We start from the raw sequence: 72,089 nt of genomic DNA on the forward strand, positions 1-72,089 counted from the left end.
CGGGCTGAGCTGATCTCAGTGTAGGAGTAAGTCTCGAGCTACTCAGAAACTGCTAATAATTATTTAATCGCAATTCTGCTACTCTTTTGTTCGCTATTCTGCTATGCTAAGATACACTCCCAGAGGGCGGCGGCCTAGCGTGTGCAATGCTGCTAAAATCTGCTGGCGAGCGAACAACTCGGAATGACCCCCACTGTGGATATATGCAGGGCTATTGTTTTTAATGTATGAAACGTTTAATGAATATTAAGATTGTAATCTACCACTGTGCTCTCAGTTATATATTAATCTTTTATTGTGTGTTTAGTATAATTGTCCAGGTTACCTTTTGGGAACAGCAGATCTAATTTACTGATCAGCATATATTGTTTTTCATTTTTAGTTTGTGCCTGACCTAAAATATATAGATTTTCCCTTTATATATACTGTAATTTCAGTTGTGATAAAAACACATTTTTGAGTATTTAATATTTATGTAATTAAAAGCTAAAATGAATTTGTTCCATATGCTGTAATATTTTTTGGCATACCTCCTTTATGTATAGTTATGTTTAGGCGCGGCACGCCATTGTCAGGTTGGTGATGGCTGTGTGTCCCTACTCTGAATATTTTCATGCTTTAGGCAGGATTCCATTTAATTCAATAAGTACGTCCTGCTCATTGGCCTTGTCCTTCTATTGGCCTTGAAACCAATGGAAACGGAAAGCACATAAAAAGTGCCCATGAGCATGTAATGTACTTTTCATGCTTTCAGTAAAACTCCATTTATTAAAAATAAATGGGATCCTGCTGTCTGCCTCAACCTCTCTTCAATTGGCGTACAAACTCTTTTGCATATAGAGGCACAAGTCTGTATTATGTCTCGATATGAAACATTGGGGGTCATTCCGAGTTGTTCACTCGCTAGCAGATTTTAGCAGCATTGCACATGCAAGGCCGCCGCCCTCTGGGAGTGTATCTTAGCTTAGCAGAATAACGAATGAAAGATTAGCAGAATTGCGAATAGAAAATTCTTAGCAGTTTCTGAGTAGCTCCAGACCTACTCACAGATTGCGATCAGCTCAGGCCGTTTCGTTCCTGGTTTGACGTCACAAACATGCCCTGCGTTCGGCCAGCCACTCCCCCGTGTCTTCAGACACTCCCACGTTTTTCCCTGACACGCCTGCGTTTTTCCGCACACTCCCAGAAAACGGCCAGTTTCCGCCCAGAAACACCAACTTCCTGTCAATCACACTACGATCACTTCAACGAGGAAAAATCTTCGTTCGGACGTGAGTAAATCTACTAAGTTTTGTGCTAAAATACTTACCGCATGCGCACTGCGTACCATGCGCATGCGCATTTTTGCCTTAATCGCTCCATTGCGAAAATCTTCAAAGAGCGTTCAACTCGGAATGACCCCCATTGTACATGCATCTCACTGGCTTCTTTGCTATTGCTGTAATAGAGCAATTCCTTGTTTGTTACATTCAGAATTCTTCACTGTAGAGATAATCGGTACACGGTACACTATTGGGGCATGAAGGGCCCACTTGGGGAATGCAGTGGTAGGGGCTTAGGCTTAAGTGGTGTTGTCTGCCATTGGAGGGGGTGTGGCCAGCAACCACAGAGGCTTGGCTAACCATTAGAGAGAACATGTTTCTGGGCTATATATATATATATATATATGCAAAAGCCCTCACTCACTAACTCATCATCACTAATTATCTTACTTCCCAATATGTTAGGCAGCTGAAATATAACAGGTATTCTTCATGTGGGAAATAGGAAAACTAGATAATTAGAATTTTAATAAACCTCCCCTAAGGGAATGAAAAGGACGTTGACATAATGACGTCATTACCGATGTGTGGCTTGGTGGCTTGAGTTGCGTGAAAGATAACGCCCAAATGGACGATCGGATCAAAATTTGGATTTCCCCTTCAGTGTGTAGAATTTAATGAAGTTCAAAAATGCAAAATCCCTCACTCACTGACAGACTGACTCATCACTAATTCTCTTACTTACCCCAATATGTTAGAAAGCTGAAATATAACATAGGTATTCTTCAGGTGGAAAATAGGAAAACTATGTAATTACAATTTTACTAATCCTCCCCTAAGGGGATGAAAAGGGGGTTGACATAATGAGTCATTACCGATGTGTAACTTGCGTTGCATGAATGATAATGCCCAAACGGACGATAGGATCACAATTTGTATTTTACCTCCAGTGTGTAAACTTTAATAAACAACAAAAATGGTTCTGTCACTTTTTACTTTTTACTGTTTATCTGTAATGGTTGCTCCTAATGTAACACCAAGAACTCTGCAATAATATTTATTTACGTTAAGATGTCTCAAATTTACATCTCCATAGATTTACCCAATTTTTAACACTCATTTATATTAACAACCGTGAAAATCAGAAATTCCTATGCGAAGAACAGGTAGAACAGCTAGTATATATATACAGTTGTTACTTTCCATTTACTGTAGATTGGAAAGAGGAAAAATGTTGGTGTAATTTCTGTAGAAGTGAAACAAGCACCCAGTATGGTTCTACTTTATCAGGTAACTGGACCTATACTAGAGTAACCATATTTCTAATAGTCTGAAACCTGATCCCCAGAGGAGGAGGCTGACCTTTAGGGAGTGGGGCTCAACGGGGATTTTTTCACCGGTACCCCTGTGGGCCAGTCTTTCTCTGGTGATAAAAGTTAATAGCTCTGTAGCAAATAAAAAAATCTAATTTCAAATGAGTAAGGTCCTAAAATCCTATCTAAACTCACTTTATTACCATCTTAACAAATGTCAGAAATAAAAGTCATATTTACCTAATCCTAACATCGATTGAATGTTTGAGTTAAATATCCTAAATAAAAAAACAATATTTGAGAGAAACGCGTCAGGATGTCATAGACATTAACATCTATATCAAGCATTTAAGAACAGTGAGATTTACGGTAGCCTGACTGAAAATAAAAGGTCTATAGATCATTATATAACTGGACGGCATTTTCATCATGTCCCAGGATGCAAACCAGCTGGCAGAAGATGTAACACGTAACAAATGTTCCTGCTAGATCACTTATGCTGCGGTGAACGTCTCAGATAAAGACACATCGCTCATTTAACTATAAAAAAGCAGATTGTATTCATCATAACAGAGTGAATCATGAGAAATAGGTGTTTCTTATTATGTATCCTGTACAAGAATATCTGAAAGTTGACTTGGCTGAGCTTACAACATAAAAGCAGTGACTTATTGAGACGTTAGATGAGAGCCAGAGCAGTAGGCGCGGCTGATTAACTTTTCCAGTAACTTAATTAGTTTGGGGCATGACGGCAGCGCAGTATTAGGGAACAGAGTACAGGAACAACGATAAAACTTGTTTTTATTACGAATGTACTACTGTTACACATGGCAGACATACTGTGGTCGTTCAGCAGGGCTGGTCCTATAACAAGGCAGATTGGTTCTTTCATTGCTATACTTCTCTAGTGCATGATGATTTAGTCTCGCATTTGCATACTAGAGCCACCGACATTAGACTGGATATGCAGCAGTAGAAAAAGGTGACAATGAAACAAATTGTAGAAAATGTAAACAGTTCTGTTACAAATACCAAGCATGAAATATATTAGGAGATGTATAAAACCTTCTACAACTAAGAAAGGGGGGTGTTTCCTATAGCAACCCATAATATTTTTGCGATCATTTTATAGAATGTACTAAATAAATGATAACTAAAATCTGATTGGTTGCTGTGGGCAATACTTCCACTTTTCCTCGGGGGAATAGGGGAAGTGAGGTAGAGGCTGCAGGGGGATGGTTAGGGTTAGGCTGCTGGGAGGGGGTTAGGGTTAGGCAACCCCGGGGAGGGTTAGGGTTAGGCTGCTAGGAGGGGGTTAGGTTTAGGCTCTGGGAAGGGGGGTTAAGGTTAGTCACCACGGGGAGGGTTAGGGTTAGGCTGTGGGCGGAGGGTTAGGTTTAGGCTGCAGGAAGGGGTGTTAGGGTTAGTCACCCCGGGGAGGGTTAGGCTACATGGGAGGGGGGGGGGGGGGCATTATGTTTAGGCTGCAGGTAGGGAGGGTTAGGGGGACATTGGGGAAAACTAAGTATGCTGCACTCGGTATTCTGACCTCCAGCATCCCGAATACTGGCATTTCATACCCAATGCATCATGAGGATCAGTGATAACTATTTATCGTTTATATAACGGTAATATATTGCCCAGTGCTGTGCAATGAGGACTCTGTTATAAATGTTCTAAAATTTATAAACTATATCAAAATGGAAAGTAGAAGTGACCTGATCAAACAAGCTTACAATCAGTGGGCGGCACGGCTTCCATTTGCAGACACACATGTCCTGTTAGGTTCCGGTATGAATGGTCGACCATGTTATGGTCGACAGTCATTAGGTCGACCACTATTGGTCGACATTGACATGGTCGACATGGACACATGGTCGACACATGAAACTGGTCGACACATGAAAGGTCGACACATGAAAAGGTCGACATGAGTTTTTTTAACTTTTTGTTGGTGTCGTTTTTTGCGTAAAGTGACTGGGAACCCCAATTAGTGCACCGCGTCCCCTCGCATGGCTCGCTTCGCTCGCCATGCTTCGCTCCGCTACCGCTTCGCTCGGCACAGATTACCGTTCCAATCGTAGTCCACGTAGATCGTAAAGTATGGAAAAGTTCCCCAAAAGAAAAAAAAGTAAAAAAACTCATGTCGACCTTTTCATGTGTCGACCTTTCATGTGTCGATCATTTTCATGTGTCGACCATGTGTCCATGTCGACCATGTCAATGTCGACCAATAGTGGTCGACCTAATGACTGTCGACCATAACATGGTCGACCATGTGAACGGATACCGTCCTGTTATTAGCTGTATGGAGTAAGAGAGAAGGGATCCCATATGCAGCCTCTGTGTGGGGACCCCCTCCTCTCCCCACGGCACAGTTGTGAGTAGACTCTGGAACAGTCTATTGCGCATGCGTCTACGCCATGTTCCCGGTGATTTCTATGCTATGCTTGCACAAATCTCTGGGAGTGTTCTGTGTTGGTATGGCAACCACCGGAAGTGCGTGCGGGTGACGTCATAGGCACCCTCCGCCCAGATCTCCAGGAATGCCACCAAGGACCATTGCTGCCTCATTTTACACATGGTGTGGGGTATAAGGTAAGACTGTTTTGGATACTTGTAATGTTTGCTGTATCTTCCTGAGGACAGGATGTGAGTCCCAGAAACGTTAGGAGAAAAATCGTTTTCTTCAAAAATGCTGCAGTGCCGTGTTTGTCTTCAGCCACCGCAAAAAACGCTTAGAACATATACTGTACAAACTTGCACAAAGGCATGCAGGTTGCTGAATTACAGTTGGGAGTACTGAACCTATTTGAACATTGAGATCCCAAACATACCTACCCCTAGAATGTAAGCTCTCACGAGTAGGGCCCTCTTCCCTCATGTGCTCACCCTTTTCTTCTTTAATAATTCTCAACTGCCCAAATCAGTTTTTGGGCCACCTGGAACTTATCTCTGTCATTTACTGGTGTAGTTATGCTTAGTTACCCTGTACTTGTCCAAAATTGATTTCAACTGTAAGTCACTGTTTTGATTATGTGCGTATGTACTCTGTAATTGGGCGCTGCGGAACCCTTGTGGCGCCATATAAATAAATGATAATAATAATAATAATAATAATAATAATAACACAGGGGTGCTCTGTGAGCTCTGCTGTAACAGTCCAGGGGTGCTCTGTGAGCTCTGCTGTATCTGTCCAGGGGTGCTCTGTGAGCTCTGCTATATCAGTCCAGAGGTGTTCTTTCAGCTCTGCTGTATCAGTCGGGGGTGCTCTGTGAGCTCTGCTGTATCAGTCCAGGGGTGCTCTGTGACCTTTGCTGTATCAGTCCAGGGGTGCTCTGTGACCTTTGCTGTATCAGTCCAGGGGTGCTCTGTGAGCTCTGCTGTATTAGTCCAGAGATGCTCTTTCAGCTCCGCTGTATCAGTCCAGGGGTGTTCTGTGAGCTCTGCTATATCAGTCCAGGGGTGCTCTTTCAGTTCTGCTGTATCAGTCCAGTGGTGCTCTGTGAGCTCTGCTGTATCAGTACAGGGGTGCTCTGTGAGCTCTGCTGTATCAGTCCAGGGGTGTTCTGTGAGCTCTGCTGTATCAGTACAGGGGTGCTCTGTGAGCTCTGCTATATTAGTCCATGGGTGCTCTGTGAGCTTTGCTGTATCTGTCCAGGGGTGCTCTGTGAGCTCTGCTATATCAGTCCAGAGGTGCTCTTACAGCTCCGCTGTATCAGTCCAGGGGCTCCGCCCCAATGTAAAATTAAATTAATAAACGCCAAAAAATAAAAATATAATTATAAAAAATAAATATTTTTTGTTTGTTTGTGCTGCACCCCAGTGTACTATACAATCTTTATTTAAGTAGTTTTAAGTACTGTGACACTGCCGGTCAGACCGCAGTGTATTATTATTTCGTACTCATACACATATTGGCCCTCATTCCGAGTTGTTCGCTCGCTAGCTGCTTTTAGCAGCATTGCAAACGCTAGGCCGCCGCCCTCTGGGAGTGTATCTTAGCTTAGCAGAATAGCGAACGAAAGATTAGCAGAACTGCTACTAAATAATTCCCTGCAGTTTCTGAGTAGCTCCAGACCTACTCCTAGACTGCGATCACTTCTGTCCGTTTAGTTTCTGGTTTGACGTCACAAACACGCCCTGCGTTCGGCCAGCCACTCCCCCGTTTCTCCAGACACTCCTGCGTTTTTACCTGGCATGCCTGCGTTTTTTAGCACACTCCCTGATAATGACCAGTTTCCACCCACCGATGAGAAAACGTCGCTCGAGCTTGTGTAAATCTCCAAAGTTTTGTGTTAAATTACTTAACGCATGCGCGCTGCGTACCATGCACATGCGCATTTTCCACCTTATCGCTGCTTTGCAAAAAATGGCAACAAGCAAACAACTCGGAATGACCACCATTGTGCGATGCTGTTGGTGAAGGTCAACTGCAATGTTCGACTATCATTTCTGACTCATACACGTATTGTTCATCGCTATGTGTGAAGGTGGTACCACAGTAAATAATTGTATTTCCTACTCATACAGATAAGTTAGCTGCAGAGAAACATAATTTCTCATACGTCCTAGAGGATGCTGGGGTCACTTCAAGAACCATGGAGTATAGACGGGATCTGCAGGAGACATGGGCACTTTAAGACTTTCAAAAGGTGTGACCTGGCTCCTCCCTCCATGCCCCTCCTCCAGACTCCAGTTTAGAATCTATGCCCAGTGAGACTGGATGCACTCTCAGTGGCAAACGCAGGATTTGCATGGGGGGGTTTCCAGAACTGGGCGGAGCCAATCACGGGGGTGGGGACTGAGGTGATCCAGTATATGCTGGGTCCTTAAAACTAGTGTGTCTGTGTGTGTGTGTATATATATATATATATATATATATATATATACATACATATATCTACACATATATATATATATATATATATATGTATACATACACACATACAGTACACATATATATACACATGTATATATATATCATATGTGTGTGTTTATATGTATGTATATACATGTGTATATACTGTATGTATGCACATGGATATATATGTACTATAATTAAAATAAAGTAAACTTTTATTGCACTTACAAGTGCCACCAGGAAGACAGCAGGCTGCAGAGGACACTAGACAGCCATTAATAATACTCATGCAGCTAAAAAAAAATAAAAATATATATATATATATATATATATATATATATATATATATTTTTAGTGGAGGGGGGTTTCTGGGTGCTCTGAAACCCCCTGGGTGCGCCACTGACTCTGAGGAGCTCTACTGAGTTTCTCTGAAAAAGACTTCTGTTAGGTTTTTTATTTTCTGGGAGTACTGCTGGCAACAGACTCCCTGCTTCGTGGGACTTAGGGGAGAGAAGTTAGACCTACTTCTAGTGAGTTTAAAGGCTCTGCTTCTTGGCTACAGGACACCATTAGCTCCTGAGGGTCTGATCGCTAGGTACGCCTAGATGCTCCCACACATAGTGGCACTGCAGGGCATGGGGGGGGGGGGGGGTGCATTGGGCAGCATATAAATCCTCATCCTGACACTGGCATGAGGGGACATTTGTGCCAAGGCACTGTCCTAACTCCCGCCAGTATAAATATTTGTTGAAAATTGCGGTAAGGAAGTGCGCCATTACGGGGGCGGAGCTTCTTCCTCACAGCTCACACACACACACTGCTTGACAACTGCAGGGTGCAGGGCGCAGTGGGGGCGCCCTGGGCAGCATAAAACTTAGTTTATGGCAAAAGGCACATTGTCCTATCCCCGCTAGTATAATTAACTATTTATTTAAGAGTGAGTGAAGCGCGCCAGTACAGGGGCGGGGCTTCTTCCTCACTAAGCCAGCACACTAATCAGCGCCATTTTCGCCTCACAAGAGAAACGCTGGTCCTCCCTTCACTACTGACATGTATCAGGGTGCAAAAACGGGGGGGGGGGGGGGGATGTATAAGCTGCTTGTATTATAATAATAAAATCACTGCAGGTCTGTTTTTCAATGATATGTTACACAGATTGTGTGTGCTTGGCGCTGGGGTGTGAGCTGTTTTTTTTCCTCTCTGTGTCCATCTGACAGAGAACTGTTCCCTATAAGTCCCAGTGTGTCTGTGAGTGTGTGTGGTACACGTGTGTGACATGTCTGAGTCAGGGAGTTCCTCCCTGGAGGAAGCCATTGTAGGGACACAGAGTTGTAAGGTGGTGGCGATACCGGCACACCAAGAGCCTGCATGGGTGACAGAAATATGTGGTAGTATGCATCATATCAATAGGAGATTAGATAAGGCTGTATCTAATACTGCATGCTGGATATGTGGAAGATGTGTTTTTTTTCAGGATTCAAGAATTCGATGGCCAAATAGGACTGAGAATAAATAAGCGTCCTGGTTTTTTAAAAGAAGGAAGCCTGGGGCAGGGATTAGGAGAAAGGGGGAGGGGACGGGGAAGGGGAGGATAGAGCAGGTAGCATAGGAGCAGCCTGTAGGAAAAAGGGGAGGAGAGTTACCTGGGAGGTACAAAAGACCAGGAATGCCAGGCAGGCTCCCTCTTTCATGCTGAACAAGGATCCAGGAAGGCAACACCCTCACAGCTCCTGGAATCAAGGAAAGGATAAGTACATTTCAATTCTTAATCCTCCCCGCGCCCCCCCTTCTAAGCTGCAGGTATATCCACACTACAGGCGTATCCCACATCCACATTCAAATACCCCTCCATACACTGTTTAACACAAGGCATATTCAAACCCTCCAGCGCCCACCCCGCAGCATGCCCAGGCCTAGGAGGAATGCCCCCCCCCCCCCGGCGTCTCATCCAGGCAGACGCGATCACGTCCACGCCAGCGCGCGGCGCTGCACCCCCCCAAGGGCCCCGGCTGGGGTCGGCGGGACCACCGCCCGCCTCACCCCTCCATGCGTGGCTATCGCGCGGCGGGCCCGAAGCAGGCTCCGGCTCGCCAGCTCACAGCCCGTCGTAGGGCACGCCCCCCCCCCTTCCGGCGCCGAGCGATCGCGTCACGCTCGGCGCCGCCCAGCAGCAGCAGCAGCAGCCGCATATCCCGGCTCCGGCGGGACAGGCCCCACCGCCGGAGCCCGCGCATACATCCCCCGCGATGCTGCAGAGGAACAACCCGTACCCGCCCATACTGGGACGGGCTCAGCAGCAGCAGCAGCCGCATATCACGCCTCCGGCGGGACAGGCCCCACCGCCGGAGCCCGTGCATACACCCACGGCGACGCTGCAGATGAGCCACCCGAACCCACCCATGCTGGTACGTGGCAGCCTCACACCGCACACACAGGCAGCGCACGCTGCAGGCAGCCAGCCGCAATACACAGCGGCGCAGCAACTGGGGTGGGGGCAGCAGCCCACAGCGCTCCCCCCCCCCCGGGTGGCAGGCAGGGCTGCACCTCCCCCCTGCCCATTACTCTCAATGGGCAAACTACTGGCCCACCACTGCCCAACCCCCATGGTACCCACCCCCGTCGCACCCCGCAGGCGCGAGCCAATACACACACCCGTTAGGAGCCCACCACAGCCCAACCCCCCACCAGCCATGCGGGCTACCCCTCCCCTTGGAGAATGGCCCGCAGCAGCAGCAGGGTCAGATAATGTGTGCAGGGGTCAGCGGAAGTTTGGGGTCAGGAGACCGCGAACAAAACCGTGGGGCACAGGCCCTCCAGCCGCTGGAGGGGCAACAGCAGCAGCACCCGACGGAGCAGCCTCAGTCGCAACCAGCGGATACGTTACATATTTCCTCTGTAAGATTACAGGTTCCAACCACCATAGATGGTAGCCAACCGGCAGCCGGGTCATCATCGGATCAAGTCGCGGCAGGCGCGCTGCGCGACGAGGGACAGAAGGGAGCGGCGGAGAAGGTCAGCCATATACCCTCGGCTTCAGGAACAGGTGAGCAAAAATCTTCTTCAAGCAGTAGCGACTGACTGACTGACTCTAGCGACTCATCTAGTTCCGCCGAAAGGCGGCGTCAGTTCAGAAAATATTTTAAGCGCAAAAGGAGTAGCAAGAAGCGTAGCAAGGAAGCGGGGAAGAAGGGGGACGCGGGGCCAGATTCGCAAGAGAGCATGGTGCACTGCGCCAATACAGCGAATTGAGGGGGATTAGGCCAAAGATAAAGGATGGTATACGTAAGGGGAAGTTCGTGGACGTCTTCGCAATGACTGAGGAAGCGAAGCGCAGCCTAGATGCGGCTAAGGCAGCGGGCTAAGGCAGCGATTCATCTAGCTCAAACAGCTTTTATATTATCAAGGTCCATAAGCATTATATCATTACAGTATTACAGTACTAAGGTTTACGGTATAAGCATATCCATTCAGTGTGTTGCAAACAAGGTTACTGTGTGTCATTCTGGGAGCGTCTGCGCCGCTCGTGTTCTTATCGTGAGCACAGCGTCCGCTACGCTAATAACCTAGCGTTACGGTAGTCGGCCGCCTATAGCGTGCTCGATACCAAACGTAAACCCGCGAGCGTACGTATCGCTTGTGCGTTGCGCTCGCGGTCTAGCGTCTGCTACGCTAAGTGCGTAACATTACGGTACCCCGTACGCCAATTGCGTACTGAGTCTCTTACAAATATATAGTGAATGTTATAAGGTAAAGATTAGGCTTTATCAATTTTAGCAATTCGGAACAGCCAGTTCCGGCTTCCCACATTAACCCAGACCCAGTCGTACCTTCCCGCCAGCCCATTACCCGCAAGGGGCGAACCCTCTTTAATAATTTATTCAATTAATTTATTTTATTGTATTGCTTCTGCGCTGTGGCTTAGTTGGTTAAAGCGCCTGTCTGGTAAACAGGCCTGAATGCTTTCTTATAATGAGCATAATGAGTGGAAAGTCCAGCACTGTCCACTGGTATAGTCGCGACGCTATGGCAAGAACTTTGCTATACGCTCCCCAGTCACCTGCGAATAAAATATATGTGGAAGCTTAAGATAATCACTCCAGCCTGGGAGTTTGTTTTTAATGACAATCACAGGGCACATCTACACAGAGAGGGGGTTACGGCAGCGCATAGTGGGTAATAGGGTCATAGGGGGCAATGTAGTATGGGTCAGGGGTTACTTTGCTGAGTCAGGATACACTGCAGCGTATAAGGTATGATAGGGTATGGTATTGCGTTAGACGCAGACCAAGGATCACAGTTAATACAGATAGGTTACATCGCCGGAAGTGGGTAAAGCGCAGCATAACAAGCAGAATACTGTGCAATAAACGGAAAATATAGAGCATTGATTGCATTGATGGGTCGCCATGTCGACCAGTGATTTCCTTATGGAACATGTTCATAACAGGGTATGAGAAGTGATAGAATACAGGGCATAAAACACAATATAGTACAAATCAGTAGTATCACCGATGTCGGTGCCGCAGGAGGGTATTACACACGGGCTAACAGGTATGAGGCAGGATAGCGAGATTCGAAATAACGCCGTATATGGCGGTGTATAGGGCAAATTGGTGATATCCAGTGGGGTAGAAGTGATGTACCAAATCAGTAATGTCATGGCCACGTGTGTATAATGCAGTATACGGAACGTACTGGTGATATAATATACAGCATAATGATTAGTGGCGGCATTGCTGCGGGAGCATATTTTAGCATTCTAGGTACACTAGCGGGTTAATAAAAGTACAATACCAGAACGATAGGCCGGGGGTACATAGCAGATTATAGAGGGGAATAGCGATAAATGATACAATATAAGGCGGAACAGTTATCACATTGCAGTGACCATGTCTTATTGTATTGTAGGAGGCATATAACGGGCAGTTTAATGCAGATCAGGTTCGCAGGCTGGCCAAATTTAGGTGGCAGTCTGGGAGGTATAATATCAATATGTATAAATAAGGGAGCAGGGGGGCAGTGACACACCACAACTTTCATATTAGCCGTTTTTTCTGTATTACCCGTGGCTTTAGCATGATTATTATTAGTATTACATTTATTGGGAAGGCGCCACAGGCGATTGGCAAGGCCTTGCATAGGGCATACATACACAGAACATTGCGAGGTGGTAACAAAAGGAAAAAAGAAAAAAAAAAAAAACAGGTCAGGGTAAGGGAGGTCCCCGGAATGTTTAACAATAAGCACCACAGCTCTCATAGCGCAGTACAGCCCAGCACTACACAGGGCAACTACCGCTGTCCTAAACGCATGGTTTAATCCCCTGGTATTGCATGGTTCGTTATATAAGGATAACCGCTTAGGGCAAATAAGTCGTTCTATAACCAGACTGTCACGCAAAATGCAAGGCAAAGCAAGTAGCGGTAGCGATCACAGTAAATAACCATCAAAGCTACTTTAGTGAACGTGCAATATGACGGTCACTTATGGTATCATAATAAGGTAGGCAGGACAGAAGGAGAAGGAAAGCAAATGGGAAAAGGCGCAAAGCGGGGTATTTAAGGGCTGAATAGAACCTTGTCTCTGCATAAAGTAGGGGTCAATGATGCACGTGCCTTAGCGGTATATGGGATAACCACGTAGGATAACTATAGTCTGGCGCAAGGCGTGAATAACAATTCAGCATAAACGCACCAGTTATGGGGCAAGGGTTAGCATTATGGCATCACAGCGCAGAGGTCATGGGTTCAATTCCAGTTAAAAGCATTTCTTTGTGGAGTTTGTATGCTCTCTCGGGTGTCTTAATTCATAAGACAGTCGCTAGGTATAGATCATAGTGCGCTATATGATGAGTATACTTAACCGGATTGAACCATACCATAAATACATAGTGTAACATATCTTTACCGATATGCCGTGAGTACCGATTTCGGATAAGGGGTGATCAACCCATTGGGGAATAGGGAAGGATACTTCAGTTGGAGACTCAACAAGGTATTAGCAAGCCAGCCTTATATACATTTGGCATGAGTTTTACATGAAGACAGCTTCTCGGGTTCGCAAGGTCGCAGGTAACTCAAAGTTGCAGTGGTCGACAGCAGGCCAAAAATATGCCAGGAATGCCCGCGGTTGTCCAGGCAATCGACAGGTGCCTGGGAATTAACAGTTTTATGGGTTTGGTAAAAAGTCCAAGCATGTTCTGGTAGGCGCTGAGCAATATATATATATATATATGGGCAAGGGCAAGAAAATTAATCTTCACAAATGAAAACCAGTCAGAGCAGAAGCCCAGTCCCTGGATGAGAGGGTAAGGCTGCGGAGAGGGCTTGCAGTAAAGGTATGTGCATGACCACAGGGCATGGTAGGTAGCTGCGGCCAGGCAAGGATCCTGGGGATACTTAAAAAGCGTTCGTATAAGCACCTATACAGTACAAACTAACATTGATTTCTACTTCACAGGGTAATCTCTATCAGCAGATTTCCACTAGACAGCCACAAGATCCTTATAGAGTTAAAGAGTTTCAGGATTGCCCAAGGACCAAGGAGGAGCCAGGAAAGCCTTTCGGCAACAGGCTGGGAGTTTTTAAGTCCCAGGGATAAAAGCCATTTAAACAGTCCCACTGGGGGCGAAATTACAAGAGAGATTATGTGCAGGGAGCCTACATTCACCCGAGTCCGATTGCGACACCTTTACTGGTGAAGTAAGCTCCCTGAGTGTCTTTTGGGAAACCCAAGGCATTATGCTGCCCGCCGCTTTGGGGGAATGAAGGACTCTCCAATTTTGCCCTCAAAGAGGTTTTGTGGTTTTCACCTTCATATGGGTCACCCAAAAGCACTGTTCATGCTAGGCCATGCGGGTACGGTTGGCAGGTCACTCCGATAGCTAGCGGGCAGCAGGCATAGGGCAGCTGGTAAACATCTGGGCAGGCATGGGAGACAGAAGCAGTGGACCCTAGGGGCCCTCAGTTTATCAAGCAGGGCTCCTCAGTGCAATAGGAATTGTTTTTATTTTCGGTGGAGGCACCATCAGGCCAATTTTGAGTTTAATTTGGCAAGAAACTTAGTGGGCAAAAGGCTCTATTTGTCTTAGTCTGATGGAGACGGACAGCAGTGTGCATAGATGGTCGCAGCGGGTGGCGGGCCTTGGTTCTAGGAACCAGGCTATGGCGGCAAGCAGTGCTCCTCGGCAGTCTGTAGTAGCGCAACGTCGGTTGGCCGGCACTTCCCCCAGACACTCGTCGAGTTTGTCGTGGCCTCAAGGGCCGACATGGTCGTCATCTTAAGGGTGGACCGGTGCTATGCCAATGGTGGGAAGTGGTACCGCTCAGCTAACTTGCGCAAGGGCGGGACTTAGGTTCCGCCCCGTTGTTTAATTTAGGAGAAATTTAATATGTAGGCTGTAGCCGGGGGTACGCACTGCTTTCTCGCCACCCACTTATAGAGTACCAATTCTAATTCGATCAATAAATTTGGCTGTGACCTTTTAAATCGCAATTCAGTTGTCCGAGTGATTATTGAGGTGAAAAAGGTGGTAGGGGGTGAGGGGCGAGAACATTAATAAAATGAATGGACGGCTTAAAGAATTCGATGGCCAAATAGGACTGAGAATAAATAAGCGTCCTGGTTTTTTAAAAGAAGGAAGCCTGGGGCAGGGATTAGGAGAAAGGGGGAAGGGGAGGATAGAGCAGGTAGCATAGGAGCAGCCTGTAGGAAAAAGGGGAGGAGAGTTACCTGGGAGGTACAAAAGACCAGGAATGCCAGGCAGGCTCCCTCTTTCATGCTGAACAAGGATCCAGGAAGGCACCCACCCTCCCGCCCATGTGGTAGGGCAATGAGCACTGGTATTTAGGAATTAATTTGTTTTATTTTCGGTGGTGGCACCGGCAGGCCAGTCCAGAATTTTAATTATCACCAGGGCAGAGGTGAGGTAACTGGAATTTTGAAATTAAGTTTTACGTCCGGTGGAGGCACCGTCAGGCCATTTCGGGCTTTAATTATGGTCTGGCAAAAGAGGTCCAGCAGGAGCGGCAAGCAGTGCTCCTCGGCAGTCTGTAGTAGCGCAACGTCGGATGGGCGGCACTTCCCCCAGATACTCGGCGAGTTTGTCGTGGCCTCAAGGGCCGACACGGTCGTCATCTTAAGGGTGGACCGGTGCTATAACCACAAAAGAGGTGTTTTTCACACCCCAACTCCCGGCGCAATTAAACCAATTATGTTCAATTAGACTTCAGCTGCACACATATGAAAGGATTAGCTAAATCCTCCAAAAATTTATTAGAGAAAAAGGGAGAGAAACAATGGTGCGCTCGAATTAAATATATACTGTTTATGGTAAAAAAGTAGGTGTCCACTTCTATTCACTGCTGAAATCAGTAACAAAGAGTCTGCTTTAATTTATATACAATTCTTTTACTCACATAAATTGACACACATACATATATAAAATGAACTTAAAATCTGTATGTTCCACACACTCTAATAGAGGACAGATAGTATTCACTAGCACTGTGAAGGATTAGCAGCAACAGTGTAGTTGTATTCTTAATAGTAACAATGTATTTCTGTGACACTAAACAGACTAGACCAATCTGTTACATCCAGTTATGTCACATCAAAATGTATCAAATCTGTAACAACTGCCCACACGCTGTATCACAAGTCTCTCCGATCCTCCTGCTACTGGCGTCCCAGTGCAGAGGAGTGCTGTTGTAATCTTACCCGAGCCTGCGGGAATGTCCAATATTAAGATGCACGCACCCAGAGAGATACGGATCCTGTACAGCTTCCAAGGGCAGTGCCTACCGCCGGTAATTAGTTGTTAATTTCAGTCCTGGCGGGCACACAGATTAGTATGGCTCCAAAGTGCCGCTTATAATGTGACCGTTGGAGATAGCACACTCTCTGGTCCTAGCAGGAGCTCCGGTCAGCGTCTCAGGTGGAAATGCTGCTTGCAGTGTGACCGCTGGAGATAGCACACTCTCAGGTTCTGGTAAGCGGACAACGGGAGCTCCGGTCAGCGTCTCAGATGAAAACGCCGAAAGCGGTACGTGTGGATACTTCCGTCAGTGTGTGGTCAGACAGACAGGGAGATGACGTCAACGCGTTTTGTCCCGTCACAACTCGGGACTTCCTCAAGACTATAGGGCTCATTCTGTCATAGCCCTTATTTAACTCCCATACGGACCGCCTTTGATTACAATTGTTTGCACCTATGTGCTTAAAGGTAGTCCTACAAAGTGCATGTTTAGTAGCAGCACTATAACCATAAATAAAACTCTAAGCAGACTCTTTATTGTCACTGTAAAGCAATTAACTATATAATAATATGTAACCAGACATTCTAATTTGCACATCCTAAGTGGACACCTACTTTTTTTTACCATAAACAGTATATATTTAATTGGAGCGCACCATTGTTTCTCTCCCTGGACCGGTGCTATGCCAATGGTGTGAAGTGGTACCGCTCAGCTAACTTGCGCAAGGGCGGGACTTAGGTTCCGCCCCGTTGTTTAATTTAGGAGAAATTTAATATGTAGGCTGTAGCCGGGGGTACGCACTGCTTTCTCGCCACCCACTTATAGAGTACCAATTCTAATTTGATCAATAAATTTGGCTGTGACCTTTTAAATCGCAATTCAGTTGTCCGAGTGATTATTGAGGTGAAAAGGTGGTAGGGGGTGAGGGGCGAGAACATTAATAAAATCAATGGACGGCTTATGTTCTTCCATCTGCAGGCGACCCTCCCTGGGTCACATAAAGTTCATTTACAAATGTTATGACTATTGATACCGACACGGACTCTAAGTCCTGTGTCGACGATAGGGACTCCAGGGAAATAGATCTAATTAGAGTCCCTCCCACAAGCTTAATATATTCTTTCCCGGCAGTCACCCCCTGTGTTAGACAGTGCACTGTCCAAGGTGACAAAAAAAGTAATTCTCCCTGCACCGGGCACGGCGTTACTAAAAGAGAAAGGTGAAAACTACATTAAAATCCATTTATGTTGCAAATGGTATGCTGCTCAGACCCACTATTGTTTGCGCGTGGGTGAGTCGCGCTATTGAACAATGGTCAGAAAGCATATCATCAGAAATTGACACGATTGATTAAGATGAGAATATCAAAGACGCTACCGCATACATGCTAGAGGCGATAAAAGATATTGGACTCTTGAGTTCACAAGCCGCTTACCAGGGCAGTATCGGCTTGGCGGGCGTTGTGGATTCGCCAGTGGAACGCGGATCTAGATTCCAAAAGAAATGGATGCTCTCCCATATAGAGGTGAGGCCTTATTTGGCGATGCCTAGATGCATTAGTCTCGGCGGCTACCGCAGGTAAGTTGACATTTTTGCCACCTGCGCCTGCAGCGGCAAAAAAGACATATCACTCTCACATGCAGTCCTTTCGGCCCAATAAATACAAAAGCGAGAGGTTCCCCCTTCTTTGCAGGTAGGGGAAGGGGAAAGAGAAAGTAGTCCACAGTGGCTTCAGGTTCCCAGGAGCAGAAGTCTACCCCTACTTCTGCCAAATCTTCAGCATGAAGCTGGGGCTCCCTTGCGGGAGGCCGCTCGGGGTTAGGGGGGGGGGGGGGGGCACATCTCAAACTGTTCAGCCATGGTTGGCTTCTGTCTGGCCTGGATCCCTGGGTGTTGCAGATAGTGTCCCAGGTATACAAGCTGGAGTTTCAAGACGTTCCCCCATGCCGATTTTTCAAATCAACCTTGCCAACTACTCTTCCAGAAAGGGAAGCAGTAACAGCGGCAATCCAAAAATTATGTCAGGATCTGGTCATAGTCCTGGTACCTTTGTCTTAACAAGGAGAGGGGTTTTATTCAAGCCTTTTTTGTAGTTCCGAAGCCGGACGTCTCGGTCAGACCGGGCCTAAACCTAAAGAATCTGAATCTCTACTTGAAACGATTAAAGTTCAAAATGGAATCGCTGAGGGCAGTGATTCCAGTCTGGAGAAGGGGGGCTACATGGTGTCTGTAGACGTAAAGGATGCTTACCTGCATGTTCCCATTTATCCTCCTCACCAGGCTTATCTGAGATTCGCGGTTCAGGATTGCCATTACCAATTCCAGACGTTACCTTTCGGTCTCTCCACGGCGCCGAGGGTTTTCACGAAGGTGATGACGGAGATGATGGTCCTCCTGCATCAAGAAGGAGTCAATATAATTCCTTATCTGGATGATCTCCTGATAAAGGTGAGATCCAGGGAGTGGTTGGTACAAAACATTGCGCTCTCCCTGTCCATACTCCAACAACACGGTTGGATCATAAATTTTCCAGGAAAGATTATCTTTTCTTTTCGGGATGATTCTGGACAGGAAAGTTCAGAGAGTTTTTCTTCTGGTGGAAAAGGCTCTGGAAATCCAGAAAATGGTAAAACTAGTTTTGAAACCATCAAGAGTGTCGATCCATCAGTGCAAATATGGTGGTGGCCTGCGAGGCCATATAGTTTGGCAGGTTCCATGCCAGGGTATTCCAGTGGGACCTGTTGGAAGAGTGGATCCCACCTGCACATGCACCGGACGATAGTCCTGTTGTCGAAAGCCAGGATTTTACTCCTGCGGTGGCTCCACAGCTCGCACCTACTAGAGGGACGCAGGTTCGGGATTCAGGACTGGGTCCTGGTAACCACGGATGCAAGTCTCCGAGGCTGGGGAGCTGTCACTCAAGGGAAAAGCTTCCAAGAAAAATGCTAAAGTCAGGAGGCCTGCTTTCACATGAGCATGCTGGAATTCAGAGCAATTTACAACGGCCTTCAGCATGCGGTACATCTTCTTCAAGATCACCCCATGCAGATCCAGTTGGACAATGTAACAGCAAGGCGGAATGAAAAGCAGAGCAGAAATGGCAGAGGTGATAAAGATCCTCCTCTGGGCAGAAAAACATGTAAGGGCTCTGTCGGCAATTTTCATTCAGGGAGTGGACTACTGGGAAACAGACTTCCTCAGCAGACGTGATCTCCATCTGGGAGAGTGGGACCTCCACCAAGAAGTCTTTGCAGAGGTGACAAGTCTTTGGGGAGTTCCTCAAGTCGACATGATGACGTTTCGTCTCAACGAGAAGCTTCAGAAATATTGTTCCAGACCCTCAGACAATAGCAGTAGATGCTCTGGTGACCCAGTGGCTATTCCGGTCACTGTATGTATTCCTTCCATTTCCACTGATCCCAAAAGTTCTCGGGATCATAAGAAGAACAAGGGTTCAGGCAATTTTCATTGCCCCTGACTGGCCAAGGAGGGCTTGGTGCCCAGATCTTCAGGAGTTGCTCATTAAAAGATCCTGGGCCTCTTCCTCTTCGCGAGGACCTACTATGGTAGGTGCCGTGCGTGTACCTAGACTTACCGCGGCTACGTTGGACGGCATAACTGTTGAGTGCTGGATCCTAGCCCGAAAGGGTATTCCTAAGAAAGTCATCCACACTCTTATTCAGGCCAGAAAAGGAGTAACGTCTAAACATTACCACCGTTTTTAGAGAAAATATGTGTCTTGGTGTGAATCCAAGAAAGTTTCAACGGAAGAGTTTCAGTTAGTGCGTTTTCTCCATTTCCTACAGGCTGGAGGGAATGCAGACTGAAGTTGGACTCCATTAAGGTCCAGATTTCAGCATTGGCAATTTTCTTTCTGAAACTATTAGCTTACCTTCCGGAACTTCAGTCTTGCGTGAAAGGCGTGTTGCGCGCCCAACCTTCATTTGTGCCTCCAGTGGCACCATGGGAACGTAATGTGGTGTTGCAGTTCCTTTCACGTGGGTTTAAACCTTTAAGAAGGTGAAGTTGCTTTTTTCACTTGAAAAGTGGCCATCCTGTTGGCATTGGCTTCTGCAAGGCGGGTGTCTGAGTTAGGGGCCTTGTATCACAAGAGCTCTTATTTAATCTTCCTTGAAGATAGAGCTGAATTGAGGACACGTCAGCGTTTTCTACCGAAGGTGGTTTCCTCTTTCTACGGGAACCGACCTATTGTGGCGCCTGTGGCTACTGACACCTTCGCTGAGTCAAAGTCTCTGGATGTGGTTGGAGCTTTGAAGATTATGTCGCCTGAACAGCTCTGATTAGGAAAACAGTGGCTCTGTTTGTCCTGTATGCTCCCAACAAGGTTGGGTGTCCTGCTTCCAAGCAGACCATTGCGCGTTGGATCTGTGGTAAGATTCAGCATGCTCACTCCATGGCTGGATTGCGTTACCGAAATCAGTGAAGGCCCGGTCTACTAGAGAGGTGGGCACGTCCTGGGCGGCTGCCCGGGGGATCTCGGCATTACAACTTTGTCGAGCAGATGTTTGGTCGGGTTCAAACACTTTTGCAATGTTTTACAAGTTTGATACCCTGGCCGATGAGGACCTCATGTTTGGTCAATCGGTGCTGCAGAGTCATCCACACTCTACCGCCCGTTCTAGAGCTTTGATATAACCCCATGGTTCTTGAAGTGACCCCAGCATCCTCTAGGACGTATGAGAAAATAGGATTTTAATACCTACTGGTAAATCCTTTTCTCTTAGTCCGTAGAGGATGCTGGGCGCCCGTCCCAGTGCATACTGTATCTGCAGTTATTGGTTGTGGTTACACACAGGTTGTGTTACGGTTTTTGTCAGCATATTGCTGCAAATTTCTTCATGCCATTGGCTTGTGTTCTGTTGAATGCCACATTCTGCGGCATGCTTGCGGTGTGAGCTGGTAAGATGCTCACCGTGGTTTAACAATAAATCCTTCCCTCGAAATGTCCGTCTCCCTGGGCACAGTTCCTTAAACTGGAGTCTGGAGGAGGGGCATGGAGGGAGTAGCCAGGTCACACCCTTTGAAAGTCTTAAAGTGCCCATGTCTCCTGCGGAACCCGTCTATACCCCATGGTTCTTGAAGTGACCCCAGCATCCTCGACGGACTAAGAGAAAAGGATTTACCGGTAGGTATTAAAATCCTATTATTGGCAATATGCCATTCACTACACAAAGTGGCAAGGAAAGGATTTGTTTATAACTGGTGGTTCTGCATTTCAAAATGATGACGTAAGCCCTTCTTCCTGTAGAAGAGTTAAAAAAAATAAACTTGTTAAAGCACAGGAGCCGTGTGCTTAGAAATATCACCAATCCCAGAGGAGAGTCCAAGTATGTCCACGGGTGCCATGTGTGAGCCTAACGTTTCCAATACTGTATTGGAAGAGAAGGCTCCTTCCACCATTTGCACGCCCTCTGCAAGTGTTTGGAGGAGCAGCACAAGTCAACGTGCTGACATTGAGATTGAAGATGTCACTGTAGAAGTACACCAGGATGAGAAGGATATTTGTGTAGCTGGAGCTAATAAGAATGTTAATGATGAGTATGTTGATGATGAGGATGATGTTTGTTTTTATAAGGCACCAGTGGAAACAGTTGTTGCCAATTGTATGAAAAAGCCCATTGTCATGCCTGGGAAAAAGACAAAAAAAACCCCACCTCTTCTGTGTGGAATTATTTCTACCCAAATCCGGACAACAAGTGTCAAGCCATCTGTAGCCTTTGTAAAGCCACAGTAAGTAGGGGTAAGGTCCTTAACTACCTAGGAACATCCTCCCTTATATGTCAATTGCAGCGCATTCATCAAAAGTCATTGTCAAATTCAGAAAATGTGGCTTAAAACGTAACAGCCAGTCCAGCGTCACCTAGCTGCTCCCTTCTCTCTGTTAGATCCAAGGGCCTGCAATCTCCACCCCTAACACCTGCATCATCAACATCCTCAGTCATGATCAGAAGTAGTCCTGCATCCAATCTAATAAGCATGACTAACTCACCTCCTATCCGGGCTACCTCAGAAGCATCCTTGGGTGCTACACCTATTGCTACTGCTACTGACCAGAAGGGGACCAGGAAGACTACTTGTAGTAGTGTAACAAAACTATTGACTGTTAAACAATTCTTTGCAAGGGGAAGCAAGTACGACAGCAGTCAACCAGTTGCACAGCAGATTACTGACACCATAACAACTATGCTGGCATTAGACGTGCGTACAGTATCCGCAATTAGTGCAGTGGGTTTAAGACAGTTGATTGAGGTACTGTGTCCCCGGTATCAAATCCCATCTAGATTCCACTTTACTAGAAAAGCCATTCCCAGCCTGTACAAGGATATTAAAAAAAGTCTTATTAGTGTCCTCAGAAATGCCATTGTACCAATTGTCCACTTAACCACGGATATGTGGACAAGTGGAACAGGGCAAACTAAAGACTACATGACTGTGGCTGCCCACTGGGTAGATGTATTGCCTTCAGCAGCACCAGCAGCATCTCACAAATGCCAGCTCATTCAGAGGCAGGCTGCTCTATGTATCACTGGTTTCACTACAGATGGAGCTGCACTCCCGGTGGGACTAGGTGATCCGGCGCCTAGCCCCGCTACGGGAGTGCACAGAGACACTCCCATTGTAGTGAATGGGGCACATGCTCATCACGGACGCGTGCGCATCATGGATGCAGCTATTTCGCCGATCCACGTACTTTTCGACAAGAATGCCTCAAGTTGTCGAAAAGCTTTGAATAGGTCGAATCAGGATTCCACCTTAAAAAGTCGAAAACTGCCGTCTTTTCGACAGACTGCAGTTTTCGACTGCAATTGAATATACCCCCTAGTCTGCTGACGGGGCTTGTTGCAAAGCGACAGTCAGTTGTTAAATGTTCCTGACACAGCGGGTGGCTGGGGGAGGACGTATCCACTTCAAATGATAGTTGCTGCTTATTTCCAAAGGCGGGCACTCAAGCTCTGTAGTCCTCAATGCATTTCTCTGCCACAGCAAACGCCAGTTTCTCTGACGTCCTAGTGGATGCTGGGTACTCCGTAAGGACCATGGGGTATAGACGGGCTCCGCAGGAGACTGGGCACTCTTAAAAGAAAGATTAGGTACTATATCTGGTGTGCACTGGCTCCTCCCTCTATGCCCCTCCTCCAGACCTCAGTTAGTATCTGTGCCCGGCCAGAGCTGGATGCACCCTAGGGGCTCTCCTGAGCTTCCTAGAAAAGAAAGTATTTGTTAGGTTTTTTATTTTCAGTGAGATCTGCTGGCAACAGACTCACTGCTACGTGGGACTGAGGGGAGAGAAGCGAACCTACCTGCTTGCAGCTAGCTTGGGCTTCTAAGGCTACTGGACACCATTAGCTCCAGAGGGATCGAACACAGGCCCAGTCCTCTGTCGTCCGGTCCCGGAGCCGCGCCGCCGTCCCCCTTGCAGAGCCAGAAGAACGAAGAGAAGTTGAAAATCGGCGGCTGAAGACTCCGGTCTTCATTAAGGTAGCGCACAGCACTGCAGCTGTGCGCCATTGCTCCCTTAATACACCACACACTCCGGTCACTGATGGGTGCAGGGCACTGGGGGGGGGGGGGCGCCCTGGGCAGCAATTAGATTACCTTACTTGGCGAAAAGCACATAATACAGTCTGATAAACTGTATATGTGCATTAACCCCCGCCATTAAAGTACATAAAAGGACAGAAGCCCGCCGCTGAGGGGGCCGGGCCTTCTTCCTCAGCACACCGGCGCCATTTTCTCTTCACAGCTCAGCTGGAAAGAAGCTCCCCAGGCTCTCCCCTGCAGTATCCTGGTACACATAGGGTAAAAAAGAGAGGGGGGGCACATAAATTTAGGCGCAAAACTGTGTATATAAGCTGCTATAGGGGAAAAATCACTTAGTATAGTGTACATCCCTGTATTATATAGCGCTGTGGTGTGTGCTGGCATACTCTCTCTTTGTCTCTCCAAAGGGCCTGGTGGGGGAACGGTCTTCAAATAGAGCATCCCCTGTGTGTGTGGTGTGTCGGTACGCGTGTGTCGACATGTCTGAGGTAAAAGGCTCCTCTAAGGAGGTGATAGAGCAGATAAGTGTGTGGGAGGGTGTCTCCGTCAACAACGCCGACACCTGTTTGGATATGTGTAAGTGCTGAGGTAAAATTACTACACAAAAGGTTAGGGAACAGAAAGGAAATCTTCCCTGGTCTGTCCCTATGTCACAGAGTCCTTCAGAGTCTCTCTATGTTCACTATCCAAAATAACAAAGTATCGACACGGAGTTTAACTCCACTGTCGACTACGATAATGCAAAGTTACAGCCAAGAGGGCTAAAAGATATTCAATATATGATTATTGGAATAAAAGATGATTTGCATATCACTGATGACTCATCTGTCCCTGACACGAGAGTACACATGTTAAGGGGAAGAATGCTGAGGTAAATTTCCCTCCTCTCATGAGGAAAAAGAGCGGGAATCTCCAGACAAGAGACGGTAGCTTCCCACAAGAGAATTCTCAGGCAGTATCCTTTCCCCACTAGGGCCAGGATGTGTTGAGAATCTTCCCCTTGGGTGTCCTGTTTGCACTAGCTATTCTCAGTGATCCTGCAGATAGTGTGCACATTCTAGTATAATACCCAGACCAGCGATTGTGTCGGCATGGGTTTATAGCGCTGTGGGAGCGTGGACAGGTACCTTATCAGCAGAGATTGAGACCCTAGTATGCATATAAATATTTTAAGATGCTGTCTTAAGTGATAGATATATAATTATAAAGCATGCCCAAAGGGACATAAGTATACTGGGTCCTAGAGACAAAAGCTATGTCGATTTCTGCTTGACGTGTCCTGTAGAATATACATTGGACAGATGATGCCGACTTAAGAGGCATATGGAAGGCTGAGGATTGTGTGGAGAAAGGTTATCGTGCCTGGTCTCCACAGCTATAGCTGGTTATTCTGATATTTTGCCTTATATTCCTGCACAGCCTAGGAAAGCACGACATTATTAAATGCAGCTTTTCGAATAAAGAAACAAGAAAGTCTGAGGTGCGTCCTTTCTTGTCAGAGCCGGGGGCAGAGGAAAGAAGCTGTACAACACAGCTAGTCCCCAGGAACAGAAGTCCTCCCCGGCCTCTACAAAAATCCACTGCATGTTGCTGGGGCTCCACAGGTGGAGCTAGGCCCGGTGGGGACACGCCTTCGTAAGTTCAGCCACAAGTGGGTTCACTCCCTGTTAGATCCCTGTGCAATAGAAATTGTATCGCAGGGATACAGGCTGGACTGTGAGAAGATGCCCCCTCACGAGGACCCGGCGGGCTTCCCCCCAAGAGAGGGAGCCAGTGTTAACTGCAATTCGTAAATTGTATCTTCAACAGGTGGTGGTCAAGGGTCCCCTCCTTCAACAAGAGGGTGTTATTATTCGACCATGTTATAATCCCGAAACCAGACGGTTCGGTTAGACCCATATTGAATTAAAATCCCTGAACATATACCTGAAAAGGTTCAGGTTCAAGATGGAATCGCTAAGAGCGGTCATTGCAAGCCTGAAATGAATCGGGACATAAGGGATGCATACCTTCGTGTCCCCATTTATCCACCTCATCAGGCGTACCTCAGAATTGCGGTACGGGATTGTCATTACCAATTTCACCAAGGTAATGGCGGATATGATGGTGCTTCTGCGGAAGCAAGGTGTCACTATTATCACATACTGGGATGATCTCCTCATAAAAGCGAGATCAAGAGAGCAGTTGCTGGACAGCGTATCACCTTCTCTGGAAGTGAAACGGCAACACGACTGGATTCTATATATTCCGAAGTCGCAGTTGGTTCCTACAGCTCATCTGCCTCGCCTAGGCATGATCCTAGACACAGACCAGAAGAGGGTTTATCTCCCGATAGAGAGAGCTCAGGAGCTCATGACACTGGTCAGGAATCTATTGAAAACCAAAACAGGTGTCAGTGCTTCACTGCACTCGAGTCCTAGGAAGGATGATGGCATCATACTAGGCCATCCCCTTCGGCTGGTTCCATGCAAGGACAATGGAACTTACTGGACAAGTGGTCCGGATCACATCTTCAGATGCATCGGTTAATCACCCTATCCCCCAGGGCCAGGGTGTCTCTACTGTGGTGGCTGCAGAGTGCTCACCTTCTCGAGGGCCGCAGATTCGGCATTCAGGACTGGGTCCTGGTGACCACGGATGCAAGCCTCTGAGGGTGGGGGGCAGTTACACAGGGAAGAAAATTCCAAGGTTTGTGGTCAAGCCACCAGACTTGCCTTCACATCAATATCCTGGAACTAAGGGCCATATACAACGCCCTAAGTCAAGCGGAGTTCCTGCTTCGCGACCAACCGGTTCTGATCCAGTCAGACCGCAGGGGCTCATGTAAACCGCCAGGGCGGCACAAGGAGCCGGGTGGCGAGGGTAGAAGCCACCAGAATTCTTCGCTGGGCGGAGAATCAAGTAAGCGCACTGTCAGCAGTGTTCATTCCGGGAGTGGACACGACCTCCACCCGGTAAAGTGGTGACTTCATCAGGAAGTCTTCACGCAGTTTTGCAAATTGATGGAAACTGCCTCAGGTGGACTACATGGCGTCCCACCTCAATAAAAAGATAAAAAAGGTTTTACGCTGGGTCAAGGGACTCTCAGGCGATAGCTGTGGTCGCACTAGTAACACCTTGGGTGTTCCAGTCGGTCTATATATTCCCTCCTCTTCCTCTCAGACATAAGGGCTGAGAATTGTAATAAACGGAGGAGTGTGAACAATATTCTTTGCTCCGGATTGGCCAAGAAGGACTCGGTACCCGGAACTGTAAGAAATGCTCTCAGAGGACCCATGGTCTCTGCCTCTCAGTCAGGACATGTTGCAACAGGGACCCTGTCTGATCCAAGACTTACCGCGGCTGCGTTGGACGGCATGGCGGTTGAACGCCGGATCCTAGCGGAAAAGGGCATTCCGGATGCAGTTATTCCTATGCTGATAAAGGCTAGGAAAGACGTGACAGCAAGACTTTTTCACTGTATATGGCGAAAATAGGTTGCTTGGTGTGTGGCCGGGAAGGCCCTACAGGGGAATTCCAGGGAGGTCGATTCTTGCACTTCCTACAGTCAGGAGTGACTATGGGCCTAAAATTAGGATCCATAAAGGCCAAGATTTCGGCCCTATCCCTTTTTCTCTCAAAAAAAACTGGCTTCACTGCCTGAAGTTCGGACGTTGTTACAGGGGTGCTGCATATTCAGCCCCTTTTGTGCCTCCAGTGGCACCTTGGGATCTTAACGTGTGTTGGATTCCTAAAATCCCACTGGTTTGAGCCACTTAAGACCGTGGAGCTAAAATATCTCACGTGGAAAGTGGTCATGCTTTTGGCCTTAGCTTGGACTAGGCGTGTGTCAGAATTGGCGGCTTTGTCATGTAAAAGCCCATATCTGATCTTCCATATGGAAAGGGCAGAATGGAGGACTCGTCCCCAATTTCTCCCTAAGGTGGTATCATCGTTTCATTTGAACCAACCTATTGTGGTGCCTGCGGCTACTAGGGACTTGGAGGATTCCAAGTTGCTGGACGTAGTCCGGGCCCTGAAACTTTATGTTTCCAGGACGGCTAGAGTCAGAAAAACTGACTCGCTTTTTATCCTGCATGCACCCAACAAGCTGGGTACTCCTGCTTCAAAGCAGACTATTGCTCGCTGGATCTGTAGCACGATTCAGCTTGCACATTCTGCGGCTGGACTGCCGCATCCTAAATCAGTAAAAGCCCATTCCACGAGGAAGGTGGGCTCTTCTTGGGCGGCTGCCCGAGGGGTCTCAGCTTTACAACTTTGCTGAGCTGCTACTTGGTCGGGTTCAAACACTTTTGCAAAATTCTACAAGTTTGATACCCTGGCTGAGGAGGACCTTGAGTTTGCTCATTCGGTGCTGCAGAGTCATCCGCACTCTCCCGCCCGTTTGGGAGCTTTGGCATAATCCCCATGGTCCTTACGGAGTACCCAGCATCCACTAGGACGTCAGAGAAAATAAGAATTTACTCACCGGTAATTCTATTTCTCGTAGTCCGTAGTGGATGCTGGGAGCCCGTCCCAAGTGCGGACTCTCTGCAATACATGTATATAGTTATTGCTTAACTAAAGGGTTATTGTATGAGCCATCTGTTGAGAGAGGCTCAGTTATTGTTCATACTGTTAACTGGGTATAGTTATCACGAGTTGTACGGTGTGATTGGTGTGGCTGGTATGAGTCTTACCCTGGATTCCAAATCCTTTCCTAGTAATGTCAGCTCTTCCGGGCACAGTTTCCCTAACTGAGGTCTGGAGGAGGGGCATAGAGGGAGGAGCCAGTGCACACCAGATATAGTACCTAATCTTTCTTTTAAGAGTGCCCAGTCTCCTGCGGAGCCCGTCTATACCCCATGGTCCTTACGGAGTACCCAGCATCCACTACGGACTACGAGAAATAGAATTACCGGTGAGTAAATTCTTATTTTCTTCAGGAGGTATAAATCTTCCAATGTTCCATGATTGCCTGCAATGTGCAGAGACTCTCTAAAGTGTGTACCCTGCTTGGCATACAGCGTGTACCCCAATGTATTCCCACCATCTCCAGAGTATGGGGGCCGCCATGACACCTGCAGTCAGCTGACTTGGTGCTATCCACTCCTGTGCACTGGAGCACTCACATGACTTGATTCTCCAATCCCTGCTGACCAGGGGGTATATAGCCAGAGTTCCTGCTCAGTATCATTGCCTTGAACAATGCGTCACATCCTGTGAACAAGCGTCTCTTGGCTCCAGTCTCCTGTCTTCAGAGATTCCCCTGTATCCCTGCTCCGTGGAACTACAGGCACCAGCCATCCAGTTCAGTTGCTGCTTCATCTGCATTCTGCTCCAGCATTTACCAGCAGTTCCCTGAGACTCCTGTGTCAGTGCTTTGTGGAACTACAGGCACCAGCCATCCAGTTCAGTTGCAGCTCAGTGCTCCGTGGAACTACAGGTACCAGCCATCTAGTTTGTCTTCAGCGTCAGCTACACTCTGCTCCTACAACCACTTTCAGTAAGAGACTCTCTCCAGGTGCTGCATATCATACTCACCTGTTTGTTATTACTCTGCATCAGCACTGTTCTATTCAATCTGCACTAAAGCATCCAGATTAAAGTTCAGATGTTTCCTGCAATCAGGGGTGTTTCTTGGGGCAGGCGAGCCATGCAATTGCACAGGGCTCCCGCAGTGGCACTGACTGTGGATCCCTGCTTCCCCCTCCTCCCTCTTCCCGAGTACCCTGCTCGGGGGGGGGGGGGGGGGGATGGAGTTTCGCAGAATAACGCGGTTGCGTCGTGAGTTCACGATGCAACGTGTCACTCCATGAAACTCCACCCTGCCGAGCGGAGTACTGAGGAGGAGGAGGAGCCAAGTTATGAAGAGGAAGAGGGAGAGGCGTCCGGCGCGAGGAGCGACTGGAGAGCTAGGCCGAAGAGCAGGAATCGCCTCTGTTGTATAGTAACTCTCTCTCTCTCTGTCTCTCTCAATCTCTCTCGATAGGGACTCTGACTGCCATTATGTGTAAAATGGGAACACTTGCCTGCCGTAATGTGTAAAATGGGGACACTTGCCTGTCGTTATGTGTAAAATGGGGACTCTTGCCTACCATAATGTGTAAAAAGGGGACACTTGCCTGCCATAATGTGTAAAATGGGGACACCTGCCGTAATGTGTAAAATGGGGACACTTGCCTGCCATAAAGTGTAAAAATGAGAGTCACTTGCCTGCCATAATGTGTAAAATGGGGACACTTGCCTGTCATAATGTGTAAAATGGGGACACTTACCTGCCAAAATGTGTAAAATGGGGACACTAGCCTGCCATAATGTGTAAAATGGGGACACTTGCCTGCCAAGATGTATAAAAATGAGGACACTTGCCTGACATAATGTGTAAATTGGGGACACCTGCCGTAATGTGTAAAATGGGGACTCTTGCCTGCTGTCATGTGGTGATTTAATGTATCAAGGGTATTGCGGTGTGTGGCATAATATGGTGCAGGTGGCATTACTACGTGGGGCTTAATATGGTAGAATTTTTTTTATCCTATGGTGGCCGTGATCAGTTGGTGCAGGGTCAAAACTGGGGTGTAAGGTAGCCACGCCCATTTTAATGAGGCCACGTCCATTTAAATGAGACCACGCCCCCTTGCTGGGAACGCGCACGTAAGGTTTTTTATTATCTGGAGGGCATTTTTTTTATGTCATGAGGAGGGGTGCGCATTTCTTAAATCTCACACTGGGAGCCAAATTGGCTAGAAATAGCCCTGCCTGCAATAACCTAACCTGGTTCTGTTGTTGTATGCAAGCATTGCCTATTGATTGTGTAGCTCTGTTTCAAGTTACCATCCGTTTCCAGGCCGATCATCTGCATTACCATTTGCCTATACAATTCCTGTTTCAAGTTACCATCGGTTTCCAGGCCGATCATCGATACTGCCAAGTATCTGTGTAAAGCTCCGTTTCAAGTCATCATCGTCTTCCAGGCTGACCATCATTTATTCCAAGTTGTCACCATCGGTTCCCAGGCCGATAGATATCGGTTCCGGTTCACCATCGGCTCCTAGGCTGACCATCAATAGTTCCTGTTCATCATCTGTTCCCAGGCCGATAGTCATCTGTTCCTGTTGATCATTGGTTCCCAGGCTGACAGTCATCTGTTCCTTTTCATCATCGGTTCCCAAGCCGATCGTCATCTGCTCCAAGTCTCCATCGGTTCCCAGACAGATCATCGGTAACTCCAAGTCACTATCGGTTCCCAGACCGGTCATCTGTTGCTCCCAGTTACCATCGATACCCATACCAAACTATCTCTAAGCGACTGTTTATTTCAGAGACTATCAGCTTCCATGCTGAATCATACGTTTACATTTACATTGCTCCAGTTACTTATATTTCCAGTGTGTACTCAAATACCATTTGTGCACTGTTATGTTAGTTCATTAGAATGCTTAATATTTGTAGACACTCCCTTACTAATATGTATAAGCCTGAATCTTCAGTGATGGTCCCTAGGACCAGAGGGATGCTGGGAAGTGGGTGGTCCAGTGTGCAGTGTGTTTGGAGTTGGTGATGGAATAAAACAGCACAGCAGTGAACTCACATGTCTCTGGATTTACAAACATATGAACAAAACATGGTGTCAGAAGAAGTTTAACTTGGACTGCTAGTGCTCTCAGAGTGTGAAAGAATCCTGCAGCAGTCTGTAAGGCTGTGATACTCAGTGTCTGCAAAGCCTGCCGTGTGCTCCTCTCTTCAAACAGTGAGTAACCATGGATAAACTGGCTCCTCCAACCGGCATGCTGATGTCTGGTAACTTGTCTGAAAACTGGAAAAGATTTAAGCAAAGGTTTAATATATATCTTGCTGCATGTGGAGCTGATACAGAGGCTGACAAAACTAAGGCATCCATTTTCCTCCATGTGATAGGAGAGGATGTGCTGGACATTTATAATAGTTTTCAGTTTGATGAGGGGCAGAATATGGTGCTATCTTCTATAATGCAAAAGTTTGAAGATTACTTTGTGCCAAAGAAAAATGTGACATATGAAAGATATAAGTTTTTCACATGTGATCAGAAGTCTGGAGATGGATTTGATCAGTATGTTACAGAGCTGCAATCACTCAGTAAAACCTGTGAGTTTGGTGATTTAAAGGATTCACTGATTAGAGATCGTATTGTCTGTGGAATACCTGATAATGGACTCAGAGAGAGAGACTGCTGAGAGAGCAAGACCTAACACTAGATAAGGCAGTGACTATGTGCAGATCTGCAGAAATAACTAGATTTCAAGCCAAAACGTTACACAAGGAAGTTGATGGTGCTGTACATGTAGTGCAAAAAACAGAGCCAAGCAAACCTCCATTCTCAAGAATGAAGCCGTCTAAGCCACAGTCTAATAAGGAAATTTGTAGTAGATGTGGAAATGCTCACAATCCTAAAATGTGCCCTGCTTATGGTAAAACCTGCATGAAATGTGGTAGACGAAATCACTTTGCCAAATGCTGTAAAATGAAAAGTGAAACAACCAAAGTGCATGCTGTTAAACAGAGGAATTCTTTGTGGATTGCATTGAACTTTGCAGTGCAGATAAGAAAGAATGGATTGTCCCTTTAACTGTGAACGAGATTGTCATTCCCTTTAAGCTTGATAATGGCGTGCAGGTGAATTTAATATAATTTCAAGACTATAAGACTTTTAGAGTAAAACCTAAAATTCATCCAGCCAAAGTGAAAGTTACAGGGTACACTGGGGAGGAAATTCCTGTGAAAGGTACATGCTTAGTGACACTGAAATATAAGGGACAACAGTTTAAAACATCTCTACTTATTGTGGATAAAAATGTGCAACTGATTCTAGGATTAAGTTCCTGTGAGAAACTAAGCTTGCTAAAGAAAGTTTTTATGGTGACATCACAAGTAGAAGATGACTGAAAATCAATGTTTACAGAATACAGACTTGTTTAAAGGTCTAGGTTGTTTGCCTGGAGAGCATAAAATAAATCTAGACACGCAAGTTTCTTCAGTGATACACCCCTGTAGAAAGGTGCAGTTTGCGCTGAGAGAAAAACTGAAACAAGAGTTAAATCGCATGGAAGCCTTGTGTGTGATATAGAAAGTTGATGAGCCTACTGAATGGGTAAGCTCCTTAGTAATTGTTGAAAAGAAAAATGGACAACTCAGAATATGTCTAGACCCCTGAGATTTAAACAAAGCTATTAAACGAGAACATTTCAAACTACCAACCAGAGATGAAATCATGTCACAATTTGCAGGAGCAAAATGGTTCAGTAAATTGGACGCATCTTCAGGATTCTGGCAAATGAAGCTAGATGAGGCCAGCTCAAAGCTTTGTACATATAATACACCAGAAGGTCGATACAGATTTCTTCGACTACCATATGGAATATTGTCTGCTCCAGAAGTATATCACAAAAAGATACACATGATTTTTGAACATATTCCAGGTGTTGAAACAATGGTGGATGACAGTGTCTGGGGATCTACAAAGGAAGAACATGATTCTAGATTGAGACAAGTAATGGAACTTGTCAAGAAAGTGAATCTAAAGCTAAACAAGGACAAATGTGAATTTTGCATGAATACACTTACCTTTATGGGTGACATGGTCTCGGATCAAGGTGTAAAACCAGACCTAAGGAAAATATCAGCCATAGTGAACATGGAACGTCCTAACAACAATGACGACATCAGAAGATTCCTAGGAATGATTATTTACTTAGGAAATTTTATTTCTCAACTCTCTGAACGAACAGCCTCTCTTAGATGGTTATTGGACAAAGATAACGAGTGGATGTGGTCACATGAACAAGAAGAAAGTTGGCAAAACTTGAAACAGATCATTACAGAGCAACCAATGCTAAAATTCTTTGATCCTGCGAAAAGAATAAGAATTTCAGCAGATGCTTCGCAATTTGGCTTAGGCTCAGTGTTGTTACAAGAACATGAGGATACATGGCAACCAGTAATCTATGCATCAAGAGCACTGACAAGTGCTGAAACAAGGTATGCTCAGATAGAAAAAGAACTTCTAGTGATCACATATGCATGTGAGCGATTTCATCAGTTTGTGTATGGTCATACATTTACAGTGGAAACTGACCACAAGCCATTGGTAGCTATCATCACTAAATCATTACATGACTGTCCCATGAGAATTCAACGAATGCTTATCAGACTACAGAAATATGATGTACACTTGCTGTACTGTCCCGGTAAATACATGTACATTGCTGATACACTTCCTCGTGCTGTGGACAAAAGTGAAGGTTCCAAAAGTCTGATGGATGAAGAGATAGAAGCCTATGTTAATTTGATCGTAGCTTCTCTACCAGTGTCTCTTGCAAGACATGAACAGATTAGGAAAGAAACTGAAACAGATGACACAATGAAAGTGTTGAAAGGTATAATTCTGAAAGGTTGGCCTGCAGAAAAAAATGTGTGCCCGCTGTCTATTCATGATTATTGGATGTACCGCAGTGACCTTACAGTTGTCGATGGTATTATTTACAAAGGCAATAGGTTTGTCATACCTGCATGACTAAGAAAAACTATGCTGTGCAAGATACATGAAGGCCACTTAGGAGAAGAAAAATGTAAGCGGAGAGCACGTGAAGTTATGTATTGGCCAAGAATCAACCAAGACATAGCACAGACTACAGCTACATGTGAATTATGTCTTACGTATAGACCGAAACAACAAGTTGAGCCACTGAGTACTCATGCAGTGCCATAGAGACTGTACCAGAAAGTTGGCGCAGATTTGTTGATTGTAATGGGAAAACATACATTGTCGTGACTGATTATTACTCTAACTACCCTGAGGTGAAGACACTACATACAACTACTAGTAAAGCCATAATCAATTGCATGAAGTCAATCTTTGCAAGGCATGGTGTTCCTATGGAAGTGTTCACTGACAATGGTCCTCAGTTTTCCAGTGCTGAATTTAGACAATTTGCTGATGAGTGGGAATTTGTCCATACTACGTCAAGTCCCCACTATCCACGCTCAAATGGGTTGGTGGAAAGTTCGTAAAGAGTCTCATGAAAAAAGCTCAAGAAGGTAAAGAAGATTTCTACAAAAGTCTTTTAATCTACCGCAGTACACCTTTACAGAATGGACTTTCTCCTGCACAAATGCTGATGGGACGGAGGATTAGAGCAAATCTCCCGATACATGATGAACTGCTTAATACACATAACACAGCGTTGGTCAGACTGAGTAAGGAACGTCAACAGGCGAAACAGAAACTGTTCCATGACAGGCGAGCAAAAAGCTTATCTGATCTAAAATTGGGTGACCAAGTCCGTCTCAGAGATCACGAGAAAGGTATTTGGGTGCAGAAAGGTATTGTGCAAGCACAAGTAGCACCAAGATCTTATACTATACGTACAGAGTGTGGAACGGAAGTAAGAAGAAATCGGGTGGATTTAAGATCTCAACCTAACCATAATGAATACAACATGACTGAAGAATACCCTTCATCTGACATGTATGATGATCCTGATAATGGTGAACCAACCACGATTCTAGAAAGGTTCAACATGGTCGATGAAACACAGACTGTGTATGAAAGACCCAAAAGGGAAATACGCAGACCCGAGAGACTCATTGAAACATGTTAGATGATGTTCTCAATATGACGTTGTTAATTGTTGCATTGACGCATACAGGGTTTATCTTTAAAGAAAAGAGGATGTTATGTTAATGCATTAGAATGCTTAATATTTGTAGACACTCCCTTACTAATATGTATAAGCCTGAATCTTCAGTGATGGTCCCTAGGACCAGAGGGATGCTGGGAAGTGGGTGGTCCAGTGTGCAGTGTGTCTGGAGTTGGTGATGGAATAAAACAGCACAGCAGTGAACTCACATGTCTCTTAATCCTTATGACTGGATATACAAACATATGAACAAAACATGCACATGCGCAGGAACTTACTTCAGCCTCCTCGTTTCCTCCATCGCACCGCCACTGACCCACTAGTGACCCCTCCGGGAACAGACAGACACAGACCTGACAGTCCAGACTGAAGGAGCTGCCTACAATTAATGACATGTCTACTGTCACTGCATATGATACGGGCAGTAGCGGCTCTTGCCACGGGCAAGCAGGCTTTTTGCCCGGGGCGCCGCTACCCTGAGGGCGCCGCTGTGGCAAGAGCCGCTACTATTCCCTCCCCGCTCCCTGGCTCCCGGCCCCCGGCTGCAGCGAGCGCCGTGTGCTCCCGCTGCAGCCGGCATCGCTGACTCTGACTAGAGTTCAATATTGACCTATAGTGTCAGTGCTGCGTTGCTATGGGAGAGACGTCATGACGTCTCTCCCATAGAGAGGAGCCGGCGCCCGGGGACAGCAGAAGCATCGGTCCGGAAGCAGGAGCGAGGCTGGTAAGTATTGTGATTTTTCTTTTAGGTTTCAAAGCGGCTACAGGGGGCACATACTGGGGGCACAACTACAGGGGGCACAACTACTGGGAGCACATACTGGGGGCACTGCTACAAGGGGCACATACTGGGGGCAAATCAATTGGGGGCACAGCTACTGGGGGCATTACTACAGGGGGCACTACTACAGGGGCACTTCTACAAGGGGCACAGCTACAGGGGGCACAACTACTAGGGGAACAACTACAGGGGCACTGCTACATGGGAAACAGCTACTGGGGGCACAACTACTGGTGGCAAATCTACAGGAGGCAAATCAACTGGGGGCACAGCTACTGGGCGCACTACTACAGGGGCACAACTACAGGGGGCACTGCTACAGGGGAAACAGCTACTGGGGGCAAGTTAACTGGGGGCACAACTACTGGGGGCAAATCTACAGGGGGGCACAAATACTGGGGGGCACAGCTACAGGGGGCAAATAAACTGGGGGCACAGCTACTGGGGGCACAACTACTAGGGGAACAACTACAGGGGGCACTGCTACAGGGGAACAGCTACTGGGGGCAAATTAACTGAGGGCACAGCTGCTGGGGGCACAACTACTGGGGGCACAGCTACTGGGGGCAAATCTACAGGGGGCCCAACTACTCTCGACCCTCCCCAATGAAGCCATGCCTCTGTTTTGCCGTGGGGGGGCGCCAGTGGAAACCTTTGCACTGGGCACCGCAAGGTGTAGAACCGGCCCTGGATACGGGCACCATTCAAAGAATGGTTGATGATTATTTCAGTGATAGTATCCAAATAGGCATGTCAGACAGTCGGTTTCAATACTGGCAGGAAAAAGAGGCAATTTGGATGCCCTTATACAAATTGGCTTTGTTTTACTTAAGTTGCCCACCTACCAGTGTGTACTCAGAAAGAGTTTTCAGCGATTGGCGTTACTGCCCCAAAATGTGAAAAGATGATGTTCATCAAAACGAATTACCAGTTCCACGAGGAAGACCTTTACTGGCAATTAAGTCCACAAAATAAAGAGGCACCTAATACAGTGGATTCCAGCGGGGATGAATTAATATTGTAAGAAGAAGAGGCAGTACACACTGATGGGGATGAGGAATCGGATGCTGATGACAACATCTTGTCTATGTAGAGCCAGTTTGTGCGCTGCCCATTGCCAGCTTGTTTTGTGGGGGCCCAAACAAACCAATAATTTCACTCACAAGTGAAAGTCCCAGTTGCTGAAATGATTGGTTTGTTAAACTGTGCATGTCCTGTTTAATATATACAACAGGAGGGTGTGTGTTAGTGCCCAAGGACAGTTCCGTCTTGCAACTCTTTTCTTAGCATAATGCGCTGTTTGGAGCATTGCTGACTGTTTTTATTTTTTTTGCATAGTTTCTTAAACTGCCACCCTGTCTGTCACTGCAATGCCACTCCTAGATGTGCGATGTTGAAAGTTTAAGTGCCACATTTGTGCCACCCACTGCTGTCACTTAGCTTAGTCATCCAGCTACCTCACTGCAACCTTTAGGCCTAAAGTGGATAAATACAATATTGTGAGCTGTGAACAATATTATCAGCTCATATCTAGTCAAATTTGAAGTTAATAATACTGTAAAAACAGGCCAAAATTCTGTGATTTTAGCTGCTTTTATGATTTTTAAAAAATAATCCAAAACCAAAACAGATCCAAAATACAAAGGAGATACAGATCCAAAACCTGAGAAAAGGCCCGACGCACATCTCTCATATTATATATATATTAGAGATGAGCGGGTTCGGTTCGTCGAGATCAGAACCCCCCGAACTTCACGTGGTTTATACGGGTTCGAGACAGCCTCAATTCTTCCCGCCTAACACGCAAAACCCGAACGGGGGAAAACTTCATCATCCCGCTGTCGGATTCTCATGAGATTCGGATTCCATTTAAAGAGCCGTGCGCCGCCGCCATTTTCACTCGTGCATTGTCGATTGAGCGGAGAGGACGTGGCTAAGTTCTCTGCCTGAAAAGATAATTTTGCTGTATCTTGCAGCTCCGTGTCAGACTCAGTTCTAGTCTCCTGATCAGTGCTCAATATCTGCTGCATTGTTGTGACCAGTATATAGTAGTACAGTGCTGCATTGTGGTGACCACCAGTATATAGTAATACAGTACAGTAGTCCATTGCTGTATCTTGCAGCTCTGTGTCAGACTCAGTTCTATTCTCCTGATCAGTGCTCAATATCTGCTGCATTTTTGTGACTAGTATATAGTAGTACAGTGCTGCATTGTGGTGACCACCAGTATATAGTAGTACAGTAGGCCATTGCTGTATCTTGCAGCTCCGTGTCAGACTCAGTTAGTATTATTATTATTATTATCCTTTATTTATATGGCGCCACAAGGGTTCTGCAGCGCCCAATTACAGAGTACATAAACAAATAATCAAACAGGAAAACAGCAACTTACAGTTGAAGACAGTATAGGACAAGTACAGGGTAAATAAACATAGTTACATCAGCAGATGACACTGGAATAAGTATCAGGTGGCAGAAGACTGCTGGATTTGGTGCAGTTGAAGACTATTAAAGTAAGAAAGGCTAAGCACATGAGGGAAGAGGGCCCTGTTCGTGAGAGCTTACATTCTAAAGGGGAGGGGTAGACAGACAGGGGTGACACAGATGGGGTACATAGAGAGCGTAGAACAAAGGGTTAGGATGAGATTTGGCTGGGTTTGGTGAAGAAGTGGGTCTTGAGAGCCCGTTTTAAGTTTTGTAGAGAGGTGGAGAGTCTGAGGGGGAGAGGTAGGGAATTCCAGAGAAGTGGTGCAGCACGTGAAAAATCTTGGAGGTAGGAGTGGGAGGAAGTAATCCGTAGGCAGGAGAGTCGGCGTGCATTAGCAGAGCGAAAAGGACGGGTGGGAGTGTAAAGGGAGATAAGGTCAGAGATGTAGATGGGAGAGGAGTGGGTGAGGGCTTTGTAAGCAAGTGTGAGAAGCTTGAAATGGATTCTGAAAGGGAAGGGGAGCCAGTGAAGGTCTAGCAAGAGAGGAGAGGTGGACGTAGTGTGTTTGGTGAGGAAGATGAGCCGGGCAGCAGCATTGAGGATAGATTGGAGTGGAGAGAGGTATTTGTCAGGAATGCCAGTCAGGAGGAGATTACAGTAGTCCAGTCTGGAGATGACCAGTGAGTGGATAAGAGTCTTAGTAGCATCCTGGGTCAGAAAAGGTCTAATCCTGGAAATATTTTTTAGATGAAAACGGCAGGTTTGTTAGAGGTGCTGAATGTGTGGTTTGAAGGAGAGGGAGGAGTCAAGGATTACTCCAAGACAGCGCACTTGGGGGCTAGAGGAGATAGTAGTGCCATCAATAAATAATGAGATTGTAGGAGGTGAGGTTATGTGGGAGGGAGGGAAGATGATCAGCTCGGTCTTAGACATGTTAAGTTTAAGAAAGTGCTGGGACATCTAGGAAGAGGTAGCAGAAAGACAGTTGGAGATATGAGTGAGGAGAGCAGGGGAGAGGTCTGGAGAGGAAAGATAGATTTGGGTGTCATCAGCATAGAGATGATATTGGAAACCAAAAGAACTAATGAGCTTACCTAGTGAGGATGTAAAGAGAGAAGAGGACCAAGGACAGAACCTTGGGGTACCCCTACAGTTAGTGGACGTGAGGAGGAGGTGGAGTCATGAGAGGAGACAGAGAATGAACAGTCAGAAAGGTATGAGGACAGCCAAGAGAGGGCAGTGTCACGCAGACCAATGGAATGAAGGATTTGCAGTAGGAGAGGATGGTCCACAGTGTCAAAAGCAGCAGAGAGATCAAGTAGAATAAGTAGAGAGTAGTGTCCCTTAGATTTAGCAGCATGGAGGTCATTGCATACTTTTGTAAGGGCAGTTTCAGTGGAGTGGAGAGGACGGAAGCCAGACTGGAATGGGGCAAGCAGTGAGTGTGAGGAAAGAAAGGAAGTAAGGCAGTTGTAGACAATACGCTCAAGGAGTTTGGAGACAAAAGGGAGGATAGAGATGGGTCGGTAGTTGGAGAGAGTGTTTGGATCAAGGGTAGGTTTTTTTAAGAATAGGAGAGATGAGTGCATGCCTGAAGGCAGAGGGGACAGTGCCTGATGAGAGGGAGAGATTGAGAAGGTGGGAAAGATGGGAACAAGCAGAAGGAGAGAGGTAGCAGAGGAGGTGGGAGGGGATAGGGTCAAGTGGGGAGGTGGTGAGGGGACAGGATTGAATGAGGGCCATGACTTCCTCTCCAGATGCATGGGAGAAAGATGTCAGAGTAGGTGCGAGGGATGAGGAGGGTTGGTAAGGGATGGTCTGGTGTGATGTAATGTCCTGACGTATGGAGTCAATTTTGGATGTGAAGTAAGTGGCAAAGTCAAGAGCAGAGAGTGAGGAAGGGAGACGAGGTGGAGGTGGGCAGAGGAGTGAGTTAAGAGTGGCAAAGAGGCGCCGGGGGTTGGAAGACTGGGAGGAGATGATGTTCTTGAAGTATGACTTTTTATCAAGAGAAAGGGCAGCACTGAAGGATGAGAGCATACGTTTGAAATGGAGGAAGTCTGCCTTAGAGCGTGATTTCCTCCAGTGTCGCTCAGCAGTACGTGAGCATTTTTGCAGATATCTCGTGCATTTGGCATGCCAGGGTTGAGGTGTTATTTTGCGAGGGTGAATAGTGGTTGGTGGAGCAACAGAGTCAAGAGCAGAAGTAAGGGATGCATTGTATGTGGAAGTGGCTAGTTCAGGGCATGAGAGAAAGAGAATAGGAAAGAGAAGTGAGTCAAACAGGGAGGAAAGGAATGTGGTGTCAATAGCTTCAATGTTACGCTTAGTGATGGTAGCCTTAGTAGGTAGAGATGGGGAAGTCGAGAAAGACAGGTTAAAGGAGAGCAGGTGGGGGTCAGAGAGGAGAACTGGGGAGTTGGAAAAATCAGAAATATCACAGTATCCTGACCAGTGCTCAGTATCTGCTGCATTGTTGTGACCAGTATATAGTAGTACAGTGCTGCATTGTGGTGACCACCAGTATATAGTAGTACAGTACAGTAGGCCATTGCTGTATCTTGCAGCTCCGTGTCAGACTCAGTTCTATTCTCCTGATCAGTGCTCAATATCTGCTGCATTGTTGTTACCAGTATATAGTAGTACAGTGCTGCATTGTGGTGACCACCAGTATATAGTAGTACAGTACAGTAGGCCATTGCTGTATCTTGCAGCTCTGTGTCACTTCTAGTATCCAGAACAGTGCTTAATATCTGTGCTCAGTGTCAGTGCTGCATTGTGGTGACTAAAAGACCAGTGTCTTGTGGTGAATCTTGCTGCTGTAGGGTGCTGTGGTAGTGTCCTGTCACTGTGCATAGGTCATCATCATTCCAGTCACAGTGGTATCTGGTATCTATCTAGTGGTATCTAATTCCAGACATTACTGCCGTCTAATTCCAGATATATTACTGGCATATAATTCCACACATTAAAAAAAAAAAAAAAATATATATATATATATATATATATATATATATTTCTGCCGAGATGTATTCTAAATTGCATCCAGGGACAGGACAAGTCTGTTCCCATGATGTATAATGCAAAGTGATTGCATCAGCAATTGATTTCCTTTGTGCTGTGGACCTACTATGCATCACAGTCATTATACAGCTGTTATTGAGGAGGGAATTGGAGGATCCTCTCATACATGTAGCTCCCGCCCTGTCTGAGGATGTGTATAGAGGGTAATGAGACGTGGCTATTCCCTCTTACAGGATACATTTTCAGCAGAACTCGGTGGTAAATGGGGGGTTGGGCGGTTGGGAGGGAGTAGTAGTGTTCGTGTCCAAGGTAGGTAGAGAAAAGGGACGAAGGGGGAGCTGAGAGGGGAGGAAGGAACATATGACGTGGGAGGTGAGAAAGGCACAGAACTGGTTCCCCGGGAGGGTCCAGCCCAGAGGTACACACTGTAGGTGTCGGAGCTACAGTAGGTGCAGGGGAGAAGAAGGTCCAGGATGCAGGTGGAGAAGGGCTGTGGGGAGGAAAGTGGAGTAGACGGATATGGGATTATATCTGTTCAGAGACTATATATGCTGTCTTTGGTAAATTTATATGGAGCCCCGTGACCCAGTACATTGACTGGTGCTTCTCAAATGATTGGGGGAGCGAGGCACCCCCTTGCCCCCCTTGTTCCGGCACCTACTTTATGACAGTATGTAATAACCCTATCAAAATACTTTGAACATTTTTTGATCTATCATATTACTATCAATTGAGTTTTCTTCTGTATTACAAAAGTTTATATAACATGCATGTTTTCCGAAACAATTATATTTTTTATCGCAATGACAAAAATGTAAAATAATAATAAAAAAACCTAGAAATTCCTTGTGGCATACTTGTTACAGTAACAAGCGATTCATTGTCTGTGGTTTGGAACATGGTTGTACTTTAATAAATTTGAAAGTTATTTTAGAATACACCCAATATATTTAGCTTTGGCCAAGCTATGTTGGTATGGATGGGAGAGATAAAAGGCAGTGCCAGCATATTAAAGTCCCTCATGAATATATTGACTACAGTCTTGGGAATTTAAGTTTAGTTTTGTCATTAGTAATTTGTCTGTTAAAACTTTACGTAAAAGATTTATAAGATCACATTGAAATTCTTGTATTTACGCTGCATGTGTTTATAATAATCCACACAAAAATAAACTGTAAAAAGACACTTACTAAGGTCAAGCAGAGAATAACCGCAGTTTACAATATTATATACACAGTGCATAACATAAGGAAAACATAAGGAGAATATTTATTTTCTCTGTATCATGTGTGAAAGCACGGTAAACCCAGAGACATAAGATACGGCTTTGTGCACTTCTGCCATGAAAATCCTTTATAAGATACTGTATAAAGGGGGACATTCTGACCTGATCGCACGCTGCCGTTTTTTGCAGCGCAGCAATCAGGTCACTACTGCGCATGCGGGTATGCATCGCAATGCACAAGCGCGTTGTATGGTTACAAAGCGGATCGTTGATGTGCGATGGATTTTACGAAGAATCCATTCGCAAAGCCGAACGCAAGAAGATTGACAGGAAGAAGGCGTTTATGGGTGTCAACTTACCATTTTCAGAGAGTGGTTGGAAAAACGCAGGTGTGTCCAAGCGTTTGCAGGGCGGGTGTCTGACGTCAATTCCGGGACCGGACAGGCTAAAGTGATTGCAGCGGCTGAGTAAGTTCAGACCTACTCAGAAACTGCACAAACTGTTTTTGCAGAGCTCGGCTGCACAAGCGTTCGCACACTTACACAGCTAAAATACACTCCCCTGTGGGCGGCGACTATGCGTTTGCACGGCTGCAAAAAGTAGCTAGCGAGCGATCAACTCGGAATGACCCCCACAGTCAGTGAGACAGTCCAAAGCTCTTATTTACTGTATTATAGAAATATTGCACCTGATTCAGAGCTGCTATGTACGCACTTAGTGACTGATTCAGAGCTGGACACGGCTACGTGCGCACTTAGTGACTGATTCAGAGCTGGACACTGCTACGTGCGCACTTAGTGACTGATTCAGAGCTGGACACTGCTACGTGCGCACTTAGTGACTGATTCAGAGCTGGACACGGCTACGTGCGCACTTAGTGACTGATTCAGAGCTGGACACTGCTACGTGCGCACTTAGTGACTGATTCAGAGCTGGACACTGCTACGTGCGCACTTAGTGACTGATTCAGAGCTGGACACTGCTACGTGCGCACTTAGTGACTGATTCAGAGCTGGACACTGCTACGTGCGCACTTAGTGACTGATTCAGAGCTGGACACTGCTACGTGCGCACTTAGTGACTGATTCAGAGCTGGACACTGCTACGTGCGCACTTAGTGACTGATTCAGAGCTGGACACGGCTACGTGCGCACTTAGTGACTGATTCAGAGCTGGACACGGCTACGTGCGCACTTAGTGACTGATTCAGAGCTGGACACTGCTACGTGCGCACTTAGTGACTGATTCAGAGCTGGACACTGCTACGTGCGCACTTAGTGACTGATTCAGAGCTGGACACTGCTACGTGCGCACTTAGTGACTGATTCAGAGCTGGACACTGCTACGTGCGCACTTAGTGACTGATTCAGAGCTGGACACTGCTACGTGCGCACTTAGTGACTGATTCAGAGCTGGACACTGCTACGTGCGCACTTAGTGACTGATTCAGAGCTGGACACGGCTACGTGCGCACTTAGTGACTGATTCAGAGCTGGACACTGCTACGTGCGCACTTAGTGACTGATTCAGAGCTGGACACTGCTACGTGCGCACTTAGTGACTGATTCAGAGCTGGACACTGCTACGTGCGCACTTAGTGACTGATTCAGAGCTGGACACTGCTACGTGCGCACTTAGTGACTGATTCAGAGCTGGACACTGCTACGTGCGCACTTAGTGACTGATTCAGAGCTGGACACGGCTACGTGCGCACTTAGTGACTGATTCAGAGCTGGACACGGCTGTGCACAGTGTACACAATTAGCGCCTCATTCAGAGCTGGACACTGCTACGTGCGCACTTAGTGACTGATTCAGAGCTGGACACTGCTACGTGCGCACTTAGTGACTGATTCAGAGCTGGACACTGCTACGTGCGCACTTAGTGACTGATTCAGAGCTGGACACTGCTACGTGCGCACTTAGTGACTGATTCAGAGCTGGACACTGCTACGTGCGCACTTAGTGACTGATTCAGAGCTGGACACTGCTACGTGCGCACTTAGTGACTGATTCAGAGCTGGACACTGCTACGTGCGCACTTAGTGACTGATTCAGAGCTGGACACGGCTACGTGCGCACTTAGTGACTGATTCAGAGCTGGACACTGCTACGTGCGCACTTAGTGACTGATTCAGAGCTGGACACTGCTACGTGCGCACTTAGTGACTGATTCAGAGCTGGACACGGCTGTGCACAGTGTACACAATTAGCGCCTCATTCAGAGCTGGACACTGCTACGTGCGCACTTTGCGTCTGATTGAGATGAACACTGCTTTGTACGCACTTAGGTGGTCATTCCGAGTTGATTGCTAGCTGCATTCGTTCGCTGTGCAGCGATGAGACAAAAAAACAGCACTTCTGCGCATGTGTTTGCGGCGCAATGCGCATGCACGTCGTACAATTGCACCGAGCGATGTAGTTTCACACAGGGTCTAGCGAAGTATTTCAGTCGCACTGCTGGCCACAGAGTGATTGACAGGAAGAGGGCGTTTCTGGGTGTCAACTGACCGTTTTCAGGGAGTGTTCGGGAAAACGCAGGCGTGCCAGGAAAAACGCAGGCGTGTCTGGGTGAACCCAGGGCGTGTTTGTGACGTCAAAATAGGAACTGAACAGTCTGAAGTGATCGCAAGCGCTGAGTAGGTATTGAGTTTGCCGCCGCTCTGCGATCCTTTTGTTCACACTTCTGCTAAGCTAAAATACACTCCCAGTGGGAGGCGGCATAGCGTTTGCACGGCTGCTAAAAACTGCTAGCGAGCGAACAACTCGGAATGACCACCTTAGTGTCTGATTCAGAGGTGGACACTGATGCGTATGTACTTTGCGCCTGTTTCAGAGTCAGACGCTGCTGTGTACGTAATTAGTGTCTGATTCAGAGGCGGACACTGCTGCGTGCGCAGTTAGCACCTGATTCAGAGGTGGACATTCCTGAGTGCGGACTTTCACCTGTTTGCAGGAGTGATAATATGCAAATGCTATAGTAGTTGCAGCCTTTCCCTGGTGCAGATGTCTGCTTCTGGATGTGCAAGCACTGAGATGCCTGCTTTCTGTGCCTGTGCACACAGTAACAATGCCGTTCTAGGCACTCCACCATTGATGCCGCATCGCATGCACCATCAGCACTTGCACCTACCTATGGCAGGCGCACTGTGTCATCCTGAATATGGCCTTTGGAAGCGTCTGATTCTCAGAACACAGCCGGCTTGTACTGACATACATAGGACACTCCTATTCCACTCCCATGAGACAGATTTTTGTGTTCACTTTTAAGTCACTGTCTAGGAACACCCATCGCTTTTCTGACACAATTCATGACTGAATCAATCACAACTGCACCTCTGTAAATTCACTCAGGGGAACACATGCGCCATAGCGGGTTCCAGGATTTTTCTCGCACAATAGCACACAATTGCTCAACTATCTAAAAATCAGCATTTCGTATGGTGTGCTCCTGTGAATCCGGCTCTTGGGGCAATATGCAGTAGCCTGCAAGGTGCAGGCTGTTCGGGAATTTCTGTAAGTTTGCCTGTATTTATAAAATGGTAATCATTTATGTTGGGTTTGCCTTGTAAATAATTGCTACAGTACTTTAAAAATAAAGGGCGACTGGCAGAAATTCTTGAAACAGTCTGCACCTCGCATTCTATTGCATATTGCCCTTGCTCTCAAATCAGTGCACCTAGGTTTCCAGAAGATGCTAAAATCTAAAGAGCGCACAGTGTAAATGACTAATTTGCGATATCAAGGTCGTTTATCATTTGCAATCACCTTTTTTCATTAAATTAAAACTATAAAATATTAAAATTATAATATACCTGAAAGTGGTTCCAAAACTGTCTTCTTAAGCACCCTGGAGGTGCCATGATGCTTTTGCAGGAGTGGCTCGGATTGGTGGTCCAGGACCAAGTCAAATTATTTATGGTCAAAGTGATAGGCAAAACCAGTGCTAGTGGCTGCCAATCATAAAACGTGGACAATCAGAAGCACAACTGTGCACACCACATAGCTGAACCTAAGGGTGACAGCTAGGCACAGTTTGCTTAATTTTATGGCAATGAGTTTGTGCTGAGAATCCCTCTTGGAGGCTGTGACGAGGCAGAAGTGACGAGGCAGTACCAGAAGTGATGCGCACGAAGGGTGTGCACGTGGGAGCCGGGGGAGCACACTGAGCCGGGAACCGGGTGCCGGCAGCAGGGGGAGAGCACAAAACACTGCAGCACCAGGGGAGCACCAGGGGGAGCCAAAGTAGCGGAGCAGAGCCATCACCTGTCAGCGGGGGAGACAGGCTCTAAAGTGCTGAAGATGCGGTGAGCAGCGGAGCCAGGAGCAGGGCTGAAGCAGCGGGGGTCTGACTGAGGCTGGAGCCAGGAACAGGGCTGCAGGAAAGAGCCAACACAGGGGAAGCAGGTACCTGCGAGTAGGTGCTGCTGCAGGTGGTCGTCACTCCCCCCGGACACGCAAGTATTTTTATTATTGTATTGACTGTTTTATTAACCGTTTCCATTAATACATTAGTATACATTGTATTATCAATTACTTTACTATATTGAAAACTCTTTCTCTCCACAGCTAGGCTATAGTATCGTATTGTATAGTCTGTATTGTTTGTATTGTATTGTATTGTTTGTATTGTATTGCATAGTCTGTATTGTTTGTATTGTATTGCATAGTCTGTCTTGTTTGTATTGTATTGTTTTTCTGAAGGTAACAGGGAGTTTTGTTTTTTTTAAACAAAATGGGTGGGTCTGTGATTGAGAATCTCACTCAGTGCATGTCATGCATGATGTATGTGCACGTGGAGTAACCATCCCAGTGTGAGTACATCTGCATGAGGTGTATGCGAACGGTTGCCCTGGAAGCCCAGGTAACTGATCTAAAGCAACCTGACTGAGGGGCATTCACAATCTCGAGCAGAGGTTAGATAGAACGGTGGAGGAGTTGCAGGGGGAGACACCAGCAGAGTCCCCCTGCAGGACGAGGACAATCATGTAGCTAGCTGGGTCATGGTTAGAAGGAAGAAGAAGAAGAGGGGGAGACAGGACATCTCCGATCTGCCAAACCCCAATAAATTCTCCCGATTGGCGGAACATTCTGGGGATGGCAGTGAGGACGGAGCTGGAGGATACCGTTCCCTCTAGCAACCGGAGGAGCGGTCCCTCCAGGGCACAGGGAATAAGAGAAAGTGAGGTACCTAGTCAGATGTGGTCATAGGGGATTCCATTATCAGGAAGACAGACAGGGCAATCTGCTACTGGGACCTTGATCGCCGTACAGTCTGTTGTCTCCCGGGTGCTCAGATACGGCACATTGCGGACCAGGTAGAAAGATTGTTGGAAGGGGCTGGGAAAGACCCGGCGGTCTTGATGCATGTTGGCACCAACAACAAAGTTAGTGATTAAGATTATATGGACCCTGGCCAGAAACTCAAGGCAAGGACATCTAAGGTAATATTTTCTGAAATATTACCTGTGCCACACACTAGCCTAGGGAGACAGATTATTGCAGTAAATTTATGCCTTAGAGACTGGTGTAGGAAAGAGGGGTTTGTGTTCTTGGAACACTGGGTGGACTTCTCAGTCAGGCGCCATCTTTTTTGTTGCGATGGTTTGCACCTGAATGAGGAGGGTGCAGCAGTGCTGGGGGAAAGGATGCTTAGAAGGTTGGAGGAGATTTTAAACTACATGCCTGGGGGAGGGTTTAGTAAGAATTAGTAGGACATCTAGACAGCGAAGAAAAGAGGGATGTATAACATATAATGGGGGTGGAGAGGGGGGAGGCGGGAAGGAGAAAAATAGTCAGCGATGTTAATTTAAGGAAAACTCCTAAGGAAACGTTATGTACAACAAAACTTGCAGATCAGGGAACTACTAAACTTAAATGCATGATTGCAAATGCAAGGAGCCTAACAAGTAAAATGGGGGAATTATAAACAATTGCACGTAATGACCAATATGATATAATAGGCTTTACAGAGACATAGTGGGACGATTCTCATGACTGGACAGCAAACATGGAGGGGTACACTCTCTTCAGGAGAGATAGGACTAATAAAAAGGGAGGGGGTGTTTGTCTTTATGTTAAGCCATTCTTAAAACAGTTTTTAAAAGAGGTCATTTAAGAGGGGACTGGAGATAACGTGGAGTCATTATGGGTTGAGATTTCGAGTGGGGGTAAAGATACAAAAAAGCTCTTAGGGACATGCTATAAACCACCAGATATTAGTGTGTCTCATGAGTTACAACTCTTGCAGCAAATCAAAAAAAGTTGCAGGAATGGGGGACGTCATTATCGTTGGGGACTTTAATTACCCGGACATAAATTGGAACACCAAAACAGTAAATACAGCTAGGGGTAACAGGTTCTTAAACATGCTTAAAGATCATTACTTGTGCCAGGTAATCGAGGAACCGATTAGGCATAGGACTATACTGGACCTAGTACTAACTAATCATGAGGAAATAATATCAAATACTAAAGTAGGGGAGACCTTAGGAAACAGCAATCTTAATATGATCACATTTGATATCAGTTTCCATAAACAACACTATAAGGGTCAAACTAAGACTTTTAACTTTTGAAAAGCTAATTTCAACTTGCTGAAACAAGCAATGAAGGACATCAATTGGGAAATTGTATTTCAGGGTAAGGATACGGCTGAAATGTGGGATGTTTTTTCAACTGCGATCAATAAGTACACTCATTTGTTTATTCCAAAGGTCAACAAAAACAGGAGTAGTAAATTCAAACCAATGTGGCTTAATAAGAAGGTAAAGGTACAAATGGATAAAAAGAGGTGTGCTTTCAAAGCATTTAAGTCTGACGGGAAGGCGGAATCATTCCAGTTCTACAAGTAATGTAACAAAAAATGCAGAAAAAAAATCAGAGCAGCTAAAATAGAAAACGAAAAACAAATCGCAAAGGAGAGTAAAACAAACCCCAAAAAGTTTTTTAAGTATATAAAGGCTAAAAGGTTAAAAAAGGAGAATATTGGGCCATTAAAGGGCAAGTCGGATGTCTTGATTAATGATGATAGGGTAAATGAAGATTTGTTGAATAATTTCTTTTCATCATTATTCACTAGAGAGGACAGGTTGACGAGAGTAGAGCACAACATAAACTATAATAATGACCCGTTGCTAAGTAATTGGTTAAAGGAGGAAGTAGTCCGGGTGAGACTAAGTAAAATTAAGATAAATAAATCTCCTGGGCTGGATGGACTTCATCCAAGGGTTCTTATGGAACTTAACGCAGAGATATCTAGACCCATATATTTGATCTTCAGTGAGTCAATTGCATCAGGAATTATACAGAAGGACTGGCGTATAGCAGAGGTAGTCCAAATATTTAAAAAGGGTATTAAATCTCATCCCAGTAACTATAGACCGGTAAGTTTGACATCTATAGTGGGGAAAATATTGGAAGGTATATTAAGCGATAGTATACTAGAGATGAGTGGGTTTGGGTCGTCGAGATCCGAACCCCCCCGAACTTCACGTGCTTTACACGGGTCCGAGGCAGCCTTGGTTCTTCCCACCTAAGACGCAAAACCCGAACGGGGGAAAACATCATCATTCCGTTGTCGGATTCTTGCGAGATTCGGATTCCATATAAAGAGCCGCGCGTCGCCGCCATTTTCACTCGTGCATTGTCAATTGAGCAGAGAGGACGTGGCTACGTTCTCTGCCTGAAAAGCTCAATATCTGTGCTCAGTGTGCTGCATTGTGGTGACCACCAGTATATAGTAGTACAGTACAGTAGGTAAATGCTGTATCTTGCAGCTCCGTGTCAGACTCAGTTCTAGTATCCGGATCAGTGCTCAATATCTGTGCTGCATTGTGGTGACCACCAGTATATAGTAGTACAGTAGAGTAGTCCATTGCTGTATCTTGCAGTTCCGTGTCAGACTCAGTTCTATTCTCCTGATCAGTGCTCAATATTTGTGCTGCATTGTGGTGACCAGTATAAAGTAGTACAGTGCTGTATTGTGGTGATCACCAGTATATAGCAGTACAGAACAGTAGTCCATTGCTGTATCTTGCAGCTCTGTGTCAGATGTCAATAGTGGGAGAAGAAAGGAAGGCTCTTGTGTGGGCGCACTCTTAATTAATTGAAATAAATTTAAGTAGTTTTAAATATTCATAAAGGATAATAAAATATAACTTTTATTAGATATACATTATAAAGAATTTCTCGTGATTACCCATTGAGCAACATAGGATCCAAAAATGAATGTAATTTAAAATGAATATTAAATTGAAAAATAAAGGAATGTTCTGGTCCTGTCTCACAGAATGTGATAAGAAAGGCTGTAGACACTTCAATGTTCTACACCCGTTTCAGCCCGACCAGTACAGAAAATCTGTATTGATGAGACCAACATATGGTCAATTGTCAAATGTATGAATATTGGACAGGTCCGGCAGTAGGTAGTGAGACATTACCCACTTCCCACCGGTCACCAACCAAATACACAGGTGTATGTTATTTATAATAGGCTCAGAGGGTCTTGAGCGATTATGTAATCGGAATATGCAATCAGGGTAAAGATATTGTAGGAAGGATAGAGACAAGGGGTGATACTGCTGTTGGAGTCAAATAACGCACATCATAAAGATGAAAAGTCTACTACACTGGGTATTCCCTGTGAGTCTCCCCCTCAGGTACTGACCCAGCCCAACACCGTATAGCTTCCAAGATCGGACGAGATCGGGCACTGGCAGTGTGGTATGGTAGTAGACAGATAGGTGGGTTAGACACCAATGAGAGTGCACCTATATAAGAAGATGTGACAATTGGTCACAATAGATGTGGATCTGCTTTCTATGTTAGGCTGGATGCAACAGATCCCACACTGGTGGTATTGTGCATCCTGGATCATAGATCAGAGTCCACAGAAAAAAGAAAAAACAGGATAAGAGCAGAAATCGTCAATAATTATGTGCAATATGTCCTGGTAGCAAACATTTGCTGACATCAAGCACATGCACAAAAATAATTCATGTTAGATATAGACATTGGTAATACTGTAAATGACTTTTGCCACAACAAATGGAAAAACCAAGAGTATTGGTATATATATATATATATATATATATATATATATATATATATATATGCTGGTATGAAGGCTTAAATATCAGTTCGATGGTTTAGCTCAATGTGACTCAAAAATAAAGGATTATACCATATTCCTCGGTTGTGAGGAAATAGTAGTAATAGCCTAGAACGCTGGTTAGAATAACCCCTTGATGATTATATGCATACAAAGGTGATTCAACTGACACAGAAAGAAGAAGATAAACATATATGTCACAATAAAGTAGACATAGTCTTGTTACATTTGTCAGTGAGAAAGAATATGCCAGTAGAATTAGGTCACCTATGAAATTAATATCAAGAATAATTGACGCTCAAAAATGCCAACACAGGCACTGCCTGTGTACATAACCTGTGTGGGATCAGCAGCAAAGTACCCTCGAGTGGCGTGGTTGGTGCCGGTGGACCCGCTGGCTAGGAAAACGCATTTCACCCCGCAGGGCTTGTTCACTTCCTGGAGGTGCGGGTAGAGAATCTGGGCAGTATAAAAATGCCTAACAGGGCGGCGCTGGCCAATCAACGCCGGCGCGTCCCTGGTGGGGGCGGGAAAAACATAGGTCGCACTAATGCTGATAGATCCTTGCTGCAGGCGTCAGCGGCTATCACCCCCGTGATTGGGCCGCCCATATGACCAGCTGATGTATGTGGAAACAGGAGACCTGTTTGTATGGACAGGACCACATGACATGTGATGCTGGATGTAGATGGAGCCATGTTGGAAAAGGGCAGTATTGCCCATAGTGCGCAGGGGAAAGCGTCAGGCGGGAATTATATATTACTTGGGTCTGTGCCACTTAATGCAGGAGCTAAAAGTTCCCGTAAGCGGGCCGCTGCTACTGGCGGCTTGTATCATTAGAAAATGGGCTTGAGTGATATGAATGGGAATGCAGCGTACATGATGTGAGGGGGGCCATATTGGAGAAGGGCAAATTTGCCCAATTTTGGCAGAGGGAAAAGAGGGCATTGGCTCAATGCGGGGCTTAATGGAGAGCTTAGTAATCAAATATTGAACTGATAGAGAGTAGATAAAACTGATAATAATGATAAATATGCTAAAATAAGAAAAAATATTAAATAAAAATAAGTAGAGAGTGAGAAAATATATTGTATAAATATAAGAAATAAAAAACAGAAAACATATATATATATATATAACACATACATTATAAATAGGAGTAAAAAAAGAGAAGAAATGGATATAGCTATGAAGGTTGTGAAAGGAGGGGGATAGCAGTAAGTGGGGACAATGATCTGTCCAAGTGTGTAGAAAGAGATGGCTTGTGGTACACTTAGAAGATTAAGGAAAGCGTGAAGAGAGAATTGAGTTAATAGATGTAAGGTGAAATGTGTTAAAAATGAGAAAAATTGTGTGACAGTATGGGTGAGTGAACTAACAGGTGAAGGAGGTGAAAAGGTGATAGGGGATGGATAGATTTATATATGTGCATGCGTTCGCATAAAATCACGTGCAACGCCATGCAACCGTGTATGAATGCCCATATGTCCATGCGCACACCCACGCACACAGGGCCGGATTAAGCCATGGGGGTGCCCGGGGCACTTAAGACAGGGGGGCCCCGATGCAAGGTGGGGTGTGTATATTAAATTGCATACCTCCCAATATGTCCCATTCCAGGAGGGACAAAATGCTGTCTACCTGGACATCCCACTTAATATATGATTGTAGTCACCTGTGTTGAACTATTTAATTGATAAGAAAGGTACTTCAACACAGGTGATTGCAATCATAAATTAAGAAGTAAGTCCAGGCAGAGAGCATGTTGTCCCTCCTGGAATGGGTCATGGTTGGATGTAAAGATTGTGTATATTAAATTTAAACCAGTGGTTTATATTAGTTTTAACTAATCGTTTAATAATGCCTGGCTACTCTTTATAGCGACACCTAATTGAAAGATAACTATTTTATAAACCTTTCTTGTAGTGGAACAAAGACAATTTAAGCTTAAAATACACCTAGAAAAAAAAAAGATCTTGTCACATGCAAGAATAGCAGTAGCCTTTGTACTTCTTACACACTAGGACAAGACTCAGGAGGACTCTGTGTGTGTCTCTAACTCTAGACCAAAATGGTTTAGTTGAATAACTGTTTACAAAGGACTCAGACACCCAGGCGGAGAGGAGGAGAAGCTGGGATCCCTGTGTCACTTACAGCTCTCTCCACCCTTCTATCTCTCCTCTGGTCAGAAAGCTCTGTCGGTATGAAACATGATATTCCTGTGTCTCTGCACACTGTCCTGCTCGCATTCTGGCTGCTGGTTCTGCTGCTGCTTAAGAGGGAAAGCTAGTGATGTCAGTGTGCTCTGGCTGGGGGGCCCTTGACAGGGGGGGGGGCCCGGAGTACAGTATGACCTGCATCCCCCCCTTAATCTGGCTATGCACGCACATAAACTAGCGTGAATGTCACCATGAACACAGTGCATAGGATGTGGGTGAAAAAATGAGTGAAAATGTGTCATTAAGAGAAGAACATGGACACAAGGGGGGGTGGGGAATGCGAAGCGCAAGTAATGTGAAATGTAGATGAGGGTGATAAGGCTGATTCCCGGTCACATGGTAGAACGAAGGCTAATATGTGTGACAGAAGAATAGATGACAGGTGAATCAAGAACATAGGAATTTGAACATTAATAAATTATATAAAATAGGCCTGGAGACCACCATGGAAACAAAAGAGAAGGAAGAAGAAGAAAAAAAAGGGGGGGGGAATTATTATAGGAGGGAAGAAATATGGTGGAAAGAGGGGGAGGGGGGTGGGGGGGGAAGAAGGGGGGAAGAAAAGGGGGAGAAGAGAAAGGGAAAAAGAGAGGGCAATAAGGAGAATTGAAGGTGGAGAAAGCAGGGGGAGAGAAGAATTTGAGGGGATTAGGAATAAAATACACATGCAGGAAAGGGTGAGCGAATTGGGAATGACGATGTACACGCATCAAATTAGTAAAATAAAATCCGCTCATAGAAAAGCACCGTAGTTAATATTTTCATTGAGTCCGGATGGTTTAAGGCTGCCCAGTTGAAAAATCCACTCCCTCTCCCTTTTCAATAGTTCTTTGGTGATATCCCCACCTCGAATCCCCAGATGGATGCGGTCAAGACCAAAGACTTTTAGTTCTTTTGCTGATCCTTTATGGGCAAGGTGAAAATGTCTAGCAACTGAAGTAAGTTGCTTCATTCGCATAAGATCTTGCTGGGCATTCCGGATATTGCCCATATGTTCCAAAACCCTTTCCTTCAATTTCCGAGTGGTCATGCCAATATATTTCAACTCGCAGCTGCAGGTTATACAGTAGATAACTGCCTGTGTGTTACAATTGAAAAAGTACTGTATTCTTAACGATTGTCCATATCTGTCGGTGACCATCTCTTTTTGTAACATCTGTGGACATGACTTGCAGTGGCCACATGGGAAAGAGCCGGTTGTCGTGGGTTTCTTCAGAGGTGAAGTCAGGAGATGGCTACGAACCAGTTGATCTTTAATGTTTTTAGATCTACGCCAACTCATCTGGACAGGGGTATTGACAATCGGAAGTAGATCAGGATCAAGTTGTAATATCGGTAAGTGTTTAGATATAGCATTCTTCAACATTTTCCATTCTGGGCATAAGGTACCAATAAATCTAATGCTGTCCTCCTGTTCAGAAATAGCGTTTTTCTTTCCAAAGATGAGTTTGTCCCTTTGGACCATTTTGGTTGCTGAGTAGGCTCGTTTCAGTGAGCGTTTACTGTAGCCCCTGGCTTGGAAACGGTTAGTCAATTCCCAACTCTTCTTATTGAAGATATGGTCTTCAGAGCAGTTCCTTCTCAGCCTTAAATACTCTCCTTTTGGGATGTTTTCAATAGTTGGTGAGAAGTGTGAACTGGTCTGGAAAAGAAAACTGTTTGTCGCTGTCTCCTTGCGGTATAATTCGGTGGCCAAGTACCCTGTGTCTGATTTGTAGATGTTGAGGTCAAGAAAGGGGACTTTTTCTGAACTGATGGTATGTGTGAGCAAGATGTTAAGATCATTGGTATTCAAAATCCTGATAAAGTTCAAAAGGAGTTCTTTGTTCCCATTCCAAATGATGAATATATCGTCGATATATCTGAGCCACAAGATGACATGTGTTGTATACTTTTCATTGGTAGTATTGAAAACAAAGAAATGCTCCCACCATCCCAAAAAAAGATTTGCGTATGTGGGCTGCTCCCATTGCTGTCCCCCTAACTTGCAGAAAGAACTGATCCTGGAAGACAAAATAATTCTTTGCAAGAACGAAATTAAGCAGATTCTGAAGGAAGGTTGAAAAATCACTCTCACCTTCCTGGTCCAGGAAGTATTTGACTGCTTTGAGGCCATGTTGGTGACTAATACTGGTATATAGTGCCTCTACGTCCAACCAGTATACCAGTATTAGTCACCAACATGGCCTCAAACCAGTCAAATTTATTAATGTTCAAATTCCTATGCTCTTGATTCACCTGTCATCTATTCTTCTGTCACACATATTAGCCTTCGTTCTACCATGTGACCGGGAATCAGCCTTATCACCCTCACCTACATTTCACATTACTTGCGCTTCACATTCCCCACCCCCCCTTGTGTCCATGTTCTTCTCTTAATGACACACTTTCACCCATTTTTTCACCCACATCCTATGCACTGTGTTCATGGTGACATTCACGCTAGTTTATGTGCGTGCATAGCCAGATTAAGGGGGGGATGCAGGTCATACTGTACCCCGGGCCCCCCCCCTGTCAGGGCCCCCCAGCCAGAGCACACTGACATCACTAGCTTTCCCTCTTAAGCAGCAGCAGAACCAGCAGCCAGAATGCGAGCAGGACAGTGTACAGAGACACAGGAATATCATGTTTCATGAGCTACCGACAGAGCTTTCTGACCAGAGGAGAGATAGAAGGGTGGAGAGAGCTGTAAGTGACACAGGGATCCCAGCTTCTCCTCCTCCCCGCCTGGGTGTCTGAGTCCTTTATAAACAGTTATTCAACTAAACCATTTTGGTCTAGAGTTAGAGACACACACAGAGTCCTCCTGAGTCTTGTCCCAGTGTGTAAGAAGTACAAAGGCTACTGCTATTCTTGCATGTGACAAGATCTTTTTTTTTTCTAGGTGTATTTTAAGCTTAAATTGTCTTTGTTCCACTACAAGAAAGGTTTATAAAATAGTTGTCTTCCAATTAGGTGTCGCTATAAAGAGTAGCCAGGCATTATTAAACGATTAGTTAAAACTAATATATACCACTGGTTTAAATTTAATATACACAATCTTTACATCCAACCATGACCCATTCCAGGAGGGACAACATGCTCTCTACCTGGACTTACTTCTTAATTTATGATTGCAATCACCTGTGTTGAAGTACCTTTCTTATCAATTAAATAGTTCAACACAGGTGACTACAATCATATATTAAGTGGGATGTCCAGGTAGACAGCATTTTGTCCCTCCTGGAATGGGACATATTGGGAGGTATGCAATTTAATATACACACCCCACCTTCCATCGGGGCCCCCCTGTCTTAAGTGCCCCGGGCACCCCCATGGCTTAATCCGGCCCTGTGTGCGTGGGTGTGCGCATGGACATATGGGCATTCATACACGGTTGCATGGCGTTGCACATGATTTTATGCGAACGCATGCACATACTGTATATAAATCTATCCATCCCCTATCACCTTTTCACCTCCTTCACCTGTTAGTTCACTCACCCATACTGTCACACAATTTTTCTCATTTTTAACACATTTCACTTTACATCTATTAACTCAATTCTCTCTTCACGCTTTCCTTAATCTTCTAAGTGTACCACAAGCCATCTCATTCTACATACTTGGACAGATCATTGTCCCCACTTACTGCTATCCCCCTTCTTTCACAACCTTCATAGCTATATCCATTTCTTCTCTTTTTTTACTCCTATTTATAATGTATGTGTTATATATGTTTTCTGTTTTTTATTTCTTATATTTATACAATATATTTTCTCACTCTCTACTTATTTTTATTTAATATTTTTTCTTATTTTAGCATATTTATCATTATTATCAGTTTTATCTACTCTCTATCAGTTCAATATTTGATTACTAAGCTCTCCATTAAGCCCCGCATCGAGCCAATGCCCTCTTTTCCCTCTGCCAAAATTGGGCAAATTTGCCCTTCTCCAATATGGCCCCCCTCACATCATGTATGCTGCATTCCCATTCATATCACTCAAGCCCATTTTCTAATGATACAAGACGCCAGTAGCAGCGACCCGCTTACGGGGACTTTTAGCTCCTGCATTAAGTGGCACAGACCCAAGTAATACATAATTCACGCCCGACGCTTTCCCCTGCGCACTATGGGCAATACTGCCCTTTTCCAACATGGCTCCATCTACATCCAGTATCACATGTCATGTGGTCCTGTCCATACAAACAGGCCTCCTGTTTCCACATACATCAGCTGGTCATATGGGCGGCCCAATCACGGGGGTGATAGCCGCTGACGCCTGCAGCAAGGATCTATCAGCATTAGTGCGACCTATGTTTTTCCCGCCCCCACCAGGGACGCGCCGGCGTTGATTGGCCAGCGCCGCCCTGTTAGGCATTTTTATACTGCCCAGATTCTCTACCCGCACCTCCAGGAAGTGAACAAGCCCTGCGGGGTGAAACGCGTTTTCCTAGCCAGCGGGTCCACCGGCACCAACCACGCCACTCGAGGGTACTTTGCTGCTGATCCCACACAGGTTATGTACACAGGCAGTGCCTGTGTTGGCATTTTTGAGATCAATTATTCTTGATATTAATTTCATAGGTGACCTAATTCTACTGGCATATTCTTTCTCACTGACAAATGTAACAAGACTATGTCTACTTTATTGTGACATATATGTTTATCTTCTTCTTTCTGTGTCAGTTGAATCACTTTTGTATGCATATAATCATCAGGGGGTTATTCTAACCAGCGTTCTAGGCTATTACTACTATTTCCTCACAACCGAGGAATATGGTATAATCCTTTATTTTTGAGTCACATTGAGCTAAACCATCGATCTGATATTTAAGCCTTCATACCAGCATATATATATATATATATATATATATATATATACCAATACTCTTGGTTTTTCCATTTGTTGTGGCAAAAGTCATTTACAGTATTACCAATGTCTATATCTAACATGAATTATTTTTGTGCATGTGCTTGATGTCAGCAAATGTTTGCTACCAGGACATATTGCACATAATTATTGACAATTTCTGCTCTTATCCTGTATTTTCTTTTTTCTGTGGACTCTGATCTATGATCCAGGGTGCACAATACCACCAGTGTGGGACCTGTTGCATCCAGCCTAACGTAGAAAGCAGATCCACATCTATTGTGACCAATTGTCACATCTTCTTATACAGGTGCACTCTCATTGGTGTCTAACCCACCTATCTGTCTACTACCATACCACACTGCCAGTGCCCGATCTCGTCCGATCTTGGAAGCTATACGGTGTTGGGCTGGGTCAGTACCTGAGGGGGAGACTCACAGGGAATACCCAGTGTAGTAGACTTTTCATCTTTATGATGTGCGTTATTTGACTCCAACAGCAGTATCACCACTTGTCTCTATCCTTCCTACAATATCTTTACCCTGATTGCATATTCCGATTACATAATCGCTCAAGACCCTCTGAGCCTATTATAAATAACATACACCTGTGTATTTGGTTGGTGACCGGTGGGAAGTGGGTAATGTCTCACTACCTACTGCCGGACCTGTCCAATATTCATACATTTGACAATTGACCATATGTTGGTCTCATCAATACAGATTTTCTGTACTGGTCGGGCTGAAACGGGTGTAGAACATTGAAGTGTCTACAGCCTTTCTTATCACATTCTGTGAGACAGGACCAGAACATTCCTTTATTTTTCAATTTAATATTTATTTTAAATCACATTCATTTTTGGATCCTATGTTGCTCAATGGGTAATCACGAGAAATTCTTTATAATGTATAACTAATAAAAGTTATATTTTATTATCCTTTATGAATATTTAAAACTACTGAAATTTATTTCAATTAATTAAGAGTGCGCCCACACAAGAGCCTTCCTTTCTTCTCCCACTATTGACATATGCTCTTTCTGGCTCTGGGCGCACCACCAAACTGGACAGAGATTTGATAATTTATGTCAATATATCCTAATTGTCCGAATTCTGTTTTTTTCATTCAATTTCATCTTTGATAACGAGACCAGTGCCGGGTTGTCCCCTTCTTTTCCTCAAGCTCCATGTCAGACTCAGTTCTATTCTCCTGATCAGTGCTCAATATCTGTGCTGCATTGTGGTGACCAGTATATAGTAGTACAGTGCTGCATTGTGGTGACCACCAGTAAAGAGTAGTACAGTACAGTAGTCCATTGCTGTATCTTGCAGCTCCGTATCAGACTCAGTTCTATTCTCCTGATCAGTGCTCAATATCTGTGCTGCATTGTGGTGACCAGTATAGTAGTACAGTGCTGCATTGTGGTGACCACCAGTATATAGTAGTACAGTACAGTAGTCCATTGCTGTATCTTGCAGCTCCGTGTCACTTCTAGTATCCTGAACAGTGCTTAATATCTGTGCTCAGTGTGAGTGCTACATTGTGGTGACTAAAAGTCCAGTGTCTTGTGCTGCATGTGGTAGTGTCCTGTCACTGTGCATAGGTCATCATCATTCCAGTCACAGTGGTATCTGGTATCTATCTAGTGGTATCTAATTCCAGACATTACTGCCGTCTAATTCCAGATATATTACTGGCATATAATTCCACACATTTAAAAATGGAGAACAAAAATGTGGAGGGTAAAATAGGGAAAGATCAAGATCCACTTCCACCTAGTGCTGAAGCTGCTGCCACTAGTCATGGCAGAGACGATGAAATGCCATCAACGTCGTCTGCCAAGGCCAATGTCCAATGTCATAGTAGAGAGCATGTAAAATCCAAAAAACAAAAGATCAGTAAAATGACCCAAAAATCTAAATTAAAAGCGTCTGAGGAGAAACGTAAACTTGCCAATATGCCATTTACGACACGGAGTGGCAAGGAATGGTTAAGGTCCTCTCCTATGTTCCTCATGACTAGTGGGTCAGCTTCACATGAGGATGGAAGCACTCATCCTCCCGCTAGAAAAATGGAAAGAGTTAAGCTGGCAAAAGCACAGCAAAGAACTGTACGTTCTTCTAAATCACAAAACCCCAAGGAGAGTCCAATTGTGTCGGTTGCGATGCCTGACCTTCCCAACACTGGATGGGAAGAGGTGGCTCCTTCCACCATTTGCACGCCCCCTGCAAGTGCTGGAAGGAGCACCCACAGTCCAGTTCCTGATATTCAAATTGAAGATGTCACTGTTGAAGTACACCAGGATGAGGATATGGGTGTTGCTGGCGCTGAGGGGGAAAATGACCAGGAGGATTCTGATGGAGAAGTGGTTTGTTTAAGTCAGGCACCCGGGGAGACACCTGTTGTCCGTGGGATGAATAAGGCCATTGACATGCCTGGTCAAAATACAAAAAAAAATCACCTCTTCGGTGTGGAATTATTTCAACAGAAATGCGGACAACTGGTGTTAAGCCATGTGTTGCCTTGGTCAAGCTGTTAAAGTAGGGGTAAGGACGTTAACCACCTAGGAACATCCTCCCTTATACGTCACCTGTAGCGCATTCATCAGAAGTCATTGACAAGTTCAAAAACTTTGGGTGACAGCGGAAGCAGTCCACTGACAACTAAATCCCTTCTTCCTCTTGTACCCAAGCTCCTGCAAACCACCCCACCAACTCCCTCAGTGTCAATTTCCTCCTTAGACAGGAACGCCAATAGTCCTGCAGGCCATGTCACTGGCAAGTCTTACGAGTCCTCTCCTGACTGGGATTCCTCCGATGGTTCCTTGAGTGTAATGCCTACTGCTGCTGGCGCTGCTGTTGTTGCTGCTGGGAGTCGATCATCATCCCAGAGGGTAAGTCGGAAGACCACTTGTACTACTTCCAGTAAGCAATTGACTGTCCAACAGTCCATTGCGAGGAAGATGAAATATCACAGCAGTCATCCTGTTGCAAAGCGGATAACTCAGGCCTTGACAGCTGTGTTGGTGTTAGGCGTGCATCCGGTATCCGCCATTAGTTCACAGGGACTTAGAGAATTTCTTGAGTTAGTGTGTCCCCGGTACCAAATACCATCTAGGTTCCACTTCTCTAGGCAGGCGATACCGAGAATGTACACAGACGTCAGAAAAAGAGTCACCAGTGTCCTAAAAAATGCAGTTGTACCCAATATCCACTTAACCATGAACATGTGGACAAATGGAGCAGGGCAGATTAAGGACTATATGACTGTGACAGCCCACTGGGTAGATGTATTGCCTCCCACAGCAACAACAGCAGCGGCGGCACCAGTAACAGCATCTCGCAAATGCCAACTCATTCCTATGCAGGCTACGATTTGTATCACCGCTTTCCATAAGAGACACACAGCTGACAACATAGGCGTGCGCACGCGGGGTGCCTGGTGCGCACAGGCACCCCCTAATTCCCGGCACCCCCCGCACTCCACGCCTGCTGCTACAGCAGCACGCACAACACACGAGGATCGGATTTCCTGCTGCGCTATTTTTCCCCACTGTAACTGTGACACCCCGTCCCGTTGCGCCAGACAACCAGTCAGACTCACAGGCCGCCTCGCGATGTGACGCGCTGACGTCACACCGCGCGCCCACTCTCCCTTTCTCCCTGCCCACCCTGCGCTCCTGTCCTCCCGTACAGACGAGAGACTGTGCTCCTCAGTCTCTCGTCTCTCCACGTGTGTCCTACCCTGCCATTACAAGGACACACGCCAGCAGGACAGTGATTGGACTGGACATAGCTGAGCTGAGCCGAGCCTGCCTGATTCTGACACAGAGAGTGAGTAAGTCACCGCTCACTGAGTGCTGCAGTGGCCAGCCGGGGGGGAGGGGGGGATACATTTCTGTGTATAACAAAAGAAGGGTTACCTCATAAGATAGAATGAATATATATATATATATATAAAATATTAGCTGTGCCAAGCATTCAGTAGTTTCCTGAGTGCACCTATAATCTATAGGTGCACTCAGTAAACTACTGATTGCTTGACTCTTCTAATAGATATAGATATATAGATATATATAGATATGTATAGATAGATGTATATATATATATATATATATACATCTGCTGTTGTGAGAATTGGTGTCTGGGTGCCGCTTATACAGATTTCTATTTTGAGGTTTCTTGCTGTGGAGTCATTAGGAGGGCACCGGCAAAGGTGTTTCTTATTGGGAGTGCTGCTTCCATCCTCATCTTAGCAGGACACTCCAATCCATATACAGGTCAACGTTTCATTTTATTACATTAAAATGTTGTATGTCCTGTCAAAATGTTATGTTTTTATTGTGTAAGGGGCACATCTACAGTGGGCATTGGGTAAGGGGCATGACTACTGTTTGGGCATTGTGTAAGGGGCACGACTACTGTTTGGGCATTGTGTAAGGGGCACGACTACTGTGTGGGCATTGTGTAAGGGGCACGACTACTGTTTGGGCATTGTGTAAGGGGCACGACTACTGTGTGGGCATTGTGTAAGGGGCACGACTACTGTTTGGGCATTGCGTAAGGGGCACGACTACTGTTTGGGCATTGTGTAAGGGGCACGACTTCTGTGTGGGCATTGTGTAAGGGGCACTCCTACTATGAGCATTGTGTAAGGGGCACAACTACAGTGGGCATTGTGTAAGGGGCACGGCTACTATGTGGGCATTGTGTAAGGAGCACTACTACCATGGGGATTGTGTAAGGAGCACAACTGCTGTGGGTATTGTGTGTAAGTGGCAGTAGACACAGAATGAAATGAGGTGGAGGCTGAGGCACTGAGGCACAGAACGAAGGTGGACAGGCTAAGAGACAGATTGATGGGTGGGAGGCTGAAAGATACAGATTGAAGGGTGGGAGGCAGAGAGGCACAGAGTGAAGGGGGGAGACTGAGAGACACAAAGTGAGGTGGATTGTGAGAGATGCATGGCAGGGAGACACAGGCGGAAGGTGATGATGTGGATGAGAGAAGACACAGGGAGGGGATAATGGTGTGGCTGAGAGACGATGCAGGGAGGGGAGGAGATGGTGTGGTAGTGAGACGCAGGCAGAAGATGAGAGTGTGGCTGAGAGACACAGGGAGGAGATGATGGTGTGGCTAAGAAACGCAGAGGACAGTAGGTGATACAAGTCTGGTTGAATCTCTGTTGCATGATGATGATCTTGGTTATATTCCTGCACAAACAGGCATCTTCTGGACCATGTGATCTCATACATGAATAGTGATCGCCGACTGAAGACGCCGTCTGCCCAGGGAGGACATTTCTTCAGAGGTTCCCCATTGAGAGAAACCACCATATAGGTAAGGTGCATATGGAATGGAAAGGAATGCTCCCAGAGTAATGAGAAACAGGTATTGTGTCATATTGACACTCCCCCATTTGCAGTGGCCAGGCCTAGTGGCGTCGAGAGAGGGGGGGAGAGGGTACAAATTACCTGGGCCCAGGTCTGATAGAGGGGCCCAGGTCCACGCTCCTTTGATTTGGCCATGCCTCCCGAAAAGTACCTGGGTCCAGTCAGGCTCTCTACTACCCTGGCTTGGAGGCATGCCATGCTCCTGTGAGTGAGTACTTCTGATGGGCTAGACATGACCCCAAAGAGGAGTTGCCATGCCCTCAGCATGCTGGGGTCACACCTCCTCCAGTGGGGGCATGGGGGCCCAGGAAGTTGTTGTAGTGGGGCCCAGAATTTCTCTTGGCTGCCCTGGCCAGGCCTCTTGTGTTATGTATTTTATATTGCTTTGAGTGTCAATAAGCGCTGCTAGACACGCCCAGTAGGTGGTGCTAAACATGCCCCTCCGACCGTGCACCCCCTAATAAAATGTTCTGTGCATGCCTATGGCTGACAACCTCTTACGAAACTGAGGAACATCATCGCAGATTGGCTTACCCCAATTGGACTCTCCTGGGGATTTGTGACATCGGACAATGCTACCAATATTGTGCATGCATTACATGTGGGCAAATTCCAGCACGTCCCATGTTTTGCACATACAATGAATTTGGTGGTGCAGAATTTTTTTAAAAATGACAGGGGCATGCAAGAGATGCTATCGGTGGCCCAAAGATTTGCGGGCCACTTTCGGCATTCAGCCACCGCGTGCCGAAGACTGGAGCACCAGCAAACACTCCTAAACATTCCCCGCCATCAGCTGAAGCAAGACATGGTAAGGAGGTGGAATTCAACCCTCTATATGCTTCAGAGGATGGAGGAGCAGCAAAAGGCCATTCAAGCCTATACATCTGCCTACGATATAGGCAAAGGAGGGGGAATGCACCTGACTCAAGTGCAGTGGAGAATGATTTCAACGTTGTGCAAGGTTCTGCAACCCTTCGAACTTGCCACACGTGAAGTCAGTTCAGATACTGCCAGCCTGAGTTAGGTCATTCCCCTCATCAGGCTTTTGCAGAAGCAGCTGGAGAGATTGAAGGTGGAGCTAAAATGGAGCGATTCCGCTAGGCATGTGGGACTTGTGGATGGAGCCCTTCATTCGCTTAACCAGGATTCACGGGTGGTCAATCTGTTGAAATCAGAGCACTACATTTTGGCCACCATGCTCGATCCTAGGTTTAAAGACTACGTTGTATCTCTCTTTCCAGCAGACACAAATCTGCAGATGTTCAAAGACCTGCCGGTGAGATACTTGTCAAGTCAAGCGGAACTTGACCCGCCAACAGCTCCTCCTTCATTTTCTACCGCCACTGGAGCTGCCAGGAAAAGGATCACATTTCCAAAACCACCCACTGGCGGTGATGCAGGGCAGTCAGGAGCGAAAACTGACATCTGGTCCAGACTGAAGGACCTGCCAATGATTACTGACATGTCGTCTACTGTCACTGCATATGATTCTGTCACCATTGAAAGAATGGTGGAGGATTATATGAGTGACAGCATCACTGTAGGCATGTCAGACAGTCCGTACGTATACTGGCAGGAAAAAGAGGCAATTTGGAGGCCCTTGCACAAACTGGCTTTATTTTACCTAAATTGCCCCCCCCCCCCCCCCCATCCAGTGTGTACTCCGAAAGAGTGTTTAGTGCAGCCGGTCACCTTGTCAGCGATCGGCGTACGAGGTTACTTCCACAAAATGTGGAGAAGATGATGTTCATCAAAATGAATTATAATCAATTCCTCCTTGGAGACATTTACCAGCAATTGCCTCCAGAAAGTACACAGGGACCTGTGATGGTGGATTCCAGTGCGGACGAATTAATACTCTGTGAGGAGGGGGATGTACACAGTGAAAGGGGTGAGGAATCGGAGGATGATGATGAAGTCGACATCTTGCCTCTGTAGAGCCAGTTTGTGCAAGGAGAGATTGACTGCTTCTTTTTTGGTGTGGGCCCAAACCAACCAGTCATTTCAGCCACAGTCGTGTGGCAGACCCTGTCGCTGAAATGATGGGTTTGTTAAAGTGTGCTGTCCTGTTTATACAACATAAGGGTGGGTGGGAGGGCCCAAGGACAATTCCATCTTGCACCTCTTTATTTTATTTATTTATCTATGCATCATGTGATGTTTGGGGCCAATTTTTTTAAGTGCCATCCTGTCTGACACTGCAGTGCCACTCCTAGATGGGCCAGGTGTTTGTGCCGACCACTTGGGTCGCTTAGCTTAGTCATCCAGCGACCTCAGTGCAAATTTTAGGACTAAAAATAATATTGTGAGGTGTGAGGTGTTCAGAATAGACTGGAAATGAGTGGAAATTATGGTTATTGAGGTTAATAATACTATGGGATCAAAATTACCCCCAAATTCTATGATTTAAGCTGTTTTTGAAAAAAAAACACCTGAATCCAAAACACACCCGAATCCGACAAAAAAATTTAAGGGAGGTTTTGCCAAAACGCGTCCAAATCTAAAACACGGCCCCGGAACCAAATCCAAAACCAGAACACAAAACCGAAAAATGTCCGGTGCACATCACTATAGCATACTAGAGCACTTGGATACCTCCAAGGTAATTACTATGAATCAGCATAGTTTTGTGAAGGACAGGTCATGTCAAACTAACTTAATAAGCTTCTACGAGAAAATGAGCGATAATATTGATCAGGGTAAAGCAGTGGATGTGGTCTTTTTGGACTTCGCTAAGGCCTTTGACAAGGTCCCACATAAGAGACTAATTTCAAACTAAGAGAATTTGGGGTATGAAACCAGGGCCGGTGCAAGGTTTCTTAGCACCCTAGGCAAAACTTCAGCCTACTGCCCATCCCTGCCTGCCCCCCCCCCCTCCCCATACTCATTTTTCAGCCAGGCACTGTCGAGGCTGTGTAGTGCTGTCATCCTGGCATGCTGTGTGTGTGTGTGTGTGTGTGTGTGTGTGTGTGTGTGTGTGTGTGTGTGTGTGTGTGTCTGGTACAGTACCTGCAGTCACTACTGGTGTCCTGCATGGGAGACAATGCAGTGGCGTAACTAGAAATTTTTCTCCCCCAAGCCAAAAAATTCTTCGGCGCCCCCCCCCCCCCCATCCTCCATAATTGGCACTATTAAAGGGATAAATGTGCGCGCGCCGCAAAATAGGGTGTGTGGCTTCGTTGGGATGGGCGTGGCTTCACATAAAGGGGCGTGGCATTGCAGGAAAAGACTACGTTATACCCCAGTTTTCCAACCTGCACGCCCAGACGTTAGCCACTACGGGAAAGAAAAATAATCTTGATTCATGCCCCTTACATTATTTGTAATTTTTCCTCCTTATAGTAATGCCCAGTATACATTATGCCACATACTGCAATGGCCCTTAGACATTATGCCACACACAATAATGCACATGACACAATATGCACACACCATAATGCCCCCGACACATTATGCCACACACCGTAATGCCCCCGACACATTATGACAGGAATCGCAATGCCCGTTATACATTATGCTACACACTGCAATGCCCCTAATACATTATACCACATACCACAATGCCCGTGATATAGTATACAACACACCGTAATGCCTGACACATTATGACAGGAATCGCAATGCCCATTATACATTATGCTACACACTGCAATGCCCCTGATACATTATACCACAATGCCCGTGATATAGTATACAACACACCGTAATGCCTGATACATTATGACACACACCGCAATGTCCGTGATACATTATGCCACACACTGCAATGCCCGTTATACATTATGCCACACTGCAATGACCCTGAGACTTTATACCACATACCACAATGCCCGTGATATAGTATGCCACACACCGTAATGCCTGTGACACATTATGACACACACCGCAATGTCCGTGATACATTATGCCACACACCGTAATGCCCATTACACATTAAGTCCTACAGTAAGGCTTCTAATTACTTTTAAATTACCTGCTCGTTGCCAGGGGTTTCATGCACTGGGTGTCATGCTCGTTGCCAGGGGTTTCATGCACTGGGTGTCATGCTCGTTGCCAGGGGTTTCATGCTCTTGGTTCCATGCACGGTGCCAGGGGTTTTCATGCTCAGGGTGTCATGCTCGTTGCCAGGGGTATCATGCACTGGGTGTCATGCTCGTTGCCAGGTGTTTCATGCACTGGGTGTCATGCTCGTTGCCAGGGGTTTCATGCACTGGGTGTCATGCTCATTGCTAGGGGGTAGTGCTTGTTGCTAGGGCTGTGCTCCCAGTGCCACATATGTCCCCAGTGCCAGATATTACCCCACGGTGCCAGGTACTCACATGACCCCAGTGCACAATATAGCTCCCCCCCCATGTGCCAGGTACACATATACCCCCCCAGTGCCACATATGCCCCGCAGTGCCAGATATTCCTCCTCAGTGCCACATATGTCCCCAGTGCCAAATATTCCCCCCAGTGCCAGATATTCCCCCAAAGTGCCACATATGCCCCCAGTGCCAGATTTCCACCCCCAGTGCCACATATGCCCCCAGTGCCAGATATTCCTCCCCAGTGCCAGATATGCTCCCAGTGCCAGATCCCCCCCCAGTGCCACATATACCCCCAGTGCCACATATGCTCCAAGTGCCAGATTCCCCCCCCCCAGTGCCACATATGCCCCCAGTGCCAGATATTCCCCCCCAGTGCCAGATATGCTCCCAGTGCCAGATTTCCCCCCCCCCCAGTGCCACATATGCCCCCAGTGCCAGATATTCCCCCCAGTGCCACATATGCCCCCAGTGCCAGATTTCCTCCCCCCCCCAGTGCCACATATGCCCCCAGTGCCAGATTCCCCCCCCCCAGTGCCACATATGCCCCCAGGGCCAGATATTCCCCCCCAGTGCCATATATGCCCCCTCAGTGCGTGCCCCTCCCCCGCCGCCGCCGCTCCCCCGCTGGTTTGTGTTGGAGGGTCACGGAGGGCACAGCGCGCGCCTCTCCTGTGTCCCTCCTGCATCATCTCCGGCGGCCGCGGGTCTAATAGAGGAAGTGCCGGTTCGTGAGCCAATCAGAGCTCACGAACGGCACTTCGTTTATTAGACCCGCGGCCGCCGGAGATGTTGCAGGAGGGACACAGGAGAGGCGCGCGCTGTGCCCTCCGTGTCCCTCCAACACAGCAGGGAGGGTTAGTAGGAGCAGATTGACATGTGCTAAATCAGTGGCGCCCCCGCAGCCCCTCGCCCCCAAGCCACCGCGAGGACTGCGGGGGCAGTAGTTACGCCACTGAGACAATGGCATGCATACAGTCCAGAGCCTCCTGTTAATATTAATCAGTTTAGAGTTGGCAGTGCCCCCACCAGGCCAGGTTCTAGCCACAGGGGAAGATGCACTAGGTGTCACCAGTACTGTCACAATCACACTAACCTGAGTCCATATGGTTCTGCCCAGGGACTCTCTGCTTTTAGTGGGTCTCCTGTTGGTTGCCCATGCTTCCACAAAGAGTTGCAGGGATGGATGAGCTGGTGAAGCTGTGACACAGGATCTGGGCACATGAAGGGGGAGAGGGACATAAGACCTTGGGCCATTAGTGGGGTGAGGGGGAGAGGGAGGAGGGACACAGAACCTGGGGACATGAGGGGGAATGACACAGGACCTGGGCACAAGAAGGAGCAGGGGGTGTCACGGTACATGGGAACATGAGGGTGCTGGGGAGTGGGAGGAGGGACACAGGACCTGGGGACATGAGGTGGTGTAGCACATGACCTGGGGACATGAGGGGGGGGGGGAGATGGTTACACAAGACATGAGAAGGAGAGGGGAGGAGAGACACAGGACCTGGGGGGGGATGACAAAGGACCTGGGCATATGAGGGGAGAGAGGGTGACATGGGAAATGGGGGTGTGGGCACAAGACCTTGGGGCATGAGGGGTAGGAGGGACACAGGACCTGGGGACATGAGGGGGGTAACATAGGACTAAGGGGATTGACACAGGACCATGGCACATGAGGGGGATGGAGAGGAGGAGTTGGGACACAGGACCTGGGGACATGAGGAGAAATGACACAAAACCTGGGCACATGAGGGGGGAGGGGGTGACACGGGACTTGGGTGGGAGGAGGGACACAAGACCTGGGGACATGAGTGGTGGTGACAAGGGACCTGGGCACATGAGTAGGCAACATGAGACATAAGTGGGGCAGGGGAAAGAGAGACAAAGGACCTGGGGAAATGAGGAGGGGGTGTGACACAGGACCTGGGGTGTTGACACAGGACCTGGGCACATGAGGGAAAAAGGGGGCGACACAAGACATGAGGGGGAGAGGGGAGGAGGTACACAGGACCTGGGGACATGAGGAGGGTAATACAGGACCTGGTGGGTTGACACAGGACCTTGGCACATGTGTGGGAAGGTGGTGACATGGGGACATGAGGGGGTAGAGAGGGAGAGGGTGGACACAGGACCTGGGCACATGAGGGGGGAAGGGGGTGACACTAGACATAAGGGGGAGAGGGGAGAAGGGACACTAAAGCTGGGGACATGAGGAGGTGACACATGACCTTGGCACATGAGGGGAAAGGGGGTGTCATGGGACATGAGCGGGAGGAGGGACACATGACCTGGGCACATGAGAGGGAAGGGAGTGTCAGCACCTCTCTCCCTGGTGCTGATCTGTAGGCTGGTCACACACACTGCCCTGCTCGTATGCCGCCAATAGAAAGCTACTATTTCAAAGATTTTTTCTTCCAGGCAGCTTTATCAGGCCGCCCTCAGGTCCCGCCGCCCATAGGCAGCTGCCTAAAGCTGCCTAGTGGAAGCGCCGGACCTGAAGGAAACACTATTTGTACTTGGATGAGTAATTGGCTGTACAACAGGGAACAGCGAGTGGGGATTAATGGGATGTTCTCTGAATGGGCCTCAGTGTTCAGTGGAATACCTCAGGGTTCAGTACTCGGGCCATTGCTGTTTAACATATTCATTAATGACCTAGGAGAGGGCCTAGAAAGCAGTATCAATTTTCGCAGACGATACTAAACTATGTAGAGTAATTAGTTCAGACAAAGATGTTGAGTCTCTTCAGAATTACTTATCTAGACTTGAGGTCTGGGCGGATAAATGGAGAATGAGGTTTAATATAGACAAATATAAAATTATGCACTTTGGGACTAAGAACAATCGGGCAGCATATAAACTATGCTCATCGATAATAAACTTAGTAGCAATACGCAATGTCAAAATGTAGCAACTAAACCAAATAAGGTGTTAGCATGCTTTAAATGGGGAATGGAGACAAGGGATGAGAGTGTAATGCTGCCACTGTATAAATCTTTGGTGCGCCCACACCTGGAATATTGTGTACGGTTCTGGGCACCTCACTATAAAAAAGATATCTTGGTACTCGAAAGGGTTCAGAGGTGAGCCACCAAACTGGTTAAGGGGTTAGAGGCACTGAATTATGAGGAAAGACTCAAAAGGTTAGATTTATTTACACTGGAAAAGAGGCGATTGAGTGGGGACATTATTAATATTTATAAATACATAAAGGGACAATACAAGGATTTATCAAACGATTTGTTTATCAAAAAAATGCTACATAGGACACGAGGACACCCCCTGAAGTTAGAAGAACATTTTTTTCTTACACAATTGAGAAAAAG

General features: G+C 46.3%; 2 pseudogenes; one reads left to right on the forward strand and one right to left on the reverse strand.

The window, feature by feature from the left end:
* Positions 1-51,491: 51,491 nt before the first annotated feature.
* On the reverse strand, positions 51,492-51,610 carry LOC134968225 (5S ribosomal RNA; annotated as a pseudogene).
* Positions 51,611-59,401: 7,791 nt separating this feature from the next.
* Positions 59,402-59,520, forward strand: LOC134968226 (5S ribosomal RNA; annotated as a pseudogene).
* Positions 59,521-72,089: the final 12,569 nt, after the last annotated feature.

The sequence above is a fragment of the Pseudophryne corroboree genome, chromosome 10, assembly GCF_028390025.1.
Source record: "Pseudophryne corroboree isolate aPseCor3 chromosome 10, aPseCor3.hap2, whole genome shotgun sequence".
Lineage (NCBI taxonomy): Eukaryota > Metazoa > Chordata > Amphibia > Anura > Myobatrachidae > Pseudophryne > Pseudophryne corroboree.